The 60,948-nt window shown below is 29.4% G+C and overlaps 3 protein-coding genes and 1 long non-coding RNA gene across 7 annotated transcripts; 2 read left to right on the top strand and 2 right to left on the bottom strand.

Moving 5' to 3' along the window:
• The first annotated feature begins 1,825 nt into the window (after nucleotides 1–1,825).
• LOC111423250 (pseudouridine-5'-phosphatase-like) lies at nucleotides 1,826–2,867 on the top strand. The gene is made up of 4 exons (XM_023056494.2): nucleotides 1,826–1,991; nucleotides 2,041–2,259; nucleotides 2,311–2,543; nucleotides 2,621–2,867. Exons 1-4 carry the CDS (start codon nucleotides 1,934–1,936, stop codon nucleotides 2,807–2,809), a joined length of 699 nt encoding a protein of 232 aa, XP_022912262.2. The 5' UTR covers nucleotides 1,826–1,933; the 3' UTR covers nucleotides 2,810–2,867.
• On the bottom strand, nucleotides 2,801–11,656 carry LOC111421713 (Sphingosine-1-phosphate lyase). The gene is made up of 7 exons (XM_071195345.1): nucleotides 11,374–11,656; nucleotides 10,796–11,220; nucleotides 10,501–10,737; nucleotides 10,184–10,443; nucleotides 4,723–4,911; nucleotides 3,149–3,295; nucleotides 2,801–3,093 (listed from the first exon to the last, which is right to left on the bottom strand). Exons 1-7 carry the CDS (start codon nucleotides 11,528–11,530, stop codon nucleotides 2,865–2,867), a joined length of 1,644 nt encoding a protein of 547 aa, XP_071051446.1. The 5' UTR covers nucleotides 11,531–11,656; the 3' UTR covers nucleotides 2,801–2,864.
• Nucleotides 11,657–14,190: 2,534 nt separating this feature from the next.
• Nucleotides 14,191–39,542, bottom strand: LOC111421717 (DNA damage-regulated autophagy modulator protein 2). 2 transcript variants are annotated; one of them, XM_071195346.1, is made up of 6 exons: nucleotides 24,212–24,320; nucleotides 23,850–24,059; nucleotides 22,951–23,799; nucleotides 22,676–22,786; nucleotides 14,646–15,436; nucleotides 14,191–14,597 (listed from the first exon to the last, which is right to left on the bottom strand). In XM_071195346.1, the coding sequence occupies exons 5-6, from the start codon at nucleotides 15,366–15,368 to the stop codon at nucleotides 14,301–14,303; spliced, it is 1,020 nt and encodes a 339-aa protein (XP_071051447.1). In that variant the 5' UTR covers nucleotides 15,369–15,436; nucleotides 22,676–22,786; nucleotides 22,951–23,799; nucleotides 23,850–24,059; nucleotides 24,212–24,320; the 3' UTR covers nucleotides 14,191–14,300. The 2 variants fall into 2 exon arrangements, with proteins under 2 accessions (XP_071051447.1, XP_022910665.1); XM_023054897.2 differs by lacking the exons at nucleotides 14,191–14,597; nucleotides 14,646–15,436; nucleotides 22,676–22,786 and adding exons at nucleotides 24,757–25,119; nucleotides 38,755–38,876; nucleotides 38,936–39,542 and having other exon boundaries at nucleotides 23,535–23,799; nucleotides 24,212–24,705.
• LOC139429544 (uncharacterized) lies at nucleotides 26,223–30,123 on the top strand. Of its 3 annotated transcripts, XR_011640099.1 has the most exons (8): nucleotides 26,223–26,906; nucleotides 27,687–27,783; nucleotides 27,839–27,901; nucleotides 27,957–28,253; nucleotides 28,310–28,486; nucleotides 28,575–28,966; nucleotides 29,049–29,114; nucleotides 29,182–30,123. It is a non-coding gene; the product is annotated as an uncharacterized lncRNA (long non-coding RNA). The 3 variants fall into 3 exon arrangements; XR_011640098.1 differs by having other exon boundaries at nucleotides 28,575–29,106; XR_011640097.1 differs by having other exon boundaries at nucleotides 28,575–29,114.
• Nucleotides 39,543–60,948: the final 21,406 nt, after the last annotated feature.

The following is a 60,948-nucleotide window of genomic DNA, read 5'->3' as shown; positions in this document are numbered from 1 at the left end:
CTGGAAATATCACCAATTATTTTAGTTCTTGAGAAATAAATTTTTGAAATAATCGACAATTTTTTCGAATTTTACAATTTTCGCCGATTAAGTTTTAAAAATTCGTATAAAATCCAGTTCTTGGAATACGAGTTTGAAAATTTCCCAAAATGTTAATAAAAGTATCCTCTTTCCAATGAACAAACCCGTTTTGGAAAATAACGTTTAGTTTTTGAGAAAACAACGTTTGAAGTTTTGATAAAATTTTCGATGTTACAATTTTCATCGATAATTTTCAAAATTCATCAACTTGTTTTTATAAATCCTTCTGAAACACTTGAGGATGCTATTTTGCTGGAGGACGAGTATTTCACTCTTCTAGGTCAAGGGAAGAACACGGCTCCTGGTTATGATAACATCTCGGGGAGGGTGTTGAGAAGCTTGGACCTTGATATTCACTCCTACATCAGGGAAATAATTAACTTCTGCCTCATGACTCAACATTTTCCACGACACTGGAGGACCTTTATCATAATCTGCGTCCCCAAGAAGGATTCCTTATTTACCGACTCAGCAAACTACCGCCCCATCTCACTGCTGCCAGAGATAGGAAAGCTTTTCGAGACACATCTCAAGAACAAGCTCCTGGTTGTCGTCTCAAAGAACATCCCACCCTAGCAATTTGGATTTCAACTCGGCAAATCCACATCCCAGCCACTTACGGTATTGGTTTCCAACTTTCAAGCGGCACGCTATCAAAAACGTAAATCCACGGCTGTGTTTCTGGATGTCCGAAAGGTTTGACTCAGTCTGACACAAAGACCTACTATTGAAACTGGATAAGTTAAATGTTTCATATTACCTCCTAAACTTGATAAGGCAATTCCTTTCAGATCGCTCTTGTTCTGTGAAGCTGAAAAACCATCATTCCCGCAGTTTCACCATCCAACAAGGTCTTCCGCAGGGATCTCCCATCTCTCCTTCTCTATACAACATCTTTTGCCACGATATTTACGACAACAACTCAAAATCGCAATTCTTCATCCCTTTCCTCCCAGTCCACTCCCCTTCTCCTACAATCACAGCCCAATCAACTCCCCTCTCAGTCTCACCAACCTACAAATACCTAGACATAACACTTGACAGAACTCTAAAATTCTCTGCCCACGCCATAAAAGTGAAGATGAAAGTCAAAACTCGTGCTAAGCACATTTACAAATCCATATACAGACCAATTATAGAATATGGATCTATACTTCTAAATGACGCGTCTAGAACATCAAGATAATATTTAGAAGACGCAGAAAGATCGGCATTGAGCTCCATAACACAAATAAGGAATCTCCAAAATCCTCTTTTCAACCCTAACAATTATCTCCTTTATAACCTCACTAATATCCCTCCCATTAACTTCCATCTACAATCTTTATCTCATAAAACTACCCTAAATTTCCGGGTAGTTCCGCAAAATCATCCGGTATCCGGCTTTTCGCAAAATCACTATCCGTTCTATCACTAATGAAAAGTAACTCTTTGCAATAATACTATTTGTAATACTTGATACTATCGATAAAGAATAATCAATTAATTAATTAAATAATATTTAAATTTTAAAAATAATTTTAAATAATCGAACAATAGCGCCATCTATTATACAAATTTTTTAACTTATTTAATTTTCTACATAATCATTTAAAATAAATCAATTATTATTACAGTATTTTAATTTCTTAAAATGTTTTCAACTTAATTTAAACTCTAACCGGATTTTTTTATAATTAACTTATTTTGATCATTTTTATATAAATAATTAAAATTCCTCTTTTTTTAATTTTAAGGTTGGTATGAAAACGTCAATAGCCTTGACTTTTTAAGCGTCTTTCAAATGCCGCATATTTATAAAGAAAGCACGCATTTTAAACTTTATAAGTGATTGTGAGTTTATAGAGCAACCATGGTGAACCCCATTAAAATAACCCATTGCATTTTTGACATGGACGGATTAATGTTAGGTTAGTAACCCAAATCAATAATTTGTGTAATTAATTAATTGCTTTGTAGATACAGAAACGATTTATGAGAAAGTTTACGACGAAATCGCCAATGAATACGGCAAAAGTTACACTAATGAAGTAAAATTAAAGATATTGGGGCGCCCGGAAATCGATGGGGCAAACATTTTCGTTCAAGAATTGGGAATTCCATTAACCGGAAAAGAGTTTTTGTCAAAATTTAAACCTATTGCATTAGAAAGGTTGCAAAATCCGGAATTTTTACCAGGTTTACATAACAATTTTAACAAAGAAAAAGTTTGACTCATTTTTCTTGTAGGAGTAGTTAAATTAATAAAACATTTATCAAAACATAATATTCCAATGTCAATTGCAACATCAAGCGCGGAAGACGTCGCTACAGTTAAGTTGAAAAACCACAAAGAAATTTTCGATTTATTCTACCATATGGTGTGTGGTTCGAGTGATCCTGAAGTAAAAAATGGAAAACCAGCACCAGATATTTATTTAATTTGTGCTTCAAGATTTCCTGATAATCCAAAACCAGAAAATGTAATACTTTAAGATGTTGCATCATTTAAATCTTGTTTATAAATGTAATTCAGATAAGATAAGGCGTTTATTTTTAGGTGCTTGTTTTTGAGGATGCCCCAAATGGAGTTGAAGGGGCTATAACGGCGGGAATGTCTTGTGTAATGGTCCCAGATGAAGAAATACAAAACAACTTGTCAAATTTACTAAAAAAACAACCAACTTTAATAATAAATTCGCTGGAAGATTTTAAACCCGAATTATTTAATATACCAAAATATGATTAATAACAAATTATAATTTTATTTAGATTTTGTACATATAATATTACAATTTTGTACTTTATTGTTTTTTTGTTGGAATGTAATACAACGAATCAACGAAACATCTAATAAAATCCCCAACTATGGCTCTGTCAGGAAGTTTTTGAGCCACCCCGTACATGGCTAATTTTCCTTCTGGCGGTAATGTAGGGTCCTTTAATATTTCGTTTAAACTGTTTTGAACGTCGTTTATAAACGAATCGGCGACTCCTGGTTGAGTATGAACTTGGGTTACGCAAATGTGAATTCTGAAATGATTTCATTAAATATTTGATTTAATAATAATTAATAATTAGTATTTACCCAGATGGATATTGCAAAGTGTTCAAATTCCACCCAAGTTTCGTTAAGGCGTTTGCTAATCGATAAATATGGAAATCGTTTGAGCCGATTGCCACAACACTCGTTCCTGGTTGACCAAATATAAAAATTCCTTTCATTTCTCTTAATCTAAAACAATTTAATAGTATATTATTATATGCGAGTAGAATACTATAGTTTGTCCACGACTGTTGAAATTGATTCCATAAATTTATTTTTTATACAAATTTTTGAATAAAGTTTAAACGTCAATGTGACACAATTCAATGTTACTAACTGTAACCAACTTCACAACAATTTGTCAAAATTAAATGTCAATTTTATAAAACTTTTTTTTACGAAAATTAATTAATTTATGCTTAAATCATACGAAAAAAGGAATTTGATTAGGTTTTTTTAATGTCAAACATTTAGAAACTCCTAAAAAATTGAATTAAATTGACGTTTTTTGAAATTTTGACGTTTCAAATACTTATTATTAGTCTGTCAAGTTGGTTACTCGTGAATGTCCATTCATAAGGTATATATTATAAGTAGGGCACGGAACTTTGTAACAAAACGATACGATTTCCCCCCTCCACTCGTTCTCAGCAGAAAATTCTAAAACGATTTTCTCAAAAAAAAAATTATATAAAATTTCTTAATTATTGATCAAATCAAAAATTTTTATTAACAATATTTGTTTAGAATTACTTCAGGAACAGTGTTTGTTAATAAAAATTTTTGCTAACTTGAAATTTTAATTTCCCTCTGAATAGTATGCTATCAAAATTAATTATCTCGATAATTATTGTTTTTATCAATAAATGTTTTAAATAAAATTTGTTTCAATTTCGATTTTGAATCAATTATCTTAATAAAAAAATTTTACATCTCTATTAATTAAGCATCTAAGTATAATTTTGTATAAAAACGGAAAAATTATTATTTTGAGGCTATCTCCTTAATTATTGATTAAATCAAAAAAAATTGTTGACAAAATTTGTTTAGAATTGTTTCAGGAACAATTTTTGTTAACACAATTTTTTTCTAACTTGAAATTTTAATTTCCCACTGAATAGTATGCTGTTCTTTTAATCAAGATTTTCTCAGTGGACGCTGCTGAGAACGAGTGGAGGGGGGAAATCGTATCGTTTTGTTACAAAAGTTCCGTGCCCCGATTATGGACAAATTTCTTTTTTAAATAAATTTTTGAATAAAGTTAAACGTCAATGTGACACAAATTCAGTGTTACTAACTGTAACCAACTTCACAACAATTTGTCAAAATTAAATGTCAATTTTATAAAACGTCGTTTTTTATGAAAATTCATTAATTTATGCTTAAATCATACGAAAAAAGGAATTTGTTTAGGTTTTTTTAATATCAAACATTTAGAAACTCCTAAAAAATTGAATTAAATTGACGTTTTTTGAAATTTTGACGTTTCAAATAATTATTATTAGTCTGTTAAGTTTCGTTTTAGAAAACTCATTCATAAGGTTTATTTATATTATAAGATAGTCGTGGACAAAATAAATAATTAAGTTAATTAAAAAACATTAATAAAAATTAACCGTTTCTCAATGTATCTCGCTGTATGTATAATGTTCCTTGTAGCCGTAACATAACCGTCCATCCCCATTTTTAACATTGTAGCCCAACAAACCGCTATATTTCCGCCTGCTCTTGATCCACACATCGTTGGGGACCCATAAACACCTCCAGGCCAGTCTGTTGTTACGGTATATTGATGATGAATATATCTTGAATTAATTCAAAAACATTATTGAGTTATTAACCCTTTCGCATATATGCCTTTAGACGCATATATTAGCAAAAATTTTCTGTGACTCTCACGCTCAAAACGTGTTTTTACGCAAAGAAAATTTAGTACTTGTTTGCTCAAGCCATACGTATTGTTTCAAAGGGCGGTTAGAGTAAGTGTGTGTTTTCTTTACAAGAATGTTGTAGATTTGAAATAAAAATGTCAAAAAAATATTATACCGACGAAGAACTTTACAAAATTTTAATGGAAACTGGCAGTGAGAGTGAAGAATGCACTACTTCTGTAAATAACGTGAGAAATTCATTAGCAGAAAGCAATTCAAATGATGATGAAGAGCCGATGTAAAAAGAAGACAACAGAAAAAATTTTGCATGGGCCAAGAAAGATTTTGTGCCACGCATACATGGTTTTACTAAAACCAATTTACAGTGTCTAGATGAAGATTTAAAAAATAACTGTACCAAAGGGGTTTAAGGGGCCCAATGGGGCTTAAGTGCTGTAGTATTAATAAATTTAGATTTAAGTAAGTGTTGCCATATAGTGATATATATATGAAAAGCGAAACGAATAACGGTCCCGAGTACGTCACGAGAAAAAGAACGTTGTAAGTGAACTGTTGTAACCATTGTAACGAAGTTGGTTTTAAATAATAAACTGTTATATTAATCACCTGTGTTTTATATTATTGAATAAGAGACAATAATAAACATGGGGCAGTCATAATAATTGTGTACAGGAGAAGAAAAGGTAACAGAAAAATGGAGTTTAATAAGCCAATGCCCTTGGTCTTTGAGGGAAACCTCGCGACGAACTATAAAACGTTCGAAACGGAAATAAATGTGTACAGGGTGGTTCAAATTCGATATCCGAATAGGCTAACTCGGAAACTATAAGAGTTAGAAAAAAGTAGCTTACATGTCATGATCTCGTTTTTCGAGAAACAGCTAATGCCGAAAACCTCAAAGCGCTACCATCTTTTGTTTTTCCCCTACAGGCCAAAATTGAAAATATGATAAAACCAACAAGAGCAATTATCTTGGTTATTATTATAGGTGGAGTATTATAACTAAGATATTATTTGGACACTTTTTTACAGAGAATTTCATGACGTAGCCAAAAAAAAATTCGCTTTTCGATCTAAAATATTTTCAAGATGGCCGGCACTTCCGGTCCACCGGAAATAGATCATAACTTCATTATTTTAAATGGAATGCTATAGTTTTTGTTACGCCGTTTAATTGTGTGTAAAAAAATAGGTGACTTTGAAATACCTAGCGTTTTTCGTTTTCGTTTAAATTTCAATATGCCCTTTAAAACCCCATATATCTCAGCCAACGTTCATTCAAAAAAGGTCTACATTGGCACCATTACTCTTCAGATGTTGTCAAATAGATTGTCATTTGTTGTATCGGACTATCTTATACAAGGTTTTTTTAGCCTATCAGAAAGGAATTTTAATTCTCTACAAATTATCTATAAACATTCCATACCTATTTATTGTAGTTTACCTCATATTGGGAAATTTATTAAAACATGCACGAAATGCAGGTTCTTTTATTAGAAAGCTATGGAATTTTGACAGTTTTTGGTCCATGTTTGTATTATTGTTGTCATTAGATACATATGGCGACGAAATTTCAAAAAATTGATAAAAATTTTCCTAAAAATGGTTTCCTAGGTATAAAAAAGTGCACCTAGCTAAAATAGAATGTTACTCTTCGAAGAAAGATATTGTAGTTACCGCTAGTGCTGCTGAAGTCAAACTGAGGGCACTGTTGGATTTAACCTCACGCCGAATAGTGAAATTACAGGAAGAGGTGAGTAGTACACAACCGCTCCTGAATGGCAGGGTAGATACGATTCCAACGCGTTTTATCTTCGAACGACCGTATGAAATAAAGGTAGGAGAACAATCCAGGCCTGACGAAACTTTCCTCCAACTATGGGTGGACGGATTTCGTAGGGAAACTGGCTCTGGTGCTTCGGTTTATTCCGTCGAACCAACAATAAAAATTTCTAAACCGCTGGGAATTTGGCTCACCGCGGTCCAAGCGGCGCTGGTGGCCATTTCTCTGGCGGCTGAGGAAATTACCAAAAAAATTATAATATATTCTGATTGCAGACAAGCCCTCCTCTCGCTCGGGCGGTATCGCTGTTCATCCTCGTTGACCCTCGATAAAGGGTCATTCGGGAAATAAGCTTCATGACATGGTGGACAAACTGGCAAGGAAAGCTGCAGGCGAACCTCCGGGATCGCCGGAACCATTCATTGCCCCAACAATAAGGTCTTTAATAGAGCTTCAAAAAGAGGAAACAAATAAGAAGTTTTTAAACTACTGGGACAGGACACCAGGATGTCGCCAAGCCAGGGAGGCTCTGATGTACCCTGATCCTAAACGAACAGATTTATTTATGAGGCTGTCCGGGAAGAACCTACGTTTGGTCATAGGGCTAATCACTGGACACTGGCATCTACAGAAGCACTTACTGAACATGGGAATAAGTGACACCGACATCTGCAGAGGATGCGGTGAGGAGGAGGACTCAGCGGAACACATTTTATGCGACTGCGTGGCCCTCCAAACATTAAGGTTATCCATTTTTGGAGATATCCAGATTAGCATGAGTGGAATCAGGGCAGCACAACCAGGACAAATTCTAGCTTTTGTCTCCAAGGTAATATGGCTGGAAGGACCCTAATGCTGACCAAATGAGGGAAGGAAGTACAAGGGATCTGCTGAGGTCAAAGTGCCGCGGGCGAATCCAGATTAGTACACAAACTACTGCGTCACAAAAAACTAAATGTTGTGCTTATTTTGAAATGGGCAAAAAAATAGAAGTTAGTAAAACGGATGCTTGCATTTTTATGACTTCACTAGTCCCAAATAAACTAATAACAAGTGATAGTTCTGTGCTTTGGTAAAATCCACGAACGTCTTCAACCAGATTCTGTACACCTATAACGTTTCAATTCGTACATGAGTCTACAGAGGTCATTTATATGGAAAAAATACGCGTGGATTCCGAAATATCTAAATTATCACCTTCAAAGGTAAGTCTAAATGGGGTTGAAGTAAACATTACACACAAACTTTTGTTTACCATGGTGGACGCTAAAATTTGCAACGCAATCACAGGTACACAAAAGTGTTATTTACGTGGTTTGAGTTCAAAAATTTTTAACAACACAGAAAAAAGTTTTAAGTGTAAAATTAAAATCAAATTTTTGCGAATTTGGTCTATCCATTTTACATGGATGGATTCGATTTTTTGAATGCCTAGTACATCTGTCATACAGATTAACTATTCGAAAATGGTAAGCGAGAGGACCTGAAGCAAAGAGAATAGTTGAAATCAGAAAAAAGAAAATACAACACATGTTTAGGGAAAAGTTAGAATTAATAATCGATAAGCCAAAGCAAGGGCTTTTTTAAACACTTTAAAGTTTCCGCCGAAATTACTGAAATTGACGAGGACATTATATGTAGAAAGGTTTTATATTATAATGCAAATAATAGCGAGTGGGTATAAAATTGATTTGGAAAAGTTTAAATTGTATGCCCACGAAACAGGACGAATTTTCACTTCAAAATATGATTGGTACCCTATGCCACCTACGGTACACAAAACTTTGATTCACCGTCTGGAAATAATAACAAATTCATTATTGCCAATAGGACAATTGAGCGAGGAAGCAGGAAATAAAGATTTTAAACTATTTAGACGGTCATATTCTAGACGAACATCAAGAATCGATACAAACCAAGACATTTTAAACTTATTAATAATTTCTTCGGATCCTATCATATCCAATTACAGGCGATTACCTCGCAAAAAACGAAATCAGTTTAGTGCTAAAGCTATTGAGATGTTCTTGTGTGAGTACAACATTCACAACATTAATAAAAGTTCCTTTGATGACGAGTCCAGTGACTCAACATCAGTTTTTTGAAATGTTGTTTTATTTCGACCGATTGTACACACACTAATAATTATCGGATATCGGAGTTAAACACTGTCCGAAATCCGATAATCGTTGGTGTGTGTACAATCGACCTCAAAGCAATATTTCAATCAAATTAGTGATGTTATCTTTTATGTATTAACGGAAAGTAATTAAGTTTAAATTATTAATTTCAGTTTAAATATACCGTTTAAATACAGGTATCTACGAATGAACTGTACAACGTCCTATCAGGGATTTGTAATGTTAAAATAGATCGATTTAGTTTAATTTCAGCAACTATTTTCAAAGTCTACTTTTCAAGTATACTTTTTAAGTATTATGGGATTTATACTACAGTAGGTATTTCATATTTTCTAAATTTATGGCAAAATGGAACTAGATACGACATTTTAGCAAAAGTAGGTCAAGAAAATTTTTAGATGGATCAATTTTTTTAAGAATGCGATGAAAAAAAAACAATTAATATCCATATTAAATAATTGTAAGAGAAAAAAGCCTAGTTATATAAAAAACACCTGTATAAGAGTTAAAAAAAAGGTTAGATTTATTTGGAATCGAAACATATTCGCAAATTTTGAACATCGTAATGCAAACCGTTTCTCTTACAATTCTCTCTTTGAAAATAATTATATTCAAAGAGTTGTAACTAACAATGGGTTGGATTTCGGATTACTGGGATATGTTTTGTTAAATCGACCTGTTTTAATCTCAGGAATTTGTAATATGACCAATAGGACATTGTATGGGTTGTTCACAGACACTTTATAAAAATAACTAAAGAAATCCAGGAAAAAATGTTTTTCCTAGAAATAAAATTCCCCGCCCCATAGTGCGCCGCGCCGCTGAAATTTAGTGTCGTCGAAGAAATGAAATTTACAGTTTCCTGTAAATTACCGAGCGGTATTTAAATTACCGGGTATTATTTTTCTGGTATTTAAAAACAAATAATTATATTTATTACACCAACTGTTAATACGGAAATATTTAATGGATTGCATTGTTTTGGATTGAAGAAATATGTTTTTTTAATTTTTAGTTACAGTACCGTAATTTACAGGAAACTGTAAATTTGATTTCTTCCACCACACTAAACAAAAAGTTTATTTTTAGCTTTATTCTAAAACAATAAGAAATAAACCCTATATTTTTGTAATCAGAAAAAAAAAGCGAATTTAATAAGCGAATAATCAGTGGTTGTTTCCACTTAAAAAAACGAAAATTGTCTAATATCTCAAAATCTAAAACCGAAAAAGCCGTGAAAGGGTAATAAAAAAAGATTTACTTGATGTCTCGATAAAGCACAACGCTAGTTCCTTTCGGTGCGTATCCATATTTATGAGTATCAGCAGAAATACTGGTAACCCCTTCAAGTCGAAAATCACAAATTGGAACAGGACATCCAGCATCCGGCATAAACATCGTTAAAAATCCCCCTAAACAACTATCGACATGAACAGGAATGTTGTATTTTAAACCCAACTCAGAAATAGCAGCTAAATCATCTATTGTACCATACGGATAATTAGGAGCTGATCCAGCTAACTAAAACGAAAAAAAATAAATAAATTGAGGTTATGTGTAATTTTATTTTTAATTCACCATAATTGTGTTCCTACTAATCGCTCTTTTCATGGCTTTTATATCAACTTTATAAGTAACGGGATCTAAAGGAATCGATTTAACCCGAAATCCAAAGTATTGGGAGGCTTTATCGAAAGCACTATGTATCGAAACGGGTACAACAATTTCCGGGTTTTTAATCCCTTTAACTTCCCGGGCGTAATCTCTATATGCCTTACAAGCCATTAAAATCGATTCAGTTCCACCATTCGTCATCTTAAAAATGAAATAAATTAGTTTTAATACAAATTGTTTTTAGAATCTAAATTTTTACCGATCCACAAACGTCAGGACCCCCATGCAATAATTTCCCAACCATTTTAATAACCTCCGCTTCAATTTTACTTATTCCAGGGAAAATATCCGGATGTAAAGGATTTGTGAAAGCCGTACGGCCATAAATTTCAGTCACAAGTTGATTAATATCCGAATTATTTACATAAACAGCCCCCGATACTTTTCCATTCTTCCAATCGTAATTCCCCAATTTTAAATCACCCTCAACCTTTGAAATAATACTTTCTGTGGACCACCCGGAATCGGGGAGCGCGATTAAGTAGTCTAAATGACCAGTTCGGCTTCTCACTTCTTCTTGGAAATCTTCTCTTACCTTAGTTATTTCTTTATCAAGGCGTGATTTAATCGCAGGAATTTTCTTTGCTAACCTAAAGAAAGCTTTTTTCGTTCTTGTAATAACACCTAAAACATAAAAAAGATTTTTAATTAATAAAATATTATTTAAATTTACTACCAATCTAAAAATAATTAAAAACCCTAACACGTCATTTCTCATTTGGGCAACATAACCTATTTTTTTTTATTTTTCGATAAGATTAATACTTTTTTTCTTACATTCGTCATCAAAAATGAAATTATAAATCCAAACACCGGCTAAAACGGAAGATGTTGTAACGGCGACAATTTGCCATGGTTCTTTATCCCCGAAATGATGATTTAAACCGTTTTTTAAGGTGTAAAGGGGGCAAAGGGGCACTTTTAGCTGCTCCATAATCGCACGAAAACTAGGAGTGACGATGATAAGTGATTTATTTGTGGTGAATTTGTCCTATTAATTTTCGTTATTAGTACTTTAGATAACGACGATTTCGTTTACTTTATTACCTCATCTTTCTTTGTTACATTATACATTTATTTTAAAAGAAATTGATTAAAAACAATTTCATTGAATTTTGTAAGTAAATAAGTATTAGTTAATAAGTATTTTATATTAGTAAATAAATATTTTAGTTATTTGTTATAAATAAATTATTAAAAAAAATTGTTTATAATTTAAAGATGTAGGCAACCAATTTTACGATGTGTCCTCAAAGCTTAATTCTGTCATTTTAATTACCTTAAATGGTTTAAATTTGGTTTAAAAACAATTTAATTGAAGTTCTTTTGGTTATTTTATAATGTTGTTTGCTATAAATAATACTTCTAAAAAAATTATTAATAATTTAAAGATATAGGCAACCAATGCCACTTCCACAATGGTTAATTCTGTCATTTTAATTGAATTTATGGTTTAAAAACAATTTCATTAAAATTCTTAAGAAATATTTAACTAATTCATATTAAAAAATCTATTGTATTTTAGTTATTTTATAATGTTGTTTGTTATAAATAATAAAAAAATGGTTAATAATTTAAAGATGTACGCAACCAATTTTTTTCCATTTTAATTACATTAAATGGTTTAAATTTTGTTTATAAGCAATTTCATTCAAATTAGTAAGTAAATAAGTATTTTAGTTATTTGTTATAAATAAATTATAAAAAAATATGTTTCTAATTTAAGGATGTAGGCAACCAATTTAACACCCCAACGTCAACGCTTAATTTTTTTTGATTTTAAATAAATTAAACGGTTTATATTTCATTTAAAAACAATTTAATTAAAATTCTTATGAAATATTTGATTAATTTACATTAAAAAATTTATTGTATTTAAGTTATTTTATAATGTTGTATAATTTGTAGGCAACCAATTTTACGCCGCTTTCTCAATGCTTAATTCTGTCATTGTAATTAAATTAAATGGTTTAAATTTTGTTTGCAAACAATTTCATTAAAATTAGAAAGTAAATAAGTATTTTAGTGATTTGTTATAAATAAATTATAAAAAAGAATGTTTCTAATTTAACGATTTAGGCAACCAATTTAACGTCGTACGTCAACGCTTAATTTCTTCATTTTAATTATTATCTTAAATGGTTTAAATTTGGATTAAAAACAAATTCATTGAAATTCTTAAGAAATATTTGATTAATTTAAAATGAAAAATTATTACATTTTAGTTATTTTATAACGTTGTTTGTTATAAATAATAAAAAAAAATTTATAATTTAAAGATGTAGGCAACCAATTTTACGCCGCTTCCTCAATGGTTAATTTTGCTATTTTAATTAAATTAAATGGTTTAAATTTTGTTTATAAACAATTTCATTCAAATTAGTAAGTAAATAAGTATTTTAGTTTGTAACATAAGGATGTGGGTTTAGATTTTGTTTAAAAATAATTTAATTGAAATTCTTAAGAAATATTTGGTTAATTTACATTAAAAAATTTATTGCATTTTAGTTATTTTATGTTTTATGTTGTTTGTTATAAATAAAAATTATAATATATAATAATATAATTTAAAACTGTAGGCAACCAATTTTACGCCGTTTCCTGAATGCCTAATTCTGTCATTTTCATTAAATTAAATGGTTTTAATTTTGTCTATAAACAATTTCATTGAAATTACTAAGTAAATAAGTATTAGTAAATAAGTATTTTAGTTATTTATTATAAATAAATCATAAAAGAAATGTGGTAATTTAACGATATAGGCAACCAATTTAACATCGCTACGTCAATGCTTAATTCTGTCATTTTAATTAAATTTATAGTTTAAATTTTGTTTATAAACAATTCATTGAAATTCTTAACAAATATTTGATTTATTTACATTAAAAAATTTATTGCATTTTAATTACTTTGTAATGTTGTTTGTTATAAATAATAAAAAAATGTTTATAATTTAAAAATGTAGGCAACCAATTTTACACCGCTTCCTCAATGTTTCATTTTGTCATTTTCACTAAATTAAATAGTTTAAACTTTGTTTATAAACAATTTATTAAAATTCTTAAAGAATATTTGATTTATTTACATTAAAAAATGTATTGCATTTTATTTACATTGTAATGTTATTTGTTATAAATAATGAAAAAATTTTTAAGAATTTAAAGATGTAGGCAACCAATTTTACGCCCTTGCGTCAATGCTTAAATCTGTCATTTTAATGAAATGAATTGGCTTAAATTTTGATTATAAACAATTTCATTAAAATTAGAAAGTAAATAACTTGTTTTAGTTATTTGTTATAAATAAATTATAAGGAAACGTTTCTAATTTAATGATGTAAGTGTAAGTAACCAATTTTACGTCGTTATGTCAATGCTTAATTTTATCATTTTAGTTAAATTAAATTGTTTAAATTTTGTTTAAAAACAATTTCATTGAAATTTGTAAGTAAGTAAGTATTTTATGTTATTAAATAAATTAAGTATAAATAAATTCTTATTTTTTAACGGTGTAGGCAACCAATTTAACGTCGTTTTGGCAACGTTTATCATTTTAATTAAATTAAATAGTTTAAATTTTGCTTAAAAACAACTCTATAGTTAAGAAATATTTAATTAATTTAATTTGATTATAATATTTTGTTATAAATAATAAAAAAATTGTTTATAATTTAAAGATGTAGGCAACCCATTTGACATCAACGCTTAATTTCTGTCACTTAAATGGTTTAAATTTTTTTTAAATTGTATCAAAATGATTAAATAAGAAATGTACATGTTTAAAAACTTAAAAAATATTGAATTATCTAAAATAAAAAACCCAGCCGTGTTATAGCTAGTTACACTTCTATAAGCTTGTTTAGCAAAAACAACAAGTTCAGTTTTTAAATCATTTTTATCATAAAAACGAGTTTTTTTGCTTAATTTGTAGCAAAGAGATGTTATTTTCTTCGATTCTCTTGACGTGTCATCAGCGATTTTAATTATAAGCGCTGCGATGTGCTAAAATCGAATTAATTTAACACAATTTAATCAAAATCGTTCACTTACAACTGTAACTAAAGTCCATAAAACAACTCCAGTTAATAACAAAGACGTGTTTGTTCTGTGTTTAAATACATTGTATGGATTTGAGAATCGTATGAGTTGTATCGATGATGATAAAGCACTCGAAAGTGTGTAAAATACAAAAATCAATAAATACAATCCAAAAATATCGTTAAAGATATCGATACAATCACAAAGTTGGGTAAAAATTTGTCTTAAATCTTTTATTATCTCGATATTTTTTGTTATTGATGTGTTTGAGCTGTTCGAAACGATTAAATTGATGGTTTTAAGCCGATTAAAAATCGCATTCATTATATTAATCATTAAAATAAACACACAAAAGACGTGGTACTTTAAAAAATACTCCACCGAATAATAATAAACCACTCTCGTTGGGCTATTTGTCCCCCAAAAATAAATATTAATTCCAAAAATAATCAAATAACCCAAATTCGTTATAACAAATCCAGTTAAAACCTTTTTATTGCTATCAATAACGTTTAAGTGCTTCGAAAACATTTCATCCACTTCAAATAAAACGTTCAACAACGTTTTTAATTTGTGCTGTTTCAAAAACGTTAACGTTAAAATCGCAATTGTTGCTAAAATGAACAAGAATGCGTTTACTAAGATATCAATTAAAACGTGCGAGAAAGGCATTTTTATGTAATACGTTTGTTTAAACGAAAATAATTTAACGTTTATTATCGTTATGGTCGTCATTAAAATTGCGATGTAAATTGAATAAAATGTTGTTAATTTTTTGTTTAAAACGTTTAAATTTCCCAATCCTAAAAGAAAAAGAATTGGTGATAATAATTTTAAACTTTTCGTGCTATCCAGGTTTAAACGTTTCAACATTATTAATCGGACTGAAGAAATATGGAGTGAATCAAATGGTTACATTGAATTAGTCAATTTAAGTAATTGAGACATTTCGAAAATTGGGTAATAATAATAATAAAATTAATTTCTGTAACGGTATTAATTCCATATTATTAATAAATTCCTTTAATAAGTAAATAAGTATTTTAGTTATTTGTTATAAATAAATTATAAAAAAAATGTTTCTAATTTACCGATGTAGGCAACCAATTTAACGTCGCTAATTTAACGCTAAATATTTTCATTATAATTAAATGGTTTCAATTTTGTTTAGAAACAATTTCATTAAAATAAGAAAGTAAGTAAGCATTTTAATTATTTTATAACGTTGCTTGTTATAAATAATAAAATTTTGTTTATAATTTAAAGATGTAGGCAACCAATTTTACGCCGCTTCATCAATGCTTAATTCTGTCATTTTGATTAAATTAAATGGTTTAAATTTTGTTTACAAACAATTTCATTAAAATTAGAAAGTAAATAAGTATTTTAATTATTTGTTATAAATAAATTATAAAAAAAAAGTTTCTAATTTAACGATGTAGGCAACCAATTTAACGTCGCTACGTCAACGCTTAATTCTGTCATTTTAATTAAATTAAATGGTTTAAATTTTGTTTACAAACAATTTCATTAAAATTAGAAAGCAAATAAATATTTTAATTATCTGTTATAAATAAATTATAAAAAAAAAGTTTCTAATTTAACGATGTAGGCAACCAATTTAACGCTTAATTCTGTAATTTTAATTAAATTAAATGATTTAAATTTTGTTTATAAACAATTTCATTGAAATTCTTAAAAAATATTTGATTAATTTACATTAAAAAATTTATTGTATTTTAGTCACTATATTATGTTGTTTTTATAAATAATAAAAAATTGTTTAAAATTTAAAGATGTAGGCAACCAATTTTACGCCGTTTCCTCAATTCTTAATTCTGTCATTTTGATTAAATTAAATGGTTTAAATTTTGTCTACAAACAATTTCATTAAAATTAGAAAGTAAATAAGTATTTTAGTTATTTGTTATAAATAAATTATAAAAGAAAGTTTCTAATTTAACGATGTAGGCAACCAATCTAACGTCGCTACTTCAACGCTTAATTCTGTCATTTTAATTAAATTGAATAGTTTAAATATTGTTTACAAACAATTTCATTAAAATTACAAAGCAAATCAATATTTTAATTATTTGTTATAAATAAATTATAAGAAAGAATGTTTCTAATTTAACGATGTAGGCAACCAATTTAACGTCGCTTAATTCTGTCATTTTAATTAAATTAAATGGTTTAAATTTTATTTATAAACAATTTCATTGAAATTCTTAAAAAATATTTGATTAATTTACATTAAAAAATTTATTGTATTTTAGTCACTATATTATGTTGTTTTTATAAATAATAAAAAATTGTTTAAAATTTAAAGATGTAGGCAACCAATTTTACGCCGTTTCCTCAATTCTTAATTCTGTCATTTTGATTAAATTAAATGGTTTAAATTTTGTCTACAAACAATTTCATTAAAATTAGAAAGTAAATAAGTATTTTAATTATTTGTTATAAATAAATTATAAAAGAAGTTTCTAATTTAACGATGTAGGCAACCAATCTAACGTCGCTACTTCAACGCTTAATTCTGTCATTTTAATTAAATTGAATCGATTAAATTTTGTTTACAAACAATTTCATTAAAATTAGAAAGCAAATAAATATTTTAATTATTTGTTATAAATAAATTATAAAAAAAAAATTTCTAATTTAACGATGTAGGCATCCAATTTAACGTCGCTTAATTCTCTCATTTTAATTAAATTAAATGGTTTAAATTTTGTTTATAAACAATTTCATTGAAATTTTTAAAAAATATTTGATTAATTTACATTAAAAAATTTATTGTATTTTAGTCACTATATTATGTTGTTTTTATAAATAATAAAAAATTGTTTAAAATTTAAAGATGTAGGCAACCAATTTTACGCCGTTTAATCAATTCTTAATTCTGTCGTTTTAATTCAATTAAATGGTCTAAATTTTGTTTATAAACAATTTCGTTGAAATTAGTAAATAAATAAGTATTTTAGTTATTTGTTGTAAATGAATTATTAAAAAAAATATTTCTAATTTAACGACGTAGGCAACCAATTTAATGTCGCTAAATTATCGCTCAATTTTCACATTTTAATTAAATTAAATGGTTTAAATTTTGTTTAAAAACAATTTCATTGAAATTCTTAAGAAATATTTGATTAATTTACATTAAAAAACTTATTGCATTTCAGTTATTTTATAATGTTTGTTATAAATAATAAATCGGCTACATCCAAAACTTTCTAGTTCTATATCTAGTGTTCGAAATTCGAGGTACTTGACGATCTCGGATTTCTAGATTCATGTTATTAGTTAAATTTTCTTAATAAACAATTTTTTTCAAAAATTTTCTGAAATAAAAGATATCGTATCATTTTTCATTGAATTATCCGCCATTTTGTCTTTATTTTGACAGAATTGAATTAAACCAACACCGTATTCTTAATCTACATTAAATTCTCTTTAAAACGAGCCCAAACTCGATGGGGTTATCTTAAAAGATAACAAACTTCTGATTGTCACTTTTTTGAGGTTATGTCAAAATTAAATGTGGGATATCGAGGTGTTTCTTGAGATAATCGAGTCGAGTTTGGACTCAATTTGAAGCATTTTTAATTCCCCACACGATCGTGAATAAATAAAAAACCTAACCTCACTTTATAAACGTCAAATTAATATTATTTGATATTTTCCGCCATCTTGATTAATAATTTTAATTAAATAATAGCGAAATTCTATATTTATACTTAAAAGTCAACCGCGAACTTAATTTCGTTCAAATCGTATCATTTTTCATTGAATTATCCGCCATTTTGTCTTTATTTTGACAGAATTTAATTAAACCAACATCGTATTCGTAATTTATATTAAATTCTCTTTAAAACGAGCCCAAACTCGGTCGAGTTATGTTAAAAGATAACAAACTTAATATTACTAATATTACTAATAACTAATATTAGTTCTATTTCAATAAAAATAGACAACAATTTAACGCTTAGTAACAATTAAAACTAGAACTAACACTAGTTCTAGGTCTAGTGTTAGTTCTAGTTTTAGTGCAATAAAGATATACAAAATAGTGATATCTAGCAACATCATGTTTAGACTCATTTTAATGTTTTTTTTTCTAATAACGAATACATCATAAAAGAACACCATGAAGTTGTCCATTTAAAAAATGGTTTAAAATGTCAACCTCAATTTTGAAATAGTTGTAATTTTCATTAAAAATCCTTTAAAATGAGCCCAAACATGATATGTTTAATTCCAATATTAGTCGAGATATAAGCAACTTCCGGTTTGAAATGTCAATGTTATTTTGACAAATTCTTAATTTTTATAAAATGTCTTAAAATTTATCACAAAAACAAAAATAAAATAAAAAAAAATCAAAATTACGGTTGGTATTAATATTTAAAAATTAAATTGCTATCTTCATTGTTGCTAACTTCAGGTTTAACGTTTTTTATTCTAACTTTTTTGTTTTTTGAGATAACTGCGTCATCTTTGGAGTCATTTTAAAGGTTTTTTAATGAAGATGACAAATATGTCAAAATTGTCATTGACGTTTCAAACCGGAAGTGATTGAATCTACATTAATATCAAAGTTAAATATGTCGACTTTGGACTCATTTTAAAGGATTTTTTATAAAGTTGACAAATATGTCAAAATTAATAGTTGAAAGTTCGAACTTTTTGGTTTTTTGAGAAAAATGCATCATGTTTGGACTCATTTTAAAGGTTTTTTAATAAAGAATACATCATGAAAAAGTACAATGAAGTTGTTCATTTGTCTATTATATGATAACTAACTTCAGGTTTAAAATGTTAACCTCAATTTTGACATATTTGTAACCTTCATTAAAAATCCTTTAAAATGAGTACAAACACGACATATTTATCTTCAATATTAATGAAGTTACGGTCCACTTCCGGTTAGAAATGTCAACGTCAATTTTGATATATTTGTAATTGTCGTGAAAAATCCTTTAAAATGAGCCCAAACATGATACGTTTAATTCCAATATTATTCGAGATATAAGCAAGTTCCGGTTTCAAATGTCAATGTCATTTTGACATATTCTTAATTTTTATAAAATGTCTTAATATTTGTCATAAAAACAAAAATGTAATAAAAAAAAAAATAAAAAGTTAAGGTTGGTGTTAACATTTAAAAACTAAATTGGTATCTTCGTTGTTGCTAACTTCGGGTTTGAAGTTTTTTATTCTAACTTTTTTGTTTTTTGAGATAACTGCGTCATCTTTGGACTCATTTTAAAGGTTTTTTAATGAAGATGACAAATATGTTAAAATTGACGTTTCAAACCGGAAGTGATTGTATCTCCATTAATATTAAAGTTAAATATGTCGAGTTTGTACTCATTTTAAAAGATTTTTTATGAAGTTGACAAATATGTCAAAATTAAAAGTTGAAAATTTGAACTTTTTGGTTTTTTGAGATAAATGAATCATGTTTGGACTCATTTTAAAGGTTTTTTAATAAAGAATACATTATGAAAGAACACCATAAAGTTGTCTATTAGATGATAACTAACTTCTGGTTTAAAATGTCAACCTCAATTTTGACATATTTGTAATCTTCATTAAAAATCCTTTAAAATGAGTACAAACACGACATATTTATCTTCAATATTAATGAAGTTACGGTCAACTTCCGGTTAGAGTTGTCAATTTTGACATATTTGTTATTGTCGTGAAAAATCCTTTAAAATGAGCCCAAACATGATACGTTTAATTCCAATATTAGTCGAGATATAAGCAACTTCCGGTTTGAAGTGTCAATGTCGTTTTGACAAATTCTTAATTTTTATAAAATGTCTTAAAATTTATAACAATAACAAAAATATAATAAAAGAAAAATGAAAAATTAAGGTTGGTATTAATATTTAAAAATTAAATTGCTATCTTCATTGTTGCTAACTTCGAGTTTAATGTTTTTTATTATAACTTTTTTGTTTTTTGAAATAAATGCGTCTTGTTTGGACTCATTTTAACGGTTTTTTAATAAAGAATACATCATGAAAGAACACCGTGAAGTTGTCCATTTGTCTATTATATGATAACTAACTTCACATTTAAAACGTCAACCTCAATTTTGACATATATGTAATCTTCATTAAAAATCCTTTAAAATGAGTACAAACACGACATATTTATCTTCAATATTAATGAAGTTACGGTCAACTTCCGGTTAGAAATGTAACGTCAATTTTGACATATTTGTAATTGTCGTGAAAAATCCTTTAAAATGAGCCCAAACATGATACGTTTAATTCCAATATTAGTCGAAATATAGGTAACTTCCGGTTTGAAATGTCAATGTCATTTTGATATATTCTTAATTTTTATAAAATGTCTTAAAATTTATCACAAAAACAAAAATATAATAAAAGAAAATAAAAAATTAAGGTTGGTATTAATATATAAAGATTAAATTGCTATCTTCATTGTTGTTAACTTCGGGTTTAACGTTTTTTATTCTAACTTTTTTGTTTTTTGAGATAACTGCGTCATCTTTGGACTCATTTTAAAGGTTTTTTAATGAAGATGACAAATATGTTAAAATTGACGTTTCAAACCGGAAGTGATTGTATCTCCATTAATATTAAAGTTAAATATGTCGAGTTTGTACTCATTTTAAAGGATTTTTTATGAAGTTGACAAATATATCAAAATTAAAAGTTGAAAATTTGAACTTTTTGGTTTTTTGAGATAAATGAATCATGTTTGGACTTATTTTAAAGGTATTTAATAAAGGTATTTAATAAATTTAATAAAATATCATGAAAGAACACCATGAAGTTGTCTATTAGATGATAACTAACTTCAGGTTCAAAATGTCAACCTCAATTTTGACATATTTGTAATCTTCATTAAAAATCCTTTAAAATGAGTACAAACACGATATATTTATCTTCAATATTAATGAAGTTACGGTCAACTTCCGGTTAGAGTTGTCAACGTCAATTTTGACATATTTGTTATTGTCGTGAAAATCCTTTAAAATGAGCCCAAACATGATACGTTTAATTCCAATATTAGTCGAGATATAAGCAACTTCCGGTTTGAAACGTCAATGTCGTTTTGACATATTCTTAATTTTTATAAAATGTCTTAATATTTGTCACAAAAACAAAAATGTAATAAAAAAAATAAAAAATTAAGGTTGGTATTAATATTTCAAAATTAAATTGCTATCTTTATTGTTGCTAACTTCGGGTTTAATGTTTTTTATTCTACCTTTTTTGTTTTTTGAGATAAGTGCGTCATCTTTGGACTCATTTTAAAGGTTTTTTAATGAAGATGACAAATATGTTAAAATTGACGTTTCAAACCGGAAGTGATTGTATCTCCATTAATAATAAAGTTAAATATGTCGAGTGTCAAACACGACATATTTATCTTCGATATTAATGAAGTTACGGTCAACTTCCGGTTAGAGTTGTCAATTTTGACATATTTGTTATTGTCGTGAAAAATCCTTTAAAATGAGCCCAAACATGATATGTTTAATTCCAATATTAGTCGAGATATAAGCAACTTCCGGTTTGAAATGTCAATGTCGTTTTGACAAATTCTTAATTTTTATAAAATGTTTTAAAATTTATAACAATAACAAAAATATAATAAAAGAAAAATAAAAAATTAAGGTTGGTATTAATATTTAAAAATTAAATTGCTATCTTTATTGTTGCTAACTTCGGGTTTAACATTTTTTATTCTAACTTTTTTGTTTTTTGAGATAACTGCGTCATCTTTGGACTCATTTTAAAGGCTTTTTAATGAAGATGACAAATATGTCAAAATTGACGTTGACGTTTCAAACCGGAAGTGATTGTATCTCCATTAATATTAAAGTTAAATATGTCGAGTTTGGACTCATTTTAAAGGATTTTTTATGAAGTTGACAAATATGTCAAAATCAAAAGTTGAAAGTTCGAACATTTTGACTAAACCCGACTGATAGTGCTAGAAATTCTTGTACATTTTAATTGATCTAAATATATTTTTTTTTGATTTAATCCACTTACCTTGCTTATAATTTCATCCATTTACCCATTTTGAATTAAATACAACCTTTAAATCCAATTAATTATGTGTTTTTCATTTTTTTGACAAGCAACACAGTCAAGTTGGATAACCTAAAAATAATAAAATTTTATTCCGATTTTTTTATCAATTCTAACCTAATTTTCTTTACGATTATCTCGCATTCATAACAAACTCGTTAATTGTAATTAATTTAAATCGATTCTAATTAAGAGAAACAAATTTAAAAATATCTTTTTTGATTTAATCCACTTACCTTGTTTATAATTCCCTAGATAAACCAATTTTGAGTTAAACACAGCCTTTTAAACCAATTAAATAAGACTTTTTCCTTAAAAAAAACTTAAATTCAATTTCAATTTTGACAATCACCTGCTCCCATATTTGGATCTTAATCACCATGGTAACCGGGTCAAGTTGGGTAACCTAAAAATAATAAAATTTTAACCGTTAATATTTCGCTTTATATTTTAATATTTTTTTTAATTTTATTTTATATTTTTGTATATTGCTTTTTAAGTGAAATATATTGTATAAATAAAAACATAGAAATGTCAATTCTTACAATGACGTCACAGCAAGGCTTTTGTGGGGGGTACGTTCATAATTACAGCGTTCATATGGAGTTGGATAATTTTATACAGGATGTTTACTCAATGGACCTTGATAAGTAGGTGCGCTCTGGTTTTTATGGAAGTCTATTCTTCCAATTATTCTTCCAATTCTTCCAATGACGTCACAGCAAGGAATTTTGGGATACGTTCATAAGGAGTTGGATAACCTTATACAGTGTGTTTATTCAAGTTTAATCAAGAAAAATTTATTAAAAAGAAAATAAAAAACGTTAATATAGTTATTATATTTCTTATTTTTGCAACCAACGTTGCAATTTTGTTTTAATGATTAAGACTTATTCTAATCCAGGGCAAATGTCTCTTCCATTTAATCGATAACCGATCAAATTCGGTGCTTGATCCCCCTCGTAAGCAATCACGATGGGTATTTTAACCGGAACATTTTTATTAATGATAAAATCACGGTTTTTCAATAAAACTTCGTTCGATGGAGAATCTTTATCGTAAATAGCTTGTTGTAAAACATCTCCCTAAAATTGAATCGATAAAATCATAAATTTAAATCAAAAAAGAATTTTACCTCGACTTTAATTGTCTTAACGGGGGAATCGAACATTAATCGAACCCAAGCTCCGTATAATTTGTAATCAGTGAGGAGATTTAAAGTGCCAGTTACTTTTCCAGGTAATCCTGATGGGGTGTATTCGAATTTCTCCAAACATGGCGATTTCGTTTCAGAAGGGGCTGCCAAAGAGCAACCTAAAAGTGTTAAGAACACGAAGAGATACATCTAGAAAAGATAAAATGTTACTACTTTTATGGAAGAATAAAATTTGAATGTATATATCGAAATAATTTGCTTTAATTGCAGTTTTAAATTAAATAATTCAGCGAAAAATTTGATTCGTAAACGTTTATTTTATTTAAAATTTTTTTACTTACATTTCTTTCTTCAACTCTAAACATCAACAAACCAAGTAAATTAAACCCGAATAAACCCGTTCTTATATACTTTTAGCATCTTCAAGGTTTACAAGGTTGCTTTTTTTTACTTCGTTTAATTTACAAACTGTTTGCTCTCCTCTTTTAGCTCGAGGACAAATTTAAGTCTTCTTAGAATTAAATTAAAAAAAAATCACACTTAAATTTACTAATTAATAAGAGTGGCTTTGTAAAAAATAAAAATTGGGAATTCCCTTAATCATTAAACGTTATATTATTATTAAGTTTTATTTAGTATCTTTCCACTTCGTTCGAATGTGTTTCACTTTTAAAAAGTTGCAATTCAGGTTCGACCACCTTAATTTGTTTAAACTCATTTGTGTAAGTTAAAATAAATCCCATCGTGCCAATCGCTGTAATCCACTCGTTAATTGAACTACAAAGATGTTCGATATAGCCGTTGTACTCTTTAGTCCATTTTGTTATGTCCGTTCCTACAAAAATTTGTTTATAAAAATGTTTTAATTAAAATAAATCGTTTTTACCGTTGAATTTTAAAAAGGAAATTGCAGCGAAAATGAAGGTTAAATTCATACAAATCGTGCAAAGAGTCGCTAAAAATATTCTGATCGTGTTGATCTGTTTTGAACCTAAATGAGGAAATATTCTCAAAGAGACGATGACTTGTAAAATTTCGTAAATTGCTCCAAGTCCGAAAGCCATCCCTGCGCCGATTAAGTGAAGTGAAAAGACGTTGGTTTCTTGGAAATTTCCAACTATGCTGATACCAAAGGAAGCGATTAACCCCAACCAGAGAGAGTATAAATTTAAATTTGTTACGGTTTCGATTGATTTAATCGCTGAAATTTCTGCAACTTGGCGATATCTTAAATAAATTACCATTGCCACTAAAAAATAGAACTTTATTAATTATTTATTTACAAATTTTAGTATAATATTGCTATCAGAAGATTAAATACTGTTAGTAAAAGAATAAAAATTGTTTGGTAAGAGTTTCAAAAAGTTACTTCTAAAATGCTAGATACTGCAGAAAAAGACTACAACTTACGCTAAAGGTTTTGACCTACTAATACTGCTTCCAAGACCACTTATTGCTTATATGAAATAATTAATACCACATATCTTTTGCATTTATTGGTATTTTATTTTTAAACAACTCTACCTGATGCGTATCGACGATCGGTTTAGCTATATTAGGTGATACATATACAAAATACTGGTCTTCTTCATATGTGTTATAAATAAATCGCTTCTTATAACAATTATTTTTAACGACAAATGGACAGGATTGCTTATTTTAACTCTTGTGTCATCTTTATTGAGAGCGAACAAAGCGCAGAAATCGCGTGTCTAATTTTTGACTTTAATAATTGTTTGGAAAAGAGATATGCTTTCCAAAAAGCTACCTATCGCTTCCAGAATGTTAGATACTGCTGGAAAAAATTAATAACTACTTGGAAAGAAGAGATATGCTCTCAAAAAAAGGTACCTATTGCTTCCAAAATGCTAGATACTGATGGAAAAGATTACAATCTGCTTGGAGAAGATGAGGTAGTGCCTAACAAACAACTACAAACTGATTAAAAAGACGAGATAGTGCTTCCATAAGTTTACTTGCTGCTTTCAGAGCGCAATATACTACTAGAAAAGATTACAACCTGCTTGGAGAAGACTAAATACTAGGGTTGTAACGAATGTTTGAAGTCACATGTTTCATAATTATCAAGCTTTTGCATTCGCAACTTTTGGACAAATAACGCTATCGAAAACGCTTCAGTTAAGGCCGCCGTTCAATGGCGATTTTTATATGAACCGACACTCTATCTTTATTCAAAGTTAAATACATAGGATTGTTGTTAATATATTTCTGTACAAAATGACGTATTTTTTGTTGTAAAATAATTAGAATGTTAATCACAAAAAATTGCTAAACTTTGCCATAAAAACGACTTCGTATAAATGCGATTTATGTGAAAATTATACACTTAAGGTCGCCGTTCAATCACGTGTTGTTCGCAAAAATGCAAAAAAAATTTGTATAGTTCCGCTATTGGTTAAAAGAGGTCGTCCTGAGCTCAATTCAATTATTTATAGCGACGGCGACGCTTTTTTATATCAGCTTACAATTAGTTATTTTACCGTTGAAATATTTTATTCGTTAGAGAATATATTCCAGTTTAGTCTTACGCGATTCCTATTCTTGATATTATTTGGTGTTTTTTTTTTTGGCGAAGTGTTAATATTGTTATTGTTATACAGTAATACCCCGTAGTTACGCGATAGGTGGGACTGACAGTAGCCGCGTAAATCGAAAATCGTGTAAGTCGAAATTCGATGAATACATATTATAAAATCAGGATTAATAAACATTAATTTTGTTAAAAAAATGTATGTACAAGGTGGTTCAAATTCGATGTCCGAATGGGCTATCTCGGAAACTGTAAGAGTTAGAAAAAAAGCAGCTAACATGTCTAGATCTCTTTTTTTAAATAAATTCCAATGTCGAAAACCTACAAGCGTTATCGTTAAAAAACCGCGTAAGTACGGGGCCGCGTAAGACGGGGTCGCGTAAGTCGAGGTTTTACTGTAGTTAGTGTTATTATTATTATTTTCGTTATTGACATTTAGAGCAAGTGAAAGTAGTGTTGAGTAACTTTGTTGTGCATTATTTCGGGTGAGTATATTTCTATATAATATTATTAGAAAATTATTTATTTATTTATGGGAAACCTCCGCCTTAATTGACTTAACTTACAATTAGAGAACTAACTGTATTACTATTGCTTGTAATTTAGGTGTTTATTTTGATAGTGACGAAAGTAAATTTATTTAAAATAATATGTAAAATAAATTAGTAAAGGAAATGGAAAAAGAATAATAATAAAATACCATAAACTGCGAAACGAAGTCGCATATCGTTCACGTGGGATGAAACTGTTCTTAATTTTCGATAAATAACACTAGTTTACAAATTTTCAACAACTTTTTCCTGGAAGACTGCAATATTTTTTTTATAACGTACAATCTTCACTGATTCTGAAACTGTCTTCAGTTTTTCTCCATCACGTCCAACTTTCGAGATATTCCCAAAAATTGTGCATAGTGTGCTTCTGCAATTATATGGACATGAAAGTAGAGATGCAGACGAACATTTTGAGATATCGATGACATAAATCGAACTCTTTGTTATTTGGCACAGCCTAAAACACCTCAACAGAATCAGATTTTTTGGCATTTTTCCCAATTTTTGTTTTCACTTTATCACATTTTTGGGAATATCTTGGAAACTGGACGTGATGGAGATAAACTGAAGACAAAATCAGCTCAAGATTCTACGTTATAAAACAAATATCATAATCTTTGAGATTTTTCTTGTAAACTAATATAATCACCCTGTATTTTTCTGGTACCTATTTTTTTTTATACATAATATGATTTTCATTAATTTTTGAAGCTGCCATGTCTCCTGGTAATAAGCGTCCAACACGGACTCCAAAAAGAAATCGACGTTCAAAAGGACAAAAGTGGAGATTTTTATGCGGTTTACAAAAGTATGTAAAAACTGTTATCATATATATAAAAATATTATAAACACAAATGTTTCAGTACTGGCGAAGAAACATATTTCTTCAAAGATTTGCCAAATACAGTAGATGAACATGATGACGAGTAATAGACTTCGAATTTTAGACCTTAAGACATTAATACACTTTCTTTCTTTTAGCGTGCAACTAAGTAAAACGGATGAATCATTGGAAAAGTATTTGCTAGTTATGAGTTATATATTTAATAACATAAAATATTAAAATTTTCACTATTCAACCTGTAACCAATGTGGACGTGGACAGGTAAAACTAAACTCGGCTACGTAAACGTATTTAAAAATTCGAGATGTCGAACTCTATCAATCATGTTTTTAAAGACCACGTGTTGTGTTCTGAATCATGTAATGATAGAGGTACAGTAAATCCTGACGTAATTAATCATTTGAGGTCAACAGGAATTTTATACCATATTAGGGGTATGACAATACCAATAAAACGTTGTATTAGCCTTAATATTTTTGTCTAAATGTAGGTGCAATGGAAAATTTATTGAAAAAATGTCATAAATTGGTGAATAATGAAACCAATAACAAAGCCGAACTATACATGTCCCTGTTAGCAAAGCTTAACTGTGGGAAAAGATTAAATTTAATACAGAGAGGATCTTTTCAATCGCGGGCACACATTGCAGCTGTAGGTTATAACACAGGTATTTTTCTGCAACACGAAAACACGAGAATTATTATTGTGGTGTATACATGATTTAGTATACACATGAATTAATTTTTGTTCTGCAGGTTATAGATGGCAAACGCATTGTCTACAGAAGGCTGGTGGTGGTAAGGTTGGCTATCGGTTTCTTCAATATATTGATAAATATGAGAAGATTAGATGCCGGAAACCGTCAATGAAAAGAAAGCCACCAGTTTCTTCTAAGTGTAAAAATAAGGATTACGGTCCAAATGTTTTACAAGGAAAGCTTTCTCCGGCAGAGATAGCTTCGGAATCTGAAAGAATCTTAGTTTCGTTGCAGGTCTCGTATAGTTAATTAATTTTTTTTTCAGATAGTACTAGTTTTATTAAAGAGTTATTTTGTAGTGTAGATTTTATTTAGTAAGTAGTATGTGTATTGTTAAGTATCGGTTTATTAAGTCAACAGGTACTCGTCTTGAATTGATAATCAATAAAGGTAGGTATGTGTCATAATGGTATTGTATTGTTATACAATATTTTCATATGTTGATATGTGACTAACTTAATTTTTTTAATAGGAACTAATACCTTAACCGCTCGTTTGTACAAGTAGCGCTAAATAGTATTATTACAACTGTAAGTATGTACGTAGCTGAATATATTATTTGTTCTTGTCACATCAAAATAATATTTAAATTGCAATAATGTTAGGTAACACAAGAACAACGTTGTGCAATCGCAAAGCAGACTATTGGGCAATATAACTCACAAATCTATATGCATGAAAAGAAACGGCGCTTAACAGCTTCAAATTTTGGTGAAGTAGTTAAGAGGCGGCAAACAACTACATCAAAAAATCTGCTACACCGGCTCCTATACCACCAGCCTTTTAAAAGTGCTGGTAGGACTAATAAGCGACGACGCAATTATAGAAATTAAATGTTTATACAGTGTCCACAAATCCGGGAAGACATTGCGCGAAGCCATTGCGATAAAGAATAATGACTTATGTGTACAAATCGAAAATGGAAAAATACGCCTTAAGAGGAATCACAATTATTTTTACCAATTAAGTATTTTGTTTTTATGCCAAGATATATCCAGGGTGATCAAAAGTAGAGCACCAAACTGAATCCTCATATAGAACTTTCAATTTCAAGTTGAAATGAAACAAAGAAATTTTGAAAAAATAATTTTGGAAAAGTTATTTTCCGATCGGCTCGAGATAATCGTCTTCTATGTTTCATTTTCAGGCGTAACAACTGCGCCTACTTTCATAAAAAAGAAAAAGGAACTAATATTTCTGGTAGAAAAATTGAAAATTGACTTCAAAGTTTCGAAAACAACCCGATCGGAAAAAATTTTATTTTTACAATGCTATATTACGCAATTACCTTATGTTCTAATAATTTTTATAATTTTATTAGTATTTTTTCTTATTTCAGGTACAAGGGCAACTAAACATATGTCAAAGGCAGCGATGCTACTTTGTAGTGTATATTAACGACGCAGAGCCGTTGTTTGTAGAGGTTATAGAACGGGATGAAGAAATATGGAAAAATATTATGTTGCCAAAATTAGTTGCATTCTACAAGGATGAAATGCTACCTGAAATAATACAGCCTACAATGAAATAAAATATAATCTTTTATACTTTCTTTTCTTTTATTACCTGAGTATATAAAAGTTTTGTACCAATAAGCGTCGGAACTCGTCAGTTATAGCCGCACTGTTAAGTAATGTAATGAAATCTAATGAAATATAACTGCATTATTGACGTGTGCGAATATAACTGACGAGTTTCGCAGGAGTTCCGACGCTTGTTGGAACAAAGCTAATATATTAACAAAACAAAATAAAAAAATATAAATAATGTTGGAAATGAATTAAGAAGACTTGAAGAATTCTATTTTTTGTGTCGAACAATACATCATGAAACTTAAAAGTTAAAATAATAAAGCAATATTTTATTCTTTAAATATCGCCATCTATAAGACGAGTGCGCAAATATCAAAGTAGGTTGTTCAGCAGATTCCCTTACATATTTCAATAATTACGTGAAAATTGCACATTTTTAGATAAAACACAATCCCGAGATAACAACAAATCTATTATACTTGCACTGTCACGGAATCTCTTCTTATATTACACATCTAGTGAATGAAGCATTGTCACCTCGTTTATGTGCTTAATTTGTCATAAAAGTCTGTTTTTATTACGCCCTTTTTATAACAAAGTTTAGTAATTTATTATTGTTAATATAACAACTATTTTACAAAATAAATTATGTCATTCACTACTACAATATGTGTACTTCAATCCTATGTATTTACTTTTCTGTAATAATTTGGCAGAAAGTCATAATTGTGTTAGAAAGTAACCTCTATCGGCCTGTATGGGCCCATATAAAAATGGCCATTGAACGGTGCCCTTAAACGGGAGAACACAGGTGTCATTTTTTGCACATGTATCATAGGAATAGATTCCACGCTAGTACAAGCGCAGAAAATTTGTCATTATCACGGGAAGCTGTACCAAGTGAAAATGTGCGATTTCCTCAATATACTTAAGCTTCACTAGATTGCGTAAAGGAATCTACCTAAAATCGGTAAATTAACACATTTTAAAACTTTGTCAATCGTCTCATAGAGGGAACATATTAAAATTATTACATAGTACTGCAAATATACGTTTACTGTGGTTTTTACAACATCCTATAAGGAATTTTAATACCGTTTTTATCAGTGTATCAATCAAATATATAACAGTTAACAATTTTGGGCAATTAATCCTTTCGAATAAAATATTAAATATAGATGCCCTTTGCAAATAAATGTGCTGTAGTCTCATGGTCACACAGTTTCTGAGGGGCCGAAGAGACGGACGTTCGGAAGCAAGAAAACTGAGCTTATTTCTCGGTGGGGAATACCGAGAGAGAGAGCTTTTTACAGATAACGAACAATAGATTTTTTGCTGTTCTTAATCTGTTTATTTGTCTTCTGCCCAAGTAATCCGTTTGAATTGAATATGTTTATATTACCCGTTTTTTTATAAAACGTTTAAAAAGACGTGAACAGTAAGTGGTGTCTTCATCAGTAATTATCTAATAGAACAAGGATTTTGGTAATTTTGTGGATTATGCAGATGAACACAAATCAAAAATTGTATGTAAAACGCGGTATTGTACTGCAATTAAAAATAGTTATTTATAACAAATATTGATAACAAATTTACCCATAAATTGTACATAGTTAAGATTTAGACAATTGTACAAAATAAGATCCGAAAAGGTCCCTATTCTTTCAATGTGATGTTATACGAACAACAATTTTAATAGAGCAAGATCAAGAAACGGCTGAATCTTTACTTTTATTATTATATCAAGGGTATTTTGTATCTAATGGCTAAACTCCTAGTGCGGTATCCTATTTTTTAGGATACTTTTAATTATAAGTACGAAGGCTTTCACGGTGTTAATTAAACTAAAACTAAATCTAGCACTAGACCTAAAACTAGAAACTTTTGGGTTAAGCTGTGCGTTTTTTGAAAAAAAATTTAACGTCTCGGATGCCATGTTGCAACCTTCTTCAGAAACAAGTTCGAAAGTTTCTAGTTCTAGGTCTAGTGTTCCAGACATTGAAGTTACTTACTAGCAGTGTTGTTAAATACCCGGATATTTATTTTCAAGGGAAGATTCCCTGAATATATATACGGGGGTATTTACCCAAGATGGGTATTTAGAGGTATTTATAAAATTTTATTCAAATTGAGTTGATGGCAGTTTTGCAACCACTTCAAGAATGCAGAGTCAATTATCGATACACCAAACATATTTATAGCATTTACAAGAATGCTACAATGACGGTAGAATTGCATAAAAGTACCATAGGTCGTGGGGTAAGATAAGGTGATACAATGTTGAACCCAAATTGTTCATCACAATCCTGGAGAGAGCATTTAAACAACTGAATTGGATCCAAAAAGCATAAACATTGATGGCAAATACCTAAGTAATTTGCGCTACGCAGATGATATAGTCCTTATTTCGGATAGCCTTAGAAAGATGAAACTGATTCTGAACGAAACAATAAACGTTAAATAATATATTAAGTTTTAATCATAATAACTTGATAATCTAAATTACGACAATTTGTTTGATGATAATACGTCTTCGATCGTTGACAATTCCTCGTCTTGTCTATTTCATCATCTTGCTCTCGCTTTTTTCCGAATCTGTTATATTTTTACTTGTATCATTTTTATACGTAGGTACTGTTTGGGTATTTATCTTGGGCTGGGGTAAATACCCGGATAAATACCCATTTTATAAATACATACCTACCCGCCGGGTATTTACCCAACGCCCATCACTGTCTACTAGTAGTTCAATAGCGGGCCTAATTTAGTAGTTATACATTTATTTAGTATTAAGCTTCACCTACTTATATAATTTTATTTTAAAGCAGTTCAAAAAACGCTATTCATACGAAATGGTCGAAAAATACGATAAGATCGTAAAAGATGCAATATAATAAACAGACCGCTCGCACAAACTGTTTTGCCACGCCATACGCCCTTTGGGTTCGGGGCTAAATTGAAATTAGCGAAGAAATTAGAATATTCTTACCGTGGGAAATTTCAATACAACTCATTTATACTAAAAAAAATCAAAAAAATGTACACATAAAAAGTAACCGGAGAATTATTATCCACGGCACCAAGAACTCGGTTTCGAAACTCTTCTTAAATCCCTTCTTTATCTACGTTATTATCAACAATTATCTAAATATCTCACCGTGCGGTCGTAGAGTTCGTCTTTCTATGCATTTTTTATTTGAAAGTTTTTTGGCTATATCAAACGGTAAACGTTCTGTTGGAATTAAATTTTCAGCCCTGAGACTACAGCCTTAATATATTTTTCTATACCAACACTTTTCATAATACCATGACAAATAATCGGCCGGTCGTAGCGGTATAAAAACACGTCTATACAAATCTATACAATTTCTGTCTCACTTTTCAGTAGAAGCGAAACATCTGTATTTTAAAGATGCTAAACCAAACACTTTGCGACCTCTACAAATCAGAGAAGAAACTATACAAATTTTTTTATCAGTTTTTAGAACCCAAGTAAATTGAACGGCCACCTTAAGACAATTTTGGGATATGTCTGATAAAAAAGCAATGGAATTTGATAAATTGGTTGTAAAGATGATTGTTGGTCAAGATTTACCCTTTAATTTTGTGGAAGGTGTCTTTCTTAAACGTTTATTGCAGGCAACGTCACCCAAATATAAATTAAGAATTCGCCAATTTTTTACAGACCTGGTGTGTGATGATCCCAGTGCAGGCGTTTCACTTCTAAGCCTAACAGTTCATGGAATAATAGAAGATTTAAAAAAAAGTAACATGGTTTCAAAATGTGAACCGATGCATGTCAGTCACATAGATGATGTCATATTTGAAAAACTAAGCTTAATGCTTAAAGAGTGAAACATAAGTGAAAAGGTTTTATTCACGATAGAGGATCAAACATGATTCGAGCTATAAACCTGTCTTACTTTGCTCATGCTAATTGCTCAATTCACCAACTTCAATTATGCATCAAAGCAGATTTAATTCAAACCGAAAGACTTAGCTAATCTTTCCTATCAATTATTCAAGACTGTCCAACAAGGTATGTATACAATTTGTATTAGTTAGGATATAAAAGCCGTGTAAGCGACTAATCTATTCTTGTCAGGTGGAGCAGTACGTACTACATGATGGAATGTTTCTTGAAAATAAAAGATTCCATTATTCTTTATTTAAGTACTAATAATAGAATATCAGTATTGGTATCTTCTAAAGACTGGGAACTTATGGGAAAATGTATGAACATATTGAAACCATTTGAAGAACTAACTAAAAAATTAAGTAACGCCAATTCCAACACATCATCCGTCATCCCTTTTTTAATACACGTAATTAAATCATTACTACAAGAGGAAGAACAAAGACAGGAAGTTTCAGAAGTAAATTTAAAGTTTGCACATATAGAAAATAATAACTTATTCTCAGTTGCTACTTAATTATTACTATTTTAACCAATTACTATGACTTACGTTCATCAGAATTTAGTAATGAGAATGAACCGCTTCTGAAAAAAATTAAAAATGACGATACGTCAACTGCTACTTCAAAATCAGATCATTCTGATATTAAGAATGCTTTAAAAAATGTATTGGGCTCAAGTAGCGAGGAAGACGATGAAAAGGAAATGATTATGAATGACACACGTCCCAATACTACACAGTTGAAATCTCTTTTAGTTGACTATAATAAGCAGGAAAACTACAGCTTTCAGAAAATCGCTTGTTATGGTGATACAACAATAGATTAAAGTACAAAGAGCTCATCACCATAGTTCGTCAATTTTTGTCGCCTCCTCCAGGAACTGTACCTAGTCAACAGCTATTTAGCGGTGCTGGTTTAGTATATGATCCTTTAAGAAATCAACTTAATAGTGATAAGGCAGCAAAACTTCTTTTTTTAAAATACAATCTCTTTTTGTTTAAGTTTATTATTTTGTTAAGTAGTAAAGTTAGTAACCTACAAAACATTTAATCAAAGCCTACTAAAAATACTAGTAGTAGTATTTCTAGTAGGCTTTGATTTAATAAAATACTATATTAAGTAAAACTAATCTTTTCTTTTTTTTGAATTTTGTTAAACGTTTTTCCTTTTGCACTTTTGTGATAATTTTCAAAATTTGCTATAAAATTAATTTCTTGAATGATCCTTATGGAAATATCACCAATTATTAAATAAAATATCCTCTTTTGAATACAACAAGCCGTTTTGAAAAATCACTTTTAGTACTTGAGAAATAAATTTTTGAAAAAGTTAATAAGAGTGTCCTCTTTCCAATGAACCAACCCGTTTTGAAAAATAACTTTTAGTTTTTGAGAAAACAACATTTAAAATTATTATAAAATTTTCGATGTTTCAATTTTCATCGATAACTTTCAAAATTCGCTATAAAATTAATTTCTTGAACGATCCTTGTGGAAATATCACCAACTATTAATTAAAGTATCCTCTTTTTAATGCAACAAGCCGTTTTGAAAAAAACGCTTTTAGTTTTTAAGAAAAAAAATTTTGAAATGATTGGCGATTTTTTCGAATTTTGCAATTTTCGCCGATTAAGTTTTAAAAATTCGTATAAAATCCAGTTCTTGGAATATGAGTATGAAAATTTCCCAAAGTGTTAATAAAAGTGTCCTCTTTCCAATGACCCAACCCGTTTTGGAAAATAACTTTTAGTTTTTGAGAAAATAATATTTAAAATTTTTGATAAAATTTTCGATGTTTCAAAATTCGCTATAAAATTAATTTCTTGAAGGATCCTTGTGGAAATATCACCTCCTTCTGTTACAGATTTAAAAATTATTGCTATACCACAGAAAGATATCACTCAACAGAAGAATAGTTTCAGTAAATAGTCTGCAGCCCATAGTATTGTAATCTCCAAACACTTAGTAGTGTTTTGGCACCAGTATATAGTCTTCTGAAAGCATTAAATAGGCTTTGCCAACAATAGTTAGCATTCTGAAAGTAGTTAACAGTCTTTTGAAAACAGTATCTTGTCTTTCCAAGCAGGTTGTAATCTTTTCTAGTAGTATATAGCGCTTTGAAAGCAGTAAGTAGTCTTATGGAAGCAGTATCTCGTCTTTCCAATCAGTTTGTAGTTATTTGTTAGCACAATCTAGTTTTCTCCAAGCAGATTGTAATCTTTTCCACCAGTATCTAGCATTTTGGAAGCAGTAGGTACCTTTTCTGGAGAGCATATCTATTCTTTCCAAGTAGTTATTAGCCTTTTCCAGTAGTATTTAGCATTCTGGCAGAATTAAGTAGCTTTTTGGAAAGCATATCTCTTTTCCAAACAACTATTAAAGTCTTTGAAAGCAATAAGTGGTCTTGGAAGCGGTATTCCGCCTGTCCAAGTAGGCCAAAACGTTTAGCAGCAGTGTTTAGCGTAAGTAGTGGTCTTTTTCTACAGTATCTAGCATTTTAAAAAAAGTAGGTAACTTTTTGAAATAGTATTTCCTCTTTCCAAGCAGTTTTTAGTTTTTTACTAGCAGTATTTAATCTTCTGATAGCAATAATTAGTCTTTTGCTAACAGTATCTAGCATTCAGGAACCAATACGTTAAAAAAAACGATAAAAACATACAACATCATAATATCTTATGCTAACTAACGCTACCTACCACTGCCACTAGAACTAATAGTAGACCGAGAACGAGAAACATTCGGTTTTAGCCGCACGTCTCTCAAGACGGCTAAACCTGAATGATTCTAGTTCTAGGTTTTGTGTTAGTTCTAGTGATAGTGTTAGTGTAAAAGAAGAACTAGAACTAACACTAGACCTAGAACTAGAATATATCGGGTTTAATGTAATCTCTGTCTAAAGATGAACGGCTACCCCGACCCGGAATTTACAACCCACTCTCTGCTCCATGCCCAACCCGATATTTGAGAAATTCGCACTGGTTTAAATGTTAATTAACCTAACTCAAAGTGGAATTTCTACACAACATTCTGAAATAAATCAGTAAATTAGGTGGATCTGAGTGTAACGTTTAAAGAATCGAGTGTTGTAGCAGCAATTTTTAAATCTGTAATGGAAGAGACACAGAAAGATATCACTCCACAGAAGAATAGTTTCAGTAAATAGTCTTCAGCCAGTAGTATTGAAATCTCAAACCACTTGGTAGTGTTTTTGCAGCAGTATATAATAATAATAATAAACTTTATCGCATTTCATAAGAACAAAACTGTATATATACATATAAAAAAAGAAAGATAGCAATACATTTGCAATCTTCATCAATTAATATGCCAATATTTTTTGCTGATGACCCAAAGGACAACATTACTCCATCTATCGTTATATGAATTTTTTGTTTAATCCTATCTCTTATATTTTTGGGGCCGAATAAAAGCAGCTCCCTCTTAGCTATATTGAGATCCAGGCCATGCCGGGACGCGTCAACCAAGTCCGCCAAGTCAAAATTGAAATAGGTAACTGTCTCTCTCTGTAAATGATAAGTAAATTTGCGTGTCATCGGCGTAAAAATGTTTCTGACAATGTTTGATCGAGCGCTTGAATTGACTAGTATATATGGAATATATAGTCTTCTAAAAGCATTAAATAGGCTTCGTCAACAATATCTAGCTTTCTCCAAACAATTAGTAATCTTTCCAACAATATTTAGCATTCTGAAAGTAGTTAATAGTCTTTTGAAAACAGAATCTTGTCTTTCCAAGCAGATAATAGTTTCTCCCAGTAGTATTTAGTCTTCTCCAAGTGGGTTGTAATCTTTTTTAGTAGTATATAGCGTTCTGAAAGCTGTAAGCACTTTTATGGAAGCAGTATCTAGCATTTTGGAAGTAGTAGGAACCTTTTTAGAGAGAATATCTCTTCTTTCCAAGTAGTTATTAGTCTTTTCTCGCAGTATTTAACATTCTGCAAGCGGTAAGTAGCTCTTTGGAAAACATATCTCTTTTCCAAACTATTATTAAAGTCTTTGACAGCAATAAGTGGTCTTGGAAGCAGTATTCCGCCTGTCCAAGTAGGTCAAAACCTTTAACAGCAGTGTTTAGCGTTTTGGAAGCAATAGGTATTATTTTAAAAACAGTATCTAGTCTTTTCCAAGTGAGTTGTGGTCTTTTTCTGCAGTATATAGCATTTTAGAAGCAGTAGGTAACTTTTTGAAGCAGTTTTTAGTCTTTTACTAGCAGTATTTAATCTAGCATTCAAGAACCAATATGTTAAAGAGGGGGGGAAGGCATCAGGTATAGATTTTAGGTTATCGTTAGTTTATAGATTATAAACAACGACATTTTAGTCGTTATGCATCGAAAGTCTAAGAAAAACAAGCGTGTTTCATCCTTAAATATACGTTGTAATCTCAGCAAGTTTATTGATAACAACTTTACAACAAATTAATTTTAGTTTTTGAATCGAAACATTTTCCCGCCACACCTTATTTCGACTAAAATGGCTGATTTTCAACTCTACCAACATTGTAATTTTTATTGTTATTTTTTATAAATAAAGACTAAAGTTTTAAATTCAACTTTTAAATTCATTATATCAATTTCACAAAGTAAGTAATTGCATTATTTGAATTAAGATCTTAAAGAGATTATACTACGCTTAGTTGGTTGCATACATTAATAGATAATGAATAAAAAGCTTTTAGCTTAATGAATAAATTAATTATTTCTTTTTACTTACTTAAAATTGATCCTGTGTTTAATAATTGTCCGAAAATGCAAGCTTCAGGTGGAAAAGTACCTGTATCGCTTATGTAAGGCCAAATTGGTGGGACATCTTCTGTTATAACAGCAATAATGTAACTAAAAACAAATTAATTTTAATTAAAAAGTGGTTATAAGATTTATATTTTATGTTATACGTTATTATAAAAGTTACAGGGAACCAAATAAACACCACAATCGGTAACCAATAAACTTTTTCGAATGTTATCGTCATTTTAGACCCGTTTAAACCGTTCCACATTTAAATTCAAGTTATTTTACCACGAAATTTTTCCCTTTGTTATCTAGCCAGGTGTTTAAGGGTAAATAATAAAGAAGAGGATTTCCTCTCTAATGAAACTTCATCGTCGACGTCGAAAACATCCATTAATGGGTTTCCAATAATTCCATCATTGACGATCATCGCAACGTCCGCTCTTAATTTTTTATTCAATAGCTAATTTTTTATTTACAATTTTTTTTCCAAGCGATGTGTTAAAAGTTGTTCCGTTTCTCTTTGATATCTTCAAGACATGCTATCATTAAATTGTCAACTTTGACAGTTTGAATCGTGCAAAAAGGAGGGCTTTATCAATTAATGAGAAGTTTAGTCAAATATTTATGTTATTATGAGATTATTTTAACAATTTTGATCTGATTTATTTATAAAAATTGATAATTTTAAATATATTTAATATTTACTAATTAAGGCGCAGTTATGCAACCAACATGGCTATATTCCAAGATTATTTTTTTATTCAAATACAATTTTTTAATAGTTATTATCGTACTAAAACGGCGAAGTCTTTTAATTATTTATAATTAAAATAAATTAAGTTATTTGATTACAAAAAGAAAAAAAATTATTAAATTATATTCAAATCTTCCGCCATTTTTTTGATAACATCAAACTTCAAAGTTATAACATAACCTAAAATATAATGTAACATTAAATCCGTAATCATAATTGATCCATAATCGCAAAAAAAACATTTATTTTTTGCTATATTCATAGTTTTTTTGTGTTCATTTGTGAATTGTGTTGATCCGAACCCATCACCACAGAGCAAAGTAATAATAAAATTGTTATGTATTTAGACAGACGCGCGCGCCCTCTACAAAAGAACGAAGCGTCGGAAAACAGAATAAAACAGTGTGACTTGTAAAGCTGTGTGTTATTGTTAATTACTGAGAAATAAAGTATATTTAGAGTTCTAATGTGGGTTTATTTGATCGGGTACACAACATAATTGGCGACGAGGTAAACGAAGAAGTCGAAACTGAAAGAAAAAGTCAAAGTAAAGTACAAAGAAAGTAATTCGAGTCTAACCTAAAAAAAAAAAATGTCGATCGGAAAGGTTAACGAGTTCTCACCCGAAACAGAGAATTTTGAACAATATATCGAACGCCTTGAACAGTATATTATAATTAATGATATCAAAGAAGAAAAGAAAGCGGCATTGTTAATTACGTTGATAGGAGCGAAGGTGTATGCCATATTAAAAAATTTATTATTACCTGATAAACCAAGCACGAAAACTTATGACGAATTAGTCGCAGTGTTAAAGAAATATTATTCGCCCACTAAAAATATTATTGCCGAAAGATTCAAATTTAATAAAAGAGATCAAGAAGAACATGAGAATATTAGTGAATATGTCGTAGAGTTACAGAAGTTAGCAGATACGTGTAATTTTGGGGTGTTCCTGAACGAAGCACTGAGAGATAGATTCGTAGCAGGAATAAAATCATTGGCACATGGGAAACGCAAAAAAAATTGCAGTCAATATGGAGTTAGCCGATTCCCAAGTGAAAGAATTTAAAACGTCTGACATGGGTGTTAGGCGAATCAATCTTAAATATAACAAAAATCAAAAAGAGTCATATGTATCAAGAAAGTCGTCAAGTAGTGAGGGAAATGATATAGGAAAGAAATGTCAAGTCGAGATTAATAAAAAGGATCAGTCTGCAAGGTCAAGCGTAAGGGAAAACAAGAAGAAATGTTATAGATGTGGGAGAAGTAACCATGATCATGAGGATTGTCCGGCAATTAATTGGAAATGTTATGCCTGTCAAGGTAGAGGTCACATAGCGACGTGCTGCAGGAAGAAAAAAAGAATACATGGAGTGGAATCAGCGGTGGAGTCTGAGGGCACAAGTGAACAGAGCAGTGATGAGTGTGAATTAGCGATTCAACAAATAAATATTAATACAGTTCATGATAAGTTATTTAGTAAGATAAGTATTAACAAAAAATTAGTAACGATGGAGGTCGATTCTGGTGCTAGTGTTAGCATACTATCTAAAGACAAATTTGATATGATATTACCAAATTGTAAATTACAGAGTTGTCCAAAACAACTTTTGTCGGTTTGTGGTAATAAATTAAAAGTTGCAGGTCAGACCAATGTTAGGGTAACTACTAAAAATAAACAAAAAGTATTATTGCCGTTAGTCATTATAAATGAAAAAAATGTTAGTTTATTAGGTCGTCCCTGGTTAGATGTATTGGTCCCCGAATGGCGACAAAATTTAACGATTAATAGGGTAAAAGTTGACACAATAATTAAAAATATGTCAAATAAAAGTTTAGAAAACAGTAATAGTAGTAATAGTGTAAATAATGAAAAAATAAGTTCAAAACAGATGAAAATAATTGTATAAAACATTTTCTGGGGCAAATTGTTTTAAAAGATGATGCCTTGCCTGTATTCCATAAAGCCTATTCAGTTCCTATATCGCAGAGAGAGTTAATTGAAAAGGAAATAAAGAGGTTGGTCAAGGAAAATATCATAAGCCCAGTACGTCACAGCGAATGGGCAAGTCCGATTGTTATTGTTGAGAAGAAATCCACAAATAATGAAGAGAAAAAAATTCGTCTTTGTGTCGATTTTAAGAAGACCTTGAATCCTAATGTGAAGAAAGACCATTATCCATTACCCTTAATGGAGGACGTGATTAATGCGATGGCTGGAGGTCAGCATTTCACTATTATCGATTTAAAAAATGCCTATTTACAATTAAAAGTTCAACCTAATTGTAAGAAATATTTGACAATTAATACCCACCTTGGATTGTTTGAATATAATCGACTACCATTTGGTGTCACTTCAGCACCAAGTATATTTCAATCCATTATGGACCAGATCTTGAAAGATATACCAATGACCGCATGCTATATAGATGATGTTATCGTAGCAGGTCGTACATTAGAGGAATTGAAGAAAAATGTAGATGCCGTGTGCAAACAACTTGAGAATTATAATGTAATCATCAATTATGAAAAGAGTCAATTCAATAAATTGTCGGTTGAGTTCCTGGGTTACAAAATGGATGCTAATGGTATTCACCCTGTAGAAAATAAAATAGAAGCGTTAATGCAAGCACCTGCCCCCACAAATCTGACTGAGTTGCGCTCTTATTTGGGATTTTTAAACTATTACCATAAGTTCATTCCAAACGCTTCAACTCTATTGCAACCACTATATGATCTAGAGCGAAAGGATATTCCTTTTCACTGGAGTAAAGAATGTCAGAAAGCATTTAACAAAAGTAAACATCTAGTAAAGTCCAATGCTACACTTGATTATTTTAATCCTAAATACCCTACACGCATTACTTGCGATGCATCTAAAACAGGAGTTGGGGGAGTGTTGAGCCAAATTGTTGAAGGTGTGGAGAGACCAGTTATGTTTGTTTCTAGAACGTTGTCCGATACTGAGCGGAATTACGCTCAGGTTCAAAAGGAGGCATTGGCAATCATCTTCACAGTACAAAAATGCCATAAATACCTTTATGGAAGACCATTTGAATTGATTAGTGATCATCAACCGCTAAAGATATTGTTTGGAGAAAAGAATGGTTTACCTATTCATGCATCTCAAAGATTACAAAGATGGGCCATTATCTTGTCAGGATACAATTATAAGATCTTATATAAAAGAGGAAAAGAAATAGGAAACGCTGATTGTCTATCAAGGTTGCCGCTCATTAACAAGGAACTTATCGAGGAAATTGATATAAATATTCTGGATGCACATTTCTCAATTACAGCAAAAGATATCGCGTGTAACACAAATCAAGACACTACATTATGTCGAATAAAAGAATATCTTCAAAATGGATGGCCTATGAAAGTTGAAAATGACAATATTAAGCCTTATTTCAGGAAACAAAATGAATTGTCTATCGAGGAGAACTGTATTCTACTTGGCAATCGAGTTGTGATTCCCTACCAATTGAAAATGAGAATTTTGGAACTCCTCCATGATCAACATATTGGCATGGTAAGAATGAAAATGTTGGCAAGAAATAATTTATGGTGGCCTCTGATGGATGAAGATATAGAGCAGTATTGCAATAAATGTGATGTTTGCAAATTTACCCATGGCAAATCATCAACAACGACTATAGTACCTTGGCCAAAGTCAAACAGATGTTTTGAGAGAGTGCACTTAGATTTTTTTCAGAAGTGTGGGAAATATTTCATGTTGCTGGTGGATAGCTTCAGTAAGTGGTTGGAAGTAAAAGTAATGAAAAATACAACGGCGGAAGAGTTAATAATTACCCTAAGATCAATTTTTGCCACTGTTGGGTTGCCACAGCAATTAGTCACAGATAATGGACCACCATTTGGATCATCAGAATTTAACAAATTTTGTAAGTTGAATGGTATATTGCTAACACATTCTCCTCCATACCACCCTCAATCTAATGGGTTAGCAGAAAGAAATGTAGCAACAGTTAAGAAAAATTTGGCAAAACAATTAAGGGAAAATGAACAAAAACAATGTAGAAAATCTCTACAACTACTATTGGATAATTTTCTTTTAAAACATAGAAACACGCCAAATACTGTAACTGGACTCAAGCCTACAGAACTTGTTTTCAAGTATGTTCCGAGAACACTCCTTAAATTGATTCATCCACACGCTGTTAAAGATGAAGAAAAGGCAATGATGATGAAGAGGAGACAACCGGAATTTACTATAAATGATAAAGTGTTGGCGTTTATTAATTTGGGCGGAAGATTAGGACATTGGAGGGAAGGAAAAATAGTAGAAAGGAAGAGTTATAGAACTTACATGGTGCAATTTGATAATGAAACTAGATTTATGCATGTGGATCATTTGAAAATGGATAAAAGTAAAAATCAACACAGTGAAAATATATCAGAGGATGAGAAGAATTTGAGATATCAATGGTTATTACAAAGTTTACCAACATCAATAGAGAAGAATGAAGATAAGACATATAAAGAGGTACCTGTGACTATGGAGACAATGGAGAAATCTAAGATACCGCAAGGTCCAGAATCGGATTCCTCAGATCATCCCTCTACTCCCAAATCTCCTAAAACCCCTAACTTACGTCGATCTAAAAGAATCATAAAGGCACCCCAAAAATTAGATTTGTAACGAAGGAGGGAGTAATGTTATGTATTTAGACAGACGCGCGCGCCCTCTACAAAAGAGCGAAGCGTCGGAAAACAGAATAAAACAGTGTGACTTGTAAAGCTGTGTGTTATTGTTAATTACTGAGAAATAAAGTATATTTAGAGTTCTAATGTGGGTTTATTTGATCGGGTACACAACAAAAATAGCAACAAAAAGTTAGTTACTGGAGTAATAGTGTTAACAAAGAGATTGGAGAAGAAGAGGTAATGCTTATACTTCAATATGTGTCCCTCAATCAATACCCTAAAACATAGATCAATATTTGAAGCACTTAGATCGTCACCCAGCAAAGCTCTCACAAACATAAGCAGGAAAAACATGTATTGAGATTAGAGCAAAACACTTGTGTACTAGGTTGCTGAGTAGAACTCTAAGTATCAGCAATTGTCTAGTCATAAACAAAGTTATTAAAATCTCGTCTAATCGCAGAAATTTACAATAAACTGAAACCTGCTATCCTAAACCTGTATAGAAGAGACCAACAACATCGACGATATGAAATATAATATCAGAAAATTCTCATCGTCAATACCATTTACTCTTGGATCATACAAGGATCTTAAATCGGTTTGTTAAAGTTGGTAACGTAATAGGAAGGGAAATAGACTCCTCCAACAGAGAGAAATGGCCAGATTTTCAACACATATATACCTAAAGATGGATCACTTGTGTCTCATGTGGAATATCTGCTCCTATCCTAAGGATAGAGGAGTACTATCATCTACCTGATGAGCTATCTATATTCTCTGCCAAAGCATATACAAACTAACAGCATTAACCATTGTAAAGGAGAGATCGATCACACTGGAACAAAAAAAATTTTGATTTCAGAACCAAACTACATCTGTACATAACTGAGGCTATAAAATTATTATATGAAATACACTAATTGGACTCTGATCTGGGTTCTAAAGCATAATATTGGCGGTAAGTGCAATGAGAGGGCGGACGAGTTGGCGAATAGAGGTCACCACACTCACCACGAATAAGCTCTCAAAACAAAGATACATGGAGAAGAACAATACCAAAAAATCAAAAGGAATTAAAACTCGAATGGGAGCAGGAATGGATTGGATCAACTAAAACCAAAGGCTATGTGTCAAGCGAAAATCTAAAAAATCCTTTAAATTTATCATATCTTCATAAAATTAAGATAAAAGAAAATCCAAATGACAAAAATTGATGTTGTGTCTAAGATAAAAACGAGTGATCTTACCAATTAATCTGGTTATTATTGTATGAATACGTTGTTTCCTCGAGAATAAGACTGTGATAATGTCCGAAACTGGAATAATTTAAACACTTGTATATTATACACAATTCTTACTGTGTGTTTCAATTCATATATTGTTAAACGACGGGGCAGTTCGATGGAGCTGAAGTGGGAGAGGTTTAGGAGAGGTAAAGGAGTTCATCAAGCTGTGACACCTTTGGTAATGCACATACGAAAAACCTTCGTAGAAAGAAATTCTCTACTGGCTGTGGGGAGTGATCTATAATACTAAGCACTCTATATAGAGCAATAGTCAGATCCACAATTGAATATAGTTTGTGGATATTAATGCCTATTCCTAAAATTATGAAGAAAAAACTTGCTATATATAAAGCCTATTGAATGCCTTGAGATTTTCTCCAACAAATGCGTTAACTATTGAAGCAGGTGAAACATCTATGTATTAAAGTTTGAGCAAGACTGTTGTGTACTAGATTTCTGATTAAAGAATCTTAGTATAATCGATTGTCTAGTGATTAACAGAGTAGATAGGATTTCGCAAACCTTCATCTCACGTCCGTTGGCAAAGAATTGCACTTTGATTGATAAAATCTACTCAAAATTCAAGCCTGCTATCCCAAATTTATACATAAAACAAATACATGACATGCACAACATGGAATATAACGTCAGAAAGCTGGTACCGATGATAACATTTGTCCCCGGATCATATAAATGCTTAAGATCAAACAGTGGAATGATTAGTGTGGTAGGTAAGGAGAATAAGCAATACATAAAGAAGAGATTGATGATTTTCAAAGTACATATCAGTACAGCTTTAAGTCTATTGTATTTGGCATATCAGAAAGATATTGAAATCACACTGGTATGGGTACCGGGGCATATGGCAGTGAGTGGACCAGGAGGTGTTTCATAGAATAAAAATCTATGTAAAGAATTATGTCGGCAAGATATAATAATAACTGTTAAAACTACATGCACCCTCTTAGAACTGCTAAGCCTTTTACTCCATGGATAACGCCCAATATTAGGTTCATGATGAAGCTCAGAGAACAGGCTCTGGGTAAATTTAGGAGAACAAAACTAGCCCTTCATTTCGATTACTATAAATCTTTGAGAAATTTAGTCATCGGCAAGACGTCGTAAAAAAAAAGCTTATTTCAATAGCACATTAAAAATATGGACGGGCAGAGTAGTTGGAGGCTGTTAAATAGGTTGAACATCGGGAAAAAGTCCGAGCCAATTATTCCTGCACACCTGCATGATGTGAATGAATTAATTATCATTTCCTAAAATCTGTCAGCCATACTGGTGTAGATACTGCTGTACTTACGTTTTATAATACAAATACCCTTTTTGCTGAATTCCATGACTGGTTTTCTTTTAAAATAGTTGATACCCCTACAATGAGTGGAATTAAATCGACAGCTGCTAGAGCCGATGAAGTAAATATCATATTTATCAGAAAATGCCTTCCGGACTTGTTGCCATACATTCATCGTGAACTCCTGCCTTGAGCAATCAGTATTTCCCGATGCGAAAAAAGAGACAGAAAGGTACTAAGAGTGTTAGAAAAGAAAGGAAAAGATGCAGAAATTCACCTAAAATCCACCTGAACCAAGAAGTAACCAATTTTAACCTCAAAATTAGAAAACCATGTATTTGTAGTACACTTTAGTTGGAGGTAACATGTTCTTATAAATATTCCTGCAAATCTTTAACATTCAACCAGAGAAACTCATTATTACAACAATATTATGAAGTTGCAAATTACGATAAGCAGAGTAGGTACTTTTCTTTTGTGGTTGATTCAACTTATAAACATAAGTCGTAACGTATGATACACCAGAGGAAAGTTACGATTGCTTATACGGTTCCTAATGGTAGTGGAGAGCAAGTACAGGTTTGCAGAAAAATGTTTTTTAATATATTTGCGTTAAGCCACAGAAGGTGCAAGTACTTGTGGAAAAAAAGAAACTAGGAGAAACTACTAGCACAGATGAACGTAGTAAAAAAAACCAAAGAAAAAAAGTATTTGCCAGAAATGCGCCAGCTAATCAGGTCATATAGCTAGTTAGCTATCATATCCAGAGTTTTCCTCGCGAGGAAAATTTCTTTCGAGAGGAAATTACTTAGTGTCTTCAAAAAAGACTTCCCAAATCTCAGATTCAGACGGGCTAGGTCAGATACATTTTTAAAGTGTGATCTTTATCAAAATAAGATCAAATCTATTCCATTGATCAACCCAGAGAGGAAACAAGAGAGAACTGGATCATCGCAAGGCGGAAAAGGCAAGATCCACAATGAATACCGATATCGCAATCTCACAAAATATTGGTAGTGACTTTAACTCCTTCGGATATTTTAACTTCGAGGTTCGTTTATCTGATACAGATGATGCGTTTATGTGCGTATGGGATGAGTCTATTATTGGAAGGAGTAGAAATGAAATAGAAACTTATCTGCTGAAAGTCTTCTCCCATCTAAATTTTCCTAAAAGAAAAAAAAAAACTGGTTGTATGGAGTGTTGAATAGTATAACAGTACGTTATAGCGCTGATTACCACTTTTTCGTAACGAATAACAATTTGATTCTTTTTGTTGTAAAGTATTATTTGTTTTAAACACGAAACGACGCTCTTACAACTGCTGGTTATCAACAACAACCAAAACAAAACAACCAACATTGCTATGATTCTCGAAAAACACAAAAACCAATTTACATAGAAATAAAAACAAAAATGTAATAAAAAAGTACAATTTACAAGAATTACAACATGGAGTGATAACTGTATTGGGCAAAACAGGAATAAGATTATTTTCATGTTGCTTATTTAGCTAGTTTTTAAAGGTATCTCGAAAAAAGTCGTCCGTTATTAGTCGTCGTTAAACAGTTCCCGTGCGGTTATTATAAATATTTCCAAAAAATATTATTAGAAAGATCGCTTCAGAATAATATATTCTACAATCGTATAATGCTCTGATGCGGAAGATACCGGACACCTGTATAGTTTTACGTTCGTGTGATGTGAGATAAGATGGAAAGAAATAAAATTGAAGCTGAATATCTCTAGGAGACATTTTCGTAGATTGGTAAACGTATTTACATTTCAGAAATAATTCAAAACCGTTAATGAAACATTTTAGTAATGTACCGTAATTGTCACCTGTATATACAGGATGATTCTCAACCTATACGCATAAACTTGGGGATTTATTCCTCATGACAAATAATGGCTAATTGGTGAAAAAAATTGTAGTATGTATCCTAGATATCCTTGAAATTAACTTTCAAATTAAGAATACACAGAAATTACTTGAAACTACGATGGTGATAAACAATTGCAATTTCAAGCGACACACATATTCGACGAGCCTTGGGCAAAATGGAGGAGCAGTTAGACCTTTGCACCTGGTTATTGTCGAGAAAGAAATTTTGAATGTCGTCGAAGAGCAGCCTGGCCTAAGTACTAGAATACTTGCAGAGCAACACAATTTGGCGAATATTGAGGCACAATCAACTCCATGCATATCACATGCAACGTGTACAAGCCCTACTACCAGTAGATTTCATTCCATTCTGGGAATGAATTGGCCCTTTCATTCTGGATAATCGATTAACTGGTGCTCATTATTTACAATTTTTGCGCGATAATTTACCCAACCTCAATCCTCTGGATTTTTGTTGTTGAAGTCACTTAAAAATCATAGTGTACGCCACCAAAGTGCATAATGAGCAAGAATTGCGAAATCGGATACATACATGGTGTTGCCGAGACACTCCACCAACACCATTAAGTCACGCTTGTGGAAGATCGTGGATTCGGCGAGCCCAATTGTGTATACAAGGTATGGGAAATAACTTCGAACACTTGCTATGATGTTATTTTAAACTGTTTTATGTATTCTTCATTGAAAGTAAATTTCACGGATATCTAGGAAACTAAAAAACGATTGCTTGAGTCATTATTTGTCATGAGGAAGAAATTCCCAAGTTTATGCGTAAAGTTGAGAATCACCCTGTATGTTGCAGAAATGTTTCAATAGAAACGTTTCAATGAAACATAAAAAGGGTCGGACATTAGCAGTTTCAGACACGTTTCAACTATGTTTCAGAAATATGTCGAAGAAACATTTCAAGTTTCAATAATATGTATCAGAAATGTTTCTGAAACGCAAATTTGTTTACTGGGTACTTGGGATAGAGATTTTGCCCAAATAGCAGAAAGAAAACGCGTCGTAAAAAATTACACCCTCGCAAATATAGGAAAGATGATAGCCATTAGAGACCTTTTAATGTAGTCCACATGCAAAGAAACGACTTCAGGGATTTTCAGAACTTTGGTAGTCTGGATTCAAATTGAACAAGGGTAAAAAACCTCACTAAAAACCAAGAAGACTTTTTCTCATTTGATTGAACTTGTAAGGTCCGAAAAAATTTTCATGTAGTGGTTTCCGACCTCAACTGCACAGACCGTATTTTAGCTTAAGAATCTAAACATTCCATTGAAATATAATCAATTTTATGAAGATATCATAGAAAGAACCCTTTTCTTGCCCTTGGCACTTAAAACCTTCTTTCTAATAGTCGTCATGTCATATTTTTATGATCATGTTTTCTGTACTCAATAAAACTATTTCAAGAATGTTATTTATATTAGAGATGTTTTATCCAATATCTCAGTTAATTTTTTTTGGAACTTAGACTCTTTTTAAATTCCACTCTTAAATTATTTATAAATGATAAATATTATGTTTATTTAGAATAAACTTTTTGGGGTTGCATTTTTGATTCACCAATGTTTGCAAATGAACCAAAAAACAAGTTGGGCAATAGCCAAAGTTTTATCTATTTGTGAAACTATTAAGCACACATTATAAACTAGGAGTAATAAAATAACTATTAAGTACACATTATAAATTAATAAAATGTGTTGTAACAAGAATTACGCGTGATATATGTCGCAATATAGAAAGTTAGCAATCTTGAATCACAATTAACTAATTAATATCTATCTTAAATTAATCTCAACGACTCTATATTGCTTAATAAAATAATAACGGTAAAGCGAGATATATTAAACAATATGAAATATATGAACATATGGTCTAATCATTCTAATCAATTATTGAAATCATTTACTGGAATTAATAATATTCTAAACGTTAAACAATTTCGATAAAATCGTGGCAATGTTTTTGTATTGATAAGGTTTAATTAAATTCAATTTTATTATCTTTACGTATTTCGATTTATTTATATGTACACAAATACTTGGGAAATACCATACTATTTTTTAAACGTTTAATTTCGTAAAGTGTACTAAGAATTGTAACGAGAATTAATTAAATAATTTAATATTTTGAGTTATTTCTAACCATTCGTTATATGTATATTTATGTAAAAATTTTATTGTTATCTGCATCATCAATTGAAGAGTATCTTTCTTTTAATCGGTCATTATTTATCGATTAATTCGCAATTCAAATAAATCTGATTTAAATCACTCGAAAAACAATTTAAATACAATAAAACTTCGATATAATGGACTAATAATGACTAATAACGCTCAATAATAACTAAAATTAGAAAATTAACTATAATCGAAGTACTAAAACTGATTGAGAAAGAATCATCAATATCTGACCAGCAAGATTTTGAAAACTCAAATCACGAACAAGCTATATTGGAAGCCGTCTCTAATAAAATACTGAATTACCAGTTTGGCTTTCAATCTGGTAGATTTACATCCCAAGTTCTGGCAGTGCTGATTCCAACTTTCAAGTGACACGCTTCCAAAAAGGCCATTCTGTGATATTCGTGAGGCGTTCAATACAGTATGGCATCGGGGTCTTATACATGCTTGTATAGGAACTTGTTTTGCTGCGATATCTACAATCTCAATCGAGATACCTTTAATTTGGACTCGTACGCTGACGACACCACCTTGGTGACACACGGCGCAAACATCGTATCCGTAGTCCAAAGGTTGGTGCGATCCAATCACAGAGAGCTGGCTGCAAAAATGGCGCATTCAAGTTAACGCTTCCAAAACCCAATTCTTCACTCCATTTTTTCTAGTTCATACTCCTTCTCCCGTAACTATCCAATTCATGGTCATATCTCCCGTAACAATCTGCAAATACTTGGGAATCTCGATAGACAGAAGGCTAAAATTTTTAGTAAATTAGCAAGAAACTAAATTTAAGAATCAGGACTCAAGCTAATTTAACTAATAAGCTAACGATAAGCTATACCTAACCTCTCACCTGGTGCCCGCTTGACGTTGAGTTTCGGGACACCCAGTAAGTAATGGTAATGATACTAATGATATACCATGATAATATATGTATAAATATACAGGGTGATTCAAAAAACCGCTGACAGACTTCTAGAGTAGATAATACATGAAAAATCAAGATGAATAGTCTTAATATACATGGGGTCGCAAATGCCTCGTTGGCGAGATATAGCGGATTAAAAAAAAGTGATTAATTATCTATCAATTGGTCTCTTACAAAATTTTGATCAAAGCAATAGTTTTTAAGAAAAACACATTTGTAGAAAATTTGTTAATTCAATCAAAAACTGTTGTTTTAATAAAAGTTTTGTAAGAGACCAATTAATAGATAATTGATCAGTTTACACGAAAATACTGCCCGTTTGACAAAATTAGCAGTGGAGTTGAAAATATTTTTAAAATAGGGCTTTTTATTGCAGATAATGTTTAATTTTAAATAAACTTTGACCCGCTATATCTCGTTAAGGAGGCATTTACGACCCAATGTATATTAAGACTTTTCATCTTAATTTTTGATGTATTACCTGCCCTAGAAGTCTGTCAGCGGCTTTTTGAATCAACCTGTATATACAAAAAATTTTTTGAGGCTATGTTCTTAATTATTGATCAAATCAAAAATTTTTATTAACAATATTTGTTTAGAATTACTTCAGGAACAGTGTTTATTAATACAATTTTTTGCTAACTTGAAATTTTAATTTCCCACTGAATAGTATGGTATCAAAATTAATTATCTCAATAATTATTGTTTTTATAAAAAAATGTTTTAAATAAAATTTGTTTCAATTTCGATTTTGAATCAATTATCTTAATACAAAATTTTTACATCTCTATTAATTAAGCATCTAAGTGTAATTATGTATAAAAACGGAAAAATTGTTTTTTGAGGTTATCTCCTTAATTATTGATTAAATCAAAAAAAAATGTTGACAAAGTTTGTTAAGAATTGTTTTAGGAACAGTGTTTGTTAAAACAATTTTTTTCTAACTTGAAATTTTAATTTCCCACTGAACAGTATGCTACAAAAATTAATATTTTTGAGGTTATATCCTTATTGTTGATTTAATCAAAAAATGTTGTTAACAAAATTTGTTTAGAATTACTTCAGGAATAGTGTTTGTTAATACAATTTTTTGCTAACTTGAAATTTTAATTTCCCTCTGAATAGTATGTTATTAAAATTAATTATCTCGATAATTATTGTTTTTATCAAAAAATGTTTTAAATAAAATTTGTTTCAATTTCGATTTTGAATCAATTATCTTAATAAAAAATTTTTAAATCTCTATTAATTAAGCATCTAAGTATAATTATGTATAAAAACGGAAAAATTATTATTTTGAGGTTATCTCCTTAATTATTGATTAAATCAAAAAAAAATGTTGACAAAGTTTGTTAAGAATTGTTTTAGGAACAGTGTTTGTTAAAACAATTTTTTTCTAACTTGAAATTTTAATTTCCCACTGAACAGTATGCTACAAAAATTAATATTTTTGAGGTTATATCCTTATTGTTGATTTAATCAAAAAATGTTGTTAACAAAATTTGTTTAGAATTACTTCAGGAACAGTGTTTGTTAATACAATTTTTTGCTAACTTGAAATTTTAATTTCCCTCTGAATAGTATGGTATCAAAATTAATTATCTCAATAATTATTGTTTTTATAAAAAAATGTTTTAAATAAAATTTGTTTCAATTTCGATTTTGAATCAATTATCTTAATACAAAATTTTTACATCTCTATTAATTAAGCATCTAAGTGTAATTATGTATAAAAACGGAAAAATTGTTATTTTGAGGTTATCTCCTTAATTATTGATTAAATCAAAAAAAAATTTTGACAAAGTTTGTTAAGAATTGTTTTAGGAACAGTGTTTGTTAAAACAATTTTTTTCTAACTTGAAATTTTAATTTCCCACTGAACAGTATGCTACAAAAATTAATATTTTTGAGGTTATATCCTTATTGTTGATTTAATCAAAAAATGTTGTTAGCAAAATTTGTTTAGAATTACTTCAGGAATAGTGTTTGTTAATACAATTTTTTACTAACTTAAAATTTTAATTTCCCTCTGAATAGTATGGTATCAAAATTAATTATCTCAATAATTATTGTTTTTATAAAAAAATGTTTTAAATAAAATTTGTTTCAATTTCGATTTTGAATCAATTATCTTAATAAAAAATTTTTACATCTCTATTAATTAAGCATCTAAGTGTAATTATGTATAAAAACGGAAAAATTATTATTTTGAGGTTATCTCCTTAATTATTGATTAAATCAAAAAAAAATGTTGACAAAGTTTGTTAAGAATTGTTTTAGGAACAGTGTTTGTTAAAACAATTTTTTTGTAACTTGAAATTTTAATTTCCCACTGAACAGTATGCTACAAAAATTAATATTTTTGAGGTTATATCCTTATTGTTGATTTAATCAAAAAATGTTGTTAACAAAATTTGTTTAGAATTACTTCAGGAACAGTGTTTGTTAATACAATTTTTTGCTAACTTGAAATTTTAATTTCCCTCTGAATAGTATGGTATCAAAATTAATTATCTCAATAATTATTGTTTTTATAAAAAAATGTTTTAAATAAAATTTGTTTCAATTTCGATTTTGAATCAATTATCTTAATACAAAATTTTTACATCTCTATTAATTAAGCATCTAAGTGTAATTATGTATAAAAATGGAAAAATTGTTATTTTGAGGTTATCTCCTTAATTATTGATTAAATCAAAAAAAAATGTTGACAAAGTTTGTTAAGAATTGTTTTAGGAACAGTGTTTGTTAAAACAATTTTTTTCTAACTTGAAATTTTAATTTCCCACTGAACAGTATGCTACAAAAATTAATATTTTTGAGGTTATATCCTTATTGTTGATTTAATCAAAAAATGTTGTTAACAAAATTTGTTTAGAATTACTTCAGGAACAGTGTTTATTTACAATTTTTTGCTAACTTGAAATTTTAATTTCCCTCTGAATAGTATGTTATTAAAATTAATTATCTCGATAATTATTGTTTTTATCAAAAAATGTTTTAAATAAAATTTGTTTCAATTTCGATTTTGAATCAATTATCTTAATAAAAAAATTTTAAATCTCTATTAATTAAGCATCTAAGTATAATTATGTATAAAAACGGAAAAATTATTATTTTGCGGTTATCTCCTTAATTATTGATTAAATCAAAAAAAAATGTTGACAAAGTTTGTTAAGAATTGTTTTAGGAACAGTGTTTGTTAAAACAATTTTTTTCTAACTTGAAATTTTAATTTCCCACTGAACAGTATGCTACAAAAATTAATATTTTTGAGGTTATATCCTTATTGTTGATTTAATCAAACAATGTTGTTAACAAAATTTGTTTAGAATTACTTCAGGAACAGTGTTTGTTAATACAATTTTTTGCTAACTTGAAATTTTAATTTCCCTCTGAATAGTATGGTATCAAAATTAATTATCTCAATAATTATTGTTTTTATAAAAAAATGTTTTAAATAAAATTTGTTTCAATTTCGATTTTGAATCAATTATCTTAATAAAAATTTTTTACATCTCTATTAATTAAGCATCTAAGTATAATTATGTATAAAAACGGAAAAATTATTATTTTGAGGTTATCTCCTTAATTATTGATTAAATCAAAAAAAAATGTTGACAAAGTTTGTTAAGAATTGTTTTAGGAACAGTGTTTGTTAAAACAATTTTTTTCTAACTTGAAATTTTAATTTCCCACTGAACAGTATGCTACAAAAATTAATATTTTTGAGGTTATATCCTTATTGTTGATTTAATCAAAAAATGTTGTTAACAAAATTTGTTTAGAATTACTTCAGGAACAGTGTTTGTTAATACAATTTTTTGCTAACTTGAAATTTTAATTTCCCTCTGAATAGTATGGTATCAAAATTAATTATCTCAATAATTATTGTTTTTATAAAAAAATGTTTTAAATAAAATTTGTTTCAATTTCGATTTTGAATCAATTATCTTAATACAAAATTTTTACATCTCTATTAATTAAGCATCTAAGTGTAATTATGTATAAAAACGGAAAAATTATTATTTTGAGGTTATCTCCTTAATTATTGATTAAATCAAAAAAAAATGTTGACAAAGTTTGTTAAGAATTGTTTTAGGAACAGTGTTTGTTAAAACAATTTTTTTCTAACTTGAAATTTTAATTTCCCACTGAACAGTATGCTACAAAAATTAATATTTTTGAGGTTATATCCTTATTGTTGATTTAATCAAAAAATGTTGTTAACAAAATTTGTTTAGAATTACTTCAGGAACAGTGTTTGTTAATACAATTTTTTGCTAACTTGAAATTTTAATTTCCCTCTGAATAGTATGGTATCAAAATTAATTATCTCAATAATTATTGTTTTTATAAAAAAATGTTTTAAATAAAATTTGTTTCAATTTCGATTTTGAATCAATTATCTTAATACAAAATTTTTACATCTCTATTAATTAAGCATCTAAGTGTAATTATGTATAAAAACGGAAAAATTGTTATTTTGAGGTTATCTCCTTAATTATTGATTAAATCAAAAAAAAATTTTGACAAAGTTTGTTAAGAATTGTTTTAGGAACAGTGTTTGTTAAAACAATTTTTTTCTAACTTGAAATTTTAATTTCCCACTGAACAGTATGCTACAAAAATTAATATTTTTGAGGTTATATCCTTATTGTTGATTTAATCAAAAAATGTTGTTAACAAAATTTGTTTAGAATTACTTCAGGAACAGTGTTTATTTACAATTTTTTGCTAACTTGAAATTTTAATTTCCCTCTGAATAGTATGCTATCAAAATTAATTATCTCAATAATTATTGTTTTTATAAAATAATCTTTTAAATAAAATTTGTTTCAATTTCGATTTTGAATCAATTATCTTAATAAAAAAATTTTACATCTCTATTAATTAAGCATCTAAGTGTAATTATGTATAAAAACGGAAAAATTATTATTTTGAGGTTATCTCCTTAATTATTGATTAAATCAAAAAAAAATGTTGACAAAGTTTGTTAAGAATTGTTTTAGGAACAGTGTTTGTTAAAACAATTTTTTTCTAACTTGAAATTTTAATTTCCCACTGAACAGTATGCTACAAAAATTAATATTTTTGAGGTTATATCCTTATTGTTGATTTAATCAAAAAATGTTGTTAACAAAATTTGTTTAGAATTACTTCAGGAACAGTGTTTGTTAATACAATTTTTTGCTAACTTGAAATTTTAATTTCCCTCTGAATAGTATGGTATCAAAATTAATTATCTCAATAATTATTGTTTTTATAAAAAAATGTTTTAAATAAAATTTGTTTCAATTTCGATTTTGAATCAATTATCTTAATACAAAATTTTTACATCTCTATTAATTAAGCATCTAAGTGTAATTATGTATAAAAACGGAAAAATTGTTATTTTGAGGTTATCTCCTTAATTATTGATTAAATCAAAAAAAAATTTTGACAAAGTTTGTTAAGAATTGTTTTAGGAACAGTGTTTGTTAAAACAATTTTTTTCTAACTTGAAATTTTAATTTCCCACTGAACAGTATGCTACAAAAATTAATATTTTTGAGGTTATATCCTTATTGTTGATTTAATCAAAAAATGTTGTTAACAAAATTTGTTTAGAATTACTTCAGGAATAGTGTTTGTTAATACAATTTTTTGCTAACTTGAAATTTTAATTTCCCTCTGAATAGTATGTTATTAAAATTAATTATCTCGATAATTATTGTTTTTATCAAAAAATGTTTTAAATAAAATTTGTTTCAATTTCGATTTTGAATCAATTATCTTAATAAAAAAATTTTAAATCTCTATTAATTAAGCATCTAAGTATAATTATGTATAAAAACGGAAAAATTATTATTTTGAGGTTATCTCCTTAATTATTGATTAAATCAAAAAAAAATGTTGACAAAGTTTGTTAAGAATTGTTTTACGAACAGTGTTTGTTAAAACAATTTTTTTCTAACTTGAAATTTTAATTTCCCACTGAACAGTATGCTACAAAAATTAATATTTTTGAGGTTATATCCTTATTGTTGATTTAATCAAAAAATGTTGTTAACAAAATTTGTTTAGAATTACTTCAGGAACAGTGTTTATTAATACAATTTTTTGCTAACTTGAAATTTTAATTTCCCTCTGAATAGTATGCTATCAAAATTAATTATCTCAATAATTATTGTTTTTATAAAAAAATGTTTTAAATAAAATTTGTTTCAATTTCGATTTTGAATCAATTACCTTAATACAAAATTTTTACATCTCTATTAATTAAGCATCTAAGTATAATTATGTATAAAAACGGAAAAATTATTATTTTGAGGTTATCTCCTTAATTATTGATTAAATCAAAAAAAAATGTTGACAAAATTTGTTAAGGTTTGTTTTAGGAACAGTGTTTGTTAAAACAATTGTTTTCTAACTTGAAATTTTAATTTCCCACTGAACAGTATGTTGTTCTTTTAATCAAGATTTTCTGAGAACGAGTGGAGGGGGGAAATCGTATCGTTTTGTTACAAAAGTTCCGTGCCCTGTTTATAAATTATATAAAGTAACGTTGTAATTGACATTTTTGATTACAAAACATTAATATCTCAAAAATGACTCAATTTAGATATATAGTGTATGTAACATTTGGTGAAAAATGGAAGAAAGTGATTATGTTCCCAAGATAATTCTTGAGGAAGCTGAAGAAGCAACTGTCCAATTATTGCCTGCAAAGTCCAGGAAAGATTACGAAAAAGTATTTTCCGAGTTTAATAAATGGAAAGAAAAACGGGGGGTAATAACAATAAATGAGGAAGTCTTGCTATCGTATTTCTTAAATTTGAAGAAGAAGTATGCAATTTCATCCATGTGGTCTAGAGTCGCGAGACGTGTAGAAAATACATGTCTTTACGTCCGAAGAAGTTATCCAATGAGAAATTCTTTTTAAAATACGCTAATCAAAAATGTACTTCACAACCTCAACCTGTTGGAATTAAGACTTTGTCGAAAGTTCCTTTAAGAGTTGCTTCGTTTTTGAATCTGGCAAATGCAAAAGCTTATAGCGGTCATTGTATAAAGGTAAATAAAGGTGCCGACCTTACAATAATTAAACGACATGGTGAGTGGAGGAGCTCTGGCATAGCACAAACTTATATCGAGGATTCTATATGTAATAAGCTTGATATCGCAAGAAAAATCCAAGGTTCTACTGGTACTAGTCGTTCCTTACTAGAGGAAACGTCCATTGTTTCTACAGATTTTTCAAAAACTTCGACAGGTACTATGCGTTCTGGAAACGATGACAATTACAAGCTGGTTATTAATGGTAAGGAAGTAAAATATGACAAATCAAAGAATTAAATGTCTATTAATATAAATGTTAATGTTAATATAAATAATAAATAGGATGTGATTGATTTAAAATTGTATTTTTCATTATTCCACTAGTGGAATAATAGTATATTATTCAACAAGCGTATAATGGCGGCTGTTACCCACGAAGAAGCGAGCGAGTGTTGTAATCTGAGTGGGTAACATCCATTATACGCAAGTTGAATACTATACTTTATCTACAACTATTTAATTTTGAAAAAAAAATCAAAAAAACGAAAAAAAAATAAACTTGATAGACATTTCAGACATAACCTCAATATAAGAAAGCTGTCATTTCTGTTAATATTTTATTTTTTGATTAGTAGGCAGTGTCAGAAGTGTGGAATAATGGCCTCATTATTCAACACTTTGTCTGTCATGGGTAATGAGTGTCATTACCCGTCAAAAATCAATTGTATAACGAATAGATAATTCAATAGTTGTAGATAAAGTAACTTTATTCCACTAGTGGATAAAGTGGTACTTTATACGGTTCATAAGTGTGGATAAAACTTTAATTAAAAGGTGATTCTGGTTAAAAAATATTCCTCATGCATCAAGAAATCATAATCCATAATTATTTCATGTTTATCTATCACCAGTTTTTAATGATATAGAATAAATCACAAAACGTCAAAATTGGACGATTTTTCTTAATAAAATCAACAATAACGTAAGAACTAAAACTGATGGAGAAAGACGTTATCAATAAAAATCACTCCTAATGCATCAAGAAATCATAATCCATAATTATTTCATGTTTATCTATCACCAGTTTTTAATGATATAGAATAAATCACAAAATGTCAAAATAGGACGATTTTTCTTAATAAAATCAACAATAACGTAAGAACTAAAACCGATGGTGAAAAACGTTATGAATAAGAAATATTCCTCATGCATCAAGAAATCATAATCCATAATTATTTCATGTTTATCTATCACCAGTTTTTAATGATATAGAATAAATCACAAAATGTCAAAATAGGACGATTTTTCTTAATAAAATTAACAATAACGTAATAACTAAAACTGATGGAGAAAGACGTTATCAATAAAAATCACTCCTAATGCATCAAGAAATCATAATCCATAATTATTTTATGTTTATCTATCACCAGTTTTTAATGATATAGAATAAATCACAAAATGTCAAAATAGGACGATTTTTCTTAATAAAATCAACAATAACGTAAGAACTAAAACCGATGGTGAAAAACGTTATGAATAAGAAATATTCCTCATGCATCAAGAAATCATAATCTATAATTATTTCATGTTTATCTATCACCAGTTTCTAATGATACAGAATAAATCACAAAATGTCTAAATTGGACGATTTTTCTTAATAAAATCAACAATAACGTAAGAACTAAAACCGATGGTGAAAAACCTTCTGAATAAAAAATATTCCTCATGCATCAAGAAATCATAATACATAATTATTTCATGTTTACTTATCATCAATTTCTAATGATACAGAATAAATCACAAAATGTCTAAATTGGACGATGTTTCTTAATAAAATCAAGTATAACGTAAGAACTAAAACTGATGGAGATTTACGATATCAATAAAAAATATTCCTAACGCATTAAGAAATCATAATCCATACTTATTTCATATTTATCTATTACCACTTTGTAATGATACAGAATAAATCCCTAAACTGCACTAACATTTATATTTAAACTAGCTGTACACTGAGGGAAATTATTCTTGACTTTCAAGAAAAATTTATTCTTGAATGTATTTCTTAGAAACAAGTATAAGATACTCTTAAAACA

The sequence above is a fragment of the Onthophagus taurus genome, chromosome 3 (assembly GCF_036711975.1).
Source record: "Onthophagus taurus isolate NC chromosome 3, IU_Otau_3.0, whole genome shotgun sequence".
Classification (NCBI taxonomy): domain Eukaryota; kingdom Metazoa; phylum Arthropoda; class Insecta; order Coleoptera; family Scarabaeidae; genus Onthophagus; species Onthophagus taurus.
This window is presented reverse-complemented; position numbering and strand designations above follow the sequence as displayed.

What these genes read in the sequence shown, in the direction of transcription:
- LOC111423250 (XM_023056494.2), top strand. Translation starts at nt 1,934, where the DNA reads ATGGTGAACCCCATTAAAATAACCCATTGCATTTTTGACATGGACGGA. An exon ending in AAATCCGGAATTTTTACCAG is followed by an intron (nt 2,260 to 2,310) that starts GTTTACATAACA and finishes TTTTTCTTGTAG; the next exon opens with GAGTAGTTAAATTAATAAAA. An exon ending in ATAATCCAAAACCAGAAAAT is followed by an intron (nt 2,544 to 2,620) that starts GTAATACTTTAA and finishes GTTTATTTTTAG; the next exon opens with GTGCTTGTTTTTGAGGATGC.
- LOC111421713 (XM_071195345.1), bottom strand. Translation starts at nt 11,530, where the DNA reads ATGGAGCAGCTAAAAGTGCCCCTTTGCCCCCTTTACACCTTAAAAAAC. An exon ending in TTTCATTTTTGATGACGAAT is followed by an intron (nt 11,221 to 11,373) that starts GTAAGAAAAAAA and finishes TTTATGTTTTAG; the next exon opens with GTGTTATTACAAGAACGAAA. An exon ending in GCGAGATACATTGAGAAACG is followed by an intron (nt 3,296 to 4,722) that starts GTTAATTTTTAT and finishes AAATTGTTTTAG; the next exon opens with ATTAAGAGAAATGAAAGGAA.
- LOC111421717 (XM_071195346.1), bottom strand. Translation starts at nt 15,368, where the DNA reads ATGACGACCATAACGATAATAAACGTTAAATTATTTTCGTTTAAACAA. An exon ending in TATGGACTTTAGTTACAGTT is followed by an intron (nt 14,598 to 14,645) that starts GTAAGTGAACGA and finishes ATTCGATTTTAG; the next exon opens with CACATCGCAGCGCTTATAAT.